This window comes from Coregonus clupeaformis, chromosome 10, assembly GCF_020615455.1.
Source record: "Coregonus clupeaformis isolate EN_2021a chromosome 10, ASM2061545v1, whole genome shotgun sequence".
In the NCBI taxonomy this organism is placed as follows: Eukaryota; Metazoa; Chordata; class Actinopteri; order Salmoniformes; family Salmonidae; genus Coregonus; species Coregonus clupeaformis.
Genome location: NC_059201.1, coordinates 21,132,976 through 21,197,987, shown reverse-complemented (window position 1 = coordinate 21,197,987; position 65,012 = coordinate 21,132,976). Strand labels below are relative to the sequence as shown.

Here is a 65,012-nt window from a genome sequence, read left to right as displayed (position 1 = left end):
GTATGGAAGTAGGCTCAATGGACCTCTCCTCTGTGTCATACCGCCGGGACAGGGCGTCTGCCTTACCGTTCTGGGACCCAGGGATGTATGTGATCTTAAAAACAAACCGGGTCAGGAACATGTTCCACCCAGCCTGACGAGGGTTCAATCTCCTAGCTGCCCGGATGTACTCCAGGTTACGGTGATCAGTCAGAATGAGGAAAGGGTGTTGAGCCCCCTCAAGCCAATGCCTCCACACCTTTAGGGCCTGGACTACAGCTAACAGCTCCCTGTCCCCAACGTCATAATTGCGCTCCGCCGAGCTGAGCTTCTTGGAGTAGAACGCACAGGGCGGAGCTTAGGTGGCGTGCCGGACCGTTGTGACAGGACTGCCCCAATACCGGTCTCGGACGCGTCCCACCTCTACTTGGAAAGGCAAAGAGGATCCGGATGCGCCAGCACCGGGGCCGAGGCGAACAGGTTCTTCAGCTTGACAAATGCCCTGTCCGCCTCAGCTGACCACCGCAAGCGCACCGGACCCCCCTTTAGCAGGGACGTAATGGGAGCTGCAACCTGTCCAAAGCCCCGGATAAACCTCCGGTAGTAATTAGCAAAACCCAAGAACCGCTGCACCTCTTTTACGGTGGTTGGAGTTTGCCAATTACGCACAGCCGATACCCGATCTACCTCTATCTCCACGCCAGACGCGGACAACCGATAACCCAAAAAGGAGACGGACTCCTGGAAGAACAGGCATTTCTCTGCCTTGACATACAAGTCATGCTCCAACAGTCGTCTCAATACTCGGCGCACCTGGGCTACATGCTCGGCTCGTGTAGAAGAATACACTAGAATGTCGTCAATGTACACCACTACACCCTGCCCATGCATGTCCCGGAAAATCTCGTCAACAAAGGATTGGAAGACTGAAGGAGCATTCATTAACCCGTATGGCATGACGAGATACTCGTAATGACCCGAGGTGGTGCTAAATGCTGTTTTCCATTCATCCCCCTCCCTAATGCGCACCAAATTGTACGCGCTCCTGAGATCCAACTTTGTGAAGAACCGCTCCGTGTAATGACTCCGTCATCGCCGCAATCAGTGGAAGTGGGTAACTGTATTTCACTGTGATCTGATTGAGACTACGGTAATCAATACACGGGCGCAATCCCCCGTCCTTCTTCTTCACAAAGAAGAAACTCGAGGAGACCGGAGAAGTGGAGGACCGTATGTATCCCTGTGCCAAGGACTCGGCTATGTAAGTCTCCATAGCCGCAGTTTCCTCTTGAGACAGGGGATACACATGACTCCGGGGAAGAGCTGCTCCTGTCTGGAGATTTATCGCACAGTCCCCCTGTCTATGAGGAGGTAGCCGTGCTGCCCTCGATTTGCTAAACACAAGTGCTAAATCCTCATACTCGGGGGAATGCGCAGTGCGGGCACTTGGTTCGGACTCTCTACCGAGGTCGCCCCTATGGAAACACCTAGACATCTCCCTACACACTGGGCAGACCACTCCATAAGAGCCCTCTGTTGCCACGCTATGGTAGGATCGTGGGTGCTTAACCAGGAAGCCCCAACACCACTGGGTACGCAGGAGAGTCAATCAGATAGAACTGAATGATTTCCTCATGACCCCCCTGCGTCGTCATCGTCAGCGGTGCTGTGACATCCCTGATCAGACCCGACCCCAACGGCCGGCTGTCTAATGCGTGGACAGGGAATGGAATTTCTACCGCCGAAGGGGGAATTCCTAACCCTAGCACAAAATGCCCGATCAATAAAGTTCCCAGCTGCGCCTGAATCAACTAGCGCCTTATGCTGGGAATGAGGTGCCACCTGTGGAAAACGCACAGGAATACTCATGTGACCAACAGAGAGCTCTGGGTAAGTGGGGCGCCTACTCACCTGAAATGACTCCCCAGTGCGTGACCTGCTGTCCCCCCCCTCAGAAGACCCTCCCCAGCACCTGGCCGCGGTGTGTCCTCCACGGCCACAGTTGGTGCAGGGGGTGGCCCCCCTCGGGTTCTCCCTCCTCCTCTCTCTAGCGCCAGCACCCCCGAGCTCCATAGGAATTGGCTCGGAGGTGCTGGAGGATGGAATGGACGACCCCCACTCGGGACGTCCGCGGGTGGCCAGCAGGGTGTCGAGCCGGATGGAGATGTCCACCAGCTGGTCGAAGCATAGGTTGGTGTCCCTGCAGGCCAGCTCACGACGAACGTCCTCTCGCAGGCTACACCGGTACTGGTCGATGAGGGCCCTCTCATTCCATCCCGCATCCGCAGCTAACGTCCGGAACTCCAGTGCGAACTCCTGTGCGCTCCTCTTCTCCTGTCGGAGGTAGAACAGACGCTCCCCCGCCGCCTTCCCTTCAGGTGGGTGATCGAAGACTGCCCGGAAGCGACGGGAGAACTCAGCGTAGGTGATGGTAGCTGCGTCTATTCTCCTCCATTCGGCGTTGGCCCACTCCAACGCCTTTCCGGATAGACAGGAGATGAGGGCGGAGACGCTCTCGTATCCCGAGGGCGCTGGGTGTATAGTAGCCAGGTATAGTTCTACCTGCAGGAGGAACCCCTGACACCCGGCTGCAGAACCGTCATATGCCCTCGGGAGCGAGAGCCGAATACCACTGGGTTCCGGCGCTGAGAGAGGAGGACTGACCGGTGGTGATGGGATGGTGTATGAGGACGTGGGCACCTCTCCATTAGCCAACCGGTGCAGAGTGTTGGACACCTCGCCCAGAACGGCCTCCAGTTGCCGGATCATGGAGTCCTGATGACTGAGCCGTTCTTCTAGCGACCTGGGTGCCGTCGCTGATCCTGCTGACTCCATAGAAGGTGTGTTGTTCTGTCAGTTTGGAACCGATGTGGATGTGATGAGGAGTCAGGCGCAGGACACAGAGGTTTAGTCCAACAAACTTTACTTGCACAAAGTGGAAAAATAACCAAGAATACTACCTCAAAAACAGAGGCGAGAGAAATACGCAACATGCGTAAAACGAAACAAGACATGTAGAGCGCAAAACACGCAGCTCCAAACGACACGCGGACAACAACACACAATCTAACTAACACAAAACACGGAACTTATAGGACACGTAATTAGGACACAAACTGACACAGGTGTGCCAGACAGACCAAAGCAATCAACACACGAAACATACAACGGTGGCAGCTAGTATTCCGGGGACGTCGAACGCCGAAGCCTGCCCGAACCAGGAGGAGGAGCAGCCTCGGCCGAAACCGTGACAGTAAGCACGTTTTGGTTAAATTCTATTTGACATTAAGGGGATGGTCTCTTGGAAATATTCCTTAGACATCACAGGAACATTCCTATGAAAACGTTAGTTAGTGAGCTAATGAGACGCTTAAGGAAATGTTCTCTAACATTGTGGGAATGTTTGTTGTTACCTAGGTAGCCATGGTAGACAAAATAATGGCCTGCCCAACATTTTTATACATTACCCTAAGCATGATGGGATGTTAATTGCTTAATTAACTCAGGAACCACACCTGTGTGAAAGCACCTGCTTTCAATATACTTTGTGTCCCTCATTTACCCATAGCATTGATGCTATGGACTGGCCCGCCCGTTCCCCAGACCTGAATCCAATTGAGCACATCTGGGACATCATGTCTCGCTCCATCCACCAACGCCACGTTGCACCACAGACTGTCCAGGAGTTGGCGGATGCTTTAGTCCAGGTCTGGGAGGAGATCCCTCAGGAGACCATCCGCCACCTCATCAGGAGCATGCCCAGGCGTTGTAGGGAGGTCATACAGGCACGTGGAGGCCACACACACTACTGAGCCTCATTTTAACTTGTTTTAAGGACATTACATCAAAGTTGGATCAGCCTGTAGTGTGGTTTTCCACTTTAATTTTGAGGGTGACTCCAAATCCAGACCTCCATGGGTTGATAAATTTGATTTCCATTGATATTTTTTGTGTGATTTTGTTGTCAGCACATTCAACTATGTAAACAAAAAAGTATTTAATAAGATTATTTCATTCATTCAGATCTAGGACGTGTTATTTTAGTGTTCCCTTCATTTTTTTGAGCAGTGTATATACATAAATACATACATACATACATACATACTGTACATACATACATACCCAATACATAATTTGCAATACAAACCCTGCATAGAGGAAACACCAGAGGTTCACAAAATGGGAATGTACAGTCTCTAGTGAAAGTCTACACATCCCTTGCACAGCCTTCACATTTTGCTGTCTTCAAATTCAATAAAAAAGGAATTAAATTAGATTTCTTTCCTACAGATCTACACAACCTACTCCACTTTCAAAGTGAAAGAAAAATTATAGTAAATGTTCAGAATTAATAAAATAAGAAAAATGAAGATGTATTAATGTCTTCACACCCCAGTTAATTACATTTAAATTTTAGTCATTTAGCAGACGCTCTTATCCAGAGCGACTTACAGTTAGTGAATACATATTTTTTTTATACTAGCCCCCCGTGGGAATCGAACCCACAACCCTATCAATTCTATCAACTGAGCTACATCCCTGCCGGCCATTCCCTCCCCTACCCTGGACGACGCTGGGCCAATTGTGCGCCGCCCATGAGTCTCCCGGTCGCACCTTTGGCAACCATTACAGCTGTGAATCATTTTGAATAAGATTCTACTAACCTTACACAACTCTCATTCCTAATTGGCACATATCACTCCTCACCTCTCCACCTGATAGCTAATGTGTGATGAGCGTTCTGGCTCAAATTGGTTGCCATGTATCCGCCAAGTGAGTGCTACACATTGGTGGTGGATGAAGTGAGTTTCCCTCTAACTATGTAAAGTGGTTTGGGTCTCTAGAAAAACACTATATAAGTAAAATCAAATAATTAAAAAAGTCAACATATATCATTACAGCAACATACAGTGTATCCATTGTTTTTGTCAAAATTGCTTAAGCTCAGTAAATTTGTTTGGGAATAATTGATGGACAGCAATATTCAAATCTTGATTTTCAATCAGTTTTAAGTCAGGACTGAGACTGGACCATTAAGGAACACTCAACACCTCTTGGAAAGCTATTCTGGTGTCTTTGGCATTAACATTTGTGTAATTGTCCCGCTGTAAAATAAAACTCTCTTTCAGGTTGAGGATTTCAGAAGATTACGGCGGGTTTTCCTATAACTTTTTACGTGGGATTTGCTCCTTTCATATTTATTTTGATACTGACAAACTCCCCAGTCCTTCCCAGTGACACACATACCCAAAACATGATGCTGCTACCATTAATACTTGAAAATACAGAGGATCAACCACATTGCATTCACTCCACATTACTGGCCTGTATGACAAAGTGAAAGAAGGAAGCCTGTGTTTAAAAAATACACTCCAGATCATCCATTCAGTTTGCTACAAGGCTACACTGCAAGACAACACGGCATGGAAATAAAGTGTTGTGCCTAAATTAAAGTATTGTAATATATAATATATACCATTTAGCATACAGTGGGGAAAAAAAAGTATTTAGTCAGCCACCAATTGTGCAAGTTCTCCCACTTAAAAAGATGAGACAGGCCTGTAATTTTCATCATAGGTACACATCAACTATGACAGACAAATTGAGAAAAAAAAATCCAGAAAATCACATTGTAGGATTTTTTATGAATTTATTTGCAAATTATGGTGGAAAATAAGTATTTGGTCACCTACAAACAAGCAAGATTTCTGGCTCTCACAGACCTGTAACTTCTTCTTTAAGAGGCTCCTCTGTCCTCCACTCGTTACCGGTATTAATGGCACCTGTTTGAGCTTGTTATCAGTATAAAAGACACCTGTCCACAACCTCAAACAGTCACACTCCAAACTCCACTATGGCCAAGACCAAAGAGCTGTCAAAGGACACCAGAAACAAAATTGTAGACCTGCACCAGGCTGGGAAGACTGAATCTGCAATAGGTAAGCAGCTTGGTTTGAAGAAATCAACTGTGGGAGCAATTATTAGGAAATGGAAGACATACAAGACCACTGATAATCTCCCTCGATCTGGGGCTCCACGCAAGATCTCACCCCGTGGGGTCAAAATGATCACAAGAACGGTGAGCAAATATCCCAGAACCACACGGGGGGACCTAGTGAATGACCTGCAGAGAGCTGGGACCAAAGTAACAAAGCCTACCATCAGTAACACACTACGCCGCTAGGGACTCAAATCCTGCAGTGCAAGACGTTTCCCCCTGCTTAAGCCAGTACATGTCCAGGCCCGTCTGAAGTTTGCTAGAGTGCATTTGGATGATCCAGAAGATCATTGGGAGAATGTCATATGGTCAGATGAAACCAAAATATAACTTTTTGGTAAAAACTCAACTCATCGTGTTTGGAGGACAAAGAATGCTGAGTTGCATCCAAAGAACACCATACCTACTGTGAAGCATGGGGGTGGAAACATCATGCTTTGGGGCTGTTTTTCTGCAAAGGGACCAGGACGACTGATCCGTGTAAAGGAAAGAATGAATGGGGCCATGTATCGTGAGATTTTGAGTGAAAACCTCCTTCCATCAGCAAGGGCATTGAAGATGAAACGTGGCTGGGTCTTTCAGCATGACAATGATCCCAAACCCACCGCCCGGGCAACGAAGGAGTGGCTTCGTAAGAAGCATTTCAAGGTCCTGGAGTGGCCTAGCTAGTCTCCAGATCTCAACCCCATAGAAAATCTTTGGAGGGAGTTGAAAGTCTGTGTTGCCCAGCGACAGCCTCAAAACATCACTACTCTAGAGGAGATCTGCATGGAGGAATGGGCCAAAATACCAGCAACAGTGTGTGAAAACCTTGTGAAGACTTACAAAAAACGTTTGACCTGTGTCATTGCCAACAAAAGGTATATAACAAAGTATTGAGAAACTTTTGTTATTGACCAAATACTTATTTTCCACCATAATTTGCAAATAAATTCATAAAAAATCCTACAATGTGATTTTCTGGATTTTTTTTCCTCATTTTGTCTGTCATAGTTGACGTGTACCTATGATGAAAATTACAGGCCTCTCTCATCTCTTTAAGTGGGAGAACATGCACAATTGGTGGCTGACTAAATACTTTTTTCCCCCACTGTATATCCAAAGCGACTTGCAGTCATGCGTGCATACATTTTATGTATGGGTGGGCCCGGGGATTAAAACCCACTATCCTGACATTGTAAGTTCCATGCTCTACCAACTGAGCTACTGAGCCACATTGTGTTATGGGTATACTTGTCACAGGCAAGGACTGGGGAGTTTGTCAGGATCAAAATAAATATGAAAGGTTAAAGGAAAACCGTCCTCAGTCTACTGAAAACCCTGGGATAGAGTTTCATCTCTTGTTTCTCTTCTCTACTCTGCTCAGTGGTCACCTCTTCCTCATTCCAACCCTCACCCTGGCTTCAGACTAGAGACCTGGTTGTTTACACTTCCCCTATTCAAAGGCCATGGTTTGGAAAGTCCCATCACCCTTCTGTTTCAGTTCAGTTGTTACATATTAGCCAATAGGAAAACAAAATGGATTGTTTTTCTCAAAGTATCAGCTGTTGCCAGGGAGAGGTGTTATCCTAGTGTGAGTGAATGAAATACAGTTAACACTGAGGCTGAGGTAGGAGGACCACAGTCTCCTCATGATGGACACAAGGGTCCATTACAACTGTCATGAGCACTCTCTCTCCCTGGTAGCAACATTAATTGCATTCAATTATCTTCCACTCTGCTCACCTCCCTCTCTCTACTCAGCCTAACTAGCTCCACCTGCCCTGCTCTGTTCTAATTACTCTGCCAGCTGAACTGCATTTCCCCACTACCTCTCCCAGTATATCAAGCCCTGTTTTTCAGCCAAGCCCTGTCAGATCGTCTTCAAACCCGGACCAGTAACCTGCCTGTCTGCGCTCTGACTCCTGTTTGTGATACCGAACCTTTCTTGACTGCCTCCTTGTTCTACTGCCTCGTCTATCCCAACCTGCCTTCTGGACCTCGACTACTCTCCGATCTTCAGCCCCTCCGGTAACTCGTTTCTGCCTTCTGTCTCTCACCACGATATTTGCCCAGCCCTGATCTGTACTTCTGCCTGCCATTCATATTGCTGTTGTGTGTGTGTGTTCCCCCAGGTCTCCGACCACCAGATGAGCGTGCCCAGACGTTTCACCACCCTCAGCCCGATACGCCGCTCCATCACTGGGGAACACACACACTAAGCACTTGGACTGGACACCCCCGGACATTTGGTGACCCCCGGAGCACAGGTACCCACAGGAGGACCCTGTAAAACCCCTGACACCCCTGGGACTCCTCTTCCCGCCTGAAACCTTCAATAAAGAACTCTGAATTTGAACTTGCGCTCTTGGGTCCTCTTCTGTTCGTGACAGAACGATCTGACCATCATGGACCCAGCGCACTCCCTGACCACGATGGAAGAAGAGCCAGAGAGGACTGCCCTACAGCGACTGGAACGCTCTGAGGGAGACATAAATCGGATGGCTGGCGACATCGCTTCCCTTCTCCAGCTATTCAACCAGCAGCAACAACAGTTCCAACTGCAGCAACAACAGCTAGCCCAAGCCCTGCAACTACTCTCAAACCCGGCTACTCCACCTGCACCCCCTGGTCCTTTTGTTCCTGTACCACCGATACTCCTTCATCCCTCCGCTGGAGGTCCCAATGCTGCAGGCCCGGCAGTGCTGCCACCAGATCCCCACGCTCCTGAACCAAAGATTGGGAACCCGGAACGTTTTGATGGCAACCAGAAGCAAGTAAGACCATTCTTGAGCAGCTGCCGAATCCAGTTTGCACTACAGCCCAGGACTTTCTCAACAGAGGGAGCCAAGGTGGGGTATGTCATCACACATCTCACCGGTCGAGCTCGGTTGTGGGGTACGGCGGAATTCGACCGGCAAACCCCAGCCTGTGCCTCCTTCAGTGCCTTTGAGGAGGAGATGTTAAAGGTCTTTGACCTAGGCTCGCCAACAGCCGAAGCGTCACAAGCTCTGCTCACCATCCGTCAGGGCAATCGGACAGTGGCAGACTTCTCCATTGACTTTCGTACCCTGGCCAGTCAAAGCTCGTTTAACCCAGAGGCACTGGTGCAAGCCTTCCTCCATAGCCTGGCGGACTATATCAAAGACGAGCTTGTTTCCCATGACCCGCCCTCAACGCTTGATGCCGCCATTGACCTTGCCGTTCGCATTGACCGCCGTATACAGACCCGGAGGAGGGAGAAGGGCCGTCTCAGTCAACCTGCCATCCGTACTCGGGTCGATACCGCTTCTGTCCAGCCCCTGCCTGTCAAGTCCCATAGCCAACTCAATCAGCCTGAGCCCATGGAGATTGGCCGTGCCTCTCTGACTCCCGAGGAGCGTCGGGCGCCGTCTAAGCTCCAACCTTTGCCTCTACTGTGGTGGCGAGAATCACCGTGTCGCTACTTGTCCGGCAAAAGCCGCAGCTCACCAGGTGTAGGGGAGATCCGGGTGAGCTCAACAAGCCTTCAGTCTCCCCTCCATCCGAAAGACCCTGCTTCATCTCCGCCTTCAGCTTTCTGACAAGACTCATACATTGGCCGCCCTTGTGGATTCCGGAGCCGAAGCAAACATCATGGACCCTGAGCTTGCACAGCAACTGGGCGTGAACCATCATCAACTGACACAACCCATTCCTGCACGAGCCCTGGATGGGCATCATCTTGGCACTGTCACTCATATCTCCGCCCCTGTGACAATCCTGCTGTCAGGAAACCACCAGGAGTCCATCCAGTTTCACCTCCTACACTCACCTGGCCAACCACTCATTCTTGGATACCCGTGGCTCCGTCAGCACAACCCCCCACATCGACTGGGAGACAGGAACAGTCCGTGAGTGGGGAAGGAGTTGTCACCAGACCTGTTTAAGGGGGGCCACCCTGCCCGTTCACCGGGAAGGATCTAGCGCTACCTCCGACATATCCAATGTTCCGGCCTGTTACCACAGCCTGAAAGAGGTGTTCAACAAATCCAAGGCGACATCTCTACCCCCCACACAGACCCTATGACTGCGCGATTGATCTCCTGCCTGGCACAGCACCTCCCAAGGGTCGTCTGTATTCACTGTCAGCCCCGGAAAGAAAGGCCATGGAGGACTACATTAATGACTCTCTTGCCTCCGGGATAATTAGACCGTCGTCTTCCCCCGCAGGAGCGGGATTCTTCTTTGTCGGCAAGAAGGACGGTTCTCTTCGTCCATGCATAGATTACCGGGGTCTGAACGACATCACGGTTAAGAATCGCTACCCACTGCCCTTACTTTCGTCTGCCTTCGAACTGCTGCAGGGAGCCACTGTATTCACTAAGCTGGACCTTCGCAATGCCTACCATCTGGTGCGGATGAGGGAGGGAGACGAATGGAAGACAGCGTTCAACACACCAACCGGCCACTATGAATATCTCGTCATGCCCTTCGGCCTCACCAATGCCCCAGCAGTTTTTCAAGCCCTAGTGAATGATATCCTCAGGGACATGCTAAATACGTTCGTATTTGTGTACCTTGACGATATTTTAATATTCTCAAAGACTCTGTCAGAACACACGCACCACGTCCGGTTGGTCCTGCGCCGCCTGCTGGAGAACTCTCTTTTCGTGAAGGCAGAGAAGTGCGAGTTCCATGCCAAGACCGTTTCATTCCTGGGGTATGTGGTGACCGAGGGCAGCATTCAGATGGATCTCACGAAGGTGTCGGCTGTCACTTCCTGGCCAGTTCCTGAGTCTCGGAAGAAGTTGCAACAGTTCCTGGGCTTTGCCAACTTTTATAGGAGATTCATCAGAAACTATAGCACAGTGGCTGCACCCCTCACGGCGCTAACCAGCACTAAACAACCGTACCAATGGACATCAGCTGCTGATAAGGCCTTCAATATCCTCAAGACATGTTTCACTTCTGCTCCCATCCTCCAGATGCCAGATGCAGCAAGGCAGTTTGTGGTGGAGGTAGATGCTTCGGACGTGGGAGTGGGTGCAGTGCTTTCTCAAAGAGCAGCTGAGGATGGCAAGATGCACCCCTGTGCCTTCTACTCCCGTCGGCTAACCCCTGCCGAATGCAACTACGACATTGGGAACCGCGAGCTGTTGGCTGTCAAGCTCGCCCTTGAAGAATGGCGGCACTGGTTAGAGGGGTCAAAGGAACCATTCGTAGTGTGGACAGACCACAAGAACCTGGAGTATATCCAAACAGCCAGGAGGCTGAACTCCCGTCAACAGCGGTGGTCTCTGTTCTTTACGCGCTTCAATTTCACGCTCTCCTACCGCCCGGGATCTCGCAACATCAAACCTGATGCTCTTTCCCGGATGTTTCAGAAGGACGAGACCACCGCCATGACAGCTCCCATTCTTCCCAGCCACTTGGTCGTAGCGGCCCTCACCTGGGAGATCGAGAAGCAGGTCATGGAAGCTCTTCGGGACCAGCCAGGTCCAAGCACCAGCGCCCCCAACCGTCTGTTTGTTCCAGCTAATCTCAGGTCACCTGTGATTCAGTGGGGGCACGAATCCCGTCTGGCCTGTCATCCCGGCATCACTCGCACCCTTCATCTGGTCCGCCAGCGGTTCTGGTGGCGGGGAATGAGACGGGATGTCCGAGAATTCATCCGAGCTTGTCCCACTTGTAACCGAAACAAGACTCCCAACCAGCCTCCTGCTGGGTTGCTGCAACCCCTACTCATACCCAAGAGGCCCTGGTCCCACGTTTCACTGGACTTTGTTACGGGCCTTCCGCCCTCTGACGGACACACAGTCATCCTTACCATTGTTGACCGCTTTAGTAAGATGACCCACTTCGTGCCCCCTTCCCAAACTACCCTCTGCTAAAGAGACCTCCCAGGTGGTCCTGGAACATGTGTTTCGTATCCATGGCCTACCCCAGGATATAGTGTCAGACCGGGGCCCGCAATTCTCAGCAACCTTTTGGAAGGAGTTCTGTCATCTCCTTGGGGCCACCGCCAGCCTATCGTCTGGATTCCACCCACAGTCAAACGGCCAGACTGAACGCATGAACCAGGAGCTGGAGAAGGCACTGAGGTGTGTGGCTTCCCAAAATCCCCGGGCCTGGGCTCAACACCTGCTCTGGGTGGAATATGCCCATAATTCACTCACCAGTTCCTCCACCGGGCTCTCCCCTTTCAGTGTGTCTACGGGTATCAACCTCCACTGTTTGCCAGCCAGGAGGCGGATGCCACCTGTCCGTCTGCTCTGCGTATGCCCGCCGCTGCCGCCGCACTCTGGGCCCAGGCTCGCACTGTGCTCCTGAAGTCTGGAACCAGCTACGCCGTCGGTGCCAACCGACGGAGGACCCCAGCACCTACTTACCGGGTTGGTCAGAAGGTCTGGCTGTCTGCCCGGGATCTGCCGCTGCGGGTTGTATCACGAAAGCTGGCCCCTCGCTTCATTGGTCCTTTTCCTGTGCAGAAAGTCATCAGTCCAACGGCGGTCCGACTTCAGTTGCCCGCTTCCATGCGGGTCCACCCCACCTTCCACGTCTCCAAGGTCAAGCCGGTCCATGAAAGTCCCCTGGTCCCTGCAGCTCCGGCGCCACCTCCTCCGCGCCTCGTAGATGGCGGTCCTGTCTTCACCGTCCGGCGGCTGCTCCGCTCTAGGCGAAGGGGTAGGGGTCTCCAGTACCTCGTTGATTGGGAGGGATATGGTCCAGAGGAGAGGACCTGGATCCCGGCCAGGAGGATAGTGGACCGGACCCTTATCACTGACTTCCACCGACTACATCCTGATCAGCCTGCAATCCGTAGGGGCCGTCCAAGAGGGGTTCCTAGCCGTCCGGCCCGCCCTGCTTCCTGTCCTGTGCCTGACCCTGCTCCTGTCTCAGTGCCTGTCCTGTCTCCCGACCGTGACCCTCCAGCTCCTTCTGAGGATGAGGAGATTCACTCGGACCGCTCGGAGGAGTTCTGACCCGCCGCCTGCTCCCCTCCACCCTCCCGGCATGATGTTGTTCTTGGGACTTCTGGGGCCGTCCCTTGGAGGGGGGGTCCTGTCATGAGCACTCTCTCTCCCTGGTAGCAACATTAATTGCATTCAATTATCTTCCACTCTGCTCACCTCCCTCTCTCTACTCAGCCTAACTAGCTCCACCTGCCCTGCTCTGTTCTAATTACTCTGCCAGCTGAACTGCATTTCCCCACTACCTCTCCCAGTATATCAAGCCCTGTTTTTCAGCCAAGCCCTGTCAGATCGTCTTCAAACCCGGACCAGTAACCTGCCTGTCTGCGCTCTGACTCCTGTTTGTGATACCGAACCTTTCTTGACTGCCTCCTTGTTCTACTGCCTCGTCTATCCCAACCTGCCTTCTGGACCTCGACTACTCTCCGATCTTCAGCCCCTCCGGTAACTCGTTTCTGCCTTCTGTCTCTCACCACGATATTTGCCCAGCCCTGATCTGTACTTCTGCCTGCCATTCATATTGCTGTTGTGTGTGTGTGTTCCCCCAGGTCTCCGACCACCAGATGAGCGTGCCCAGACGTTTCACCACCCTCAGCCCGATACGCCGCTCCATCACTGGGGAACACACACACTAAGCACTTGGACTGGACACCCCCGGACATTTGGTGACCCCCGGAGCACAGGTACCCACAGGAGGACCCTGTAAAACCCCTGACACCCCTGGGACTCCTCTTCCCGCCTGAAACCTTCAATAAAGAACTCTGAATTTGAACTTGCGCTCTTGGGTCCTCTTCTGTTCGTGACAACAACTACATGTTTGTCCATTTCCTTCTTATAAGGTCCACACATATTTTCACCATATTAGGATTATATTGGGATTTTATATAGGGATATTTTCAAATCCTACTACATGCTGTACTCATCCCAGATTCAGCTACCGTTTTCTGTTTACTAAAGGTTAATAAACTGATTTACTTAATGAACCTGCAAATAAAGTTATGTTTAAAAATGTAAATAATACATACAAATGTACAATCAAGTCCTTTCAGTTTAAATTATCCACGGTTGAGCCAATGGCAGAAGCAGAAGAAGATCCTGTATGGATGCATCACTCATTGTCAAGGAAAGTTCCCTTTTCAGGTTCAAGTAGAGGTGTTCTTCTTAAAAAACATTGCATACCAATGTAGAATGATCAGTTCACTAATTTGTCCTTACAGATATTGCCTGATCTGTACAGGGATGCAGACAAATGTATCAGAGGTAGTTCACTGAATTATGCATTTAATAAGACAGGTAAACAACTTGTCTGAGACCTGTAAACCAACATACCTAGTCTGTTACACAAACACAGCTTTAGTAAGTCATAGAGGTACAGCATGGCAGCAAGTCTCATAGTTTCCAGAGTCAGAGACAGAGCAACAGGTGAATGTATTAGGGCATACCATGTAGAGTACTGAGTATCCGATGGTACACTCCTACATAGCCATACAGAGTGTATACAGTATGTAGTATTAAAATGATCAGAATGGATATAGAAAAGCAGCTTGTAAATAGCAGTTTATGGGTACACATGGCCCTCATTCCTCTCTCTGTGTGTGTGTGTAATATGTAAAGATATGGCAAGTTCTAGGCCAGGGTTTCCCGGACTAAGGAGTTCCTTGGTGATTCACAGGACATTCTCACTGGGCTGTAGGTCAAGACTTACCATAAGTGTCTAGAAACATGTATTTTTTTTATCTAGAAAATGACAAGAACATTTGAAAGCCTTTAGATGGGTCACCACATGAAATTGTCTTCAGTCACTCTGCAGACTCTGGACTAATGGCTCTTGACCCTGTGTTGGACAGAGTAAAGCAGATTAAACCCATTCAGCCCTGACAGTGTTCTCTAGGACAGGTCTTGTGTCTAGACAATAACATGTCCGGTTCCTCAAACAGAAACTAAATATAGAGGTGTGCACAGTATATGTACAGTTGACATGCAATATACTGTACATGCCAATAATTTGTACAATAACTAGATTAGTATATTATTGAAATGTAGCCTATAGTAGTAAAGAGCATTAGCTTATGAGAAATGCAACTAACAAATGTAATCCATTATGCCTAATAGCATCAGTCTACAACATAACCTTTGTACTGTGTTCATGACATCATCCTGGTCCCTGTGGTCGTTTGTGATACCCTATCAGAAGGCAGGTGAAGTAGTGACCATATTGTTTAAACCTTCTTGATCCTTTCAGATCTACAAGAGTTCCTAGGGAGTAGGGGATAGGGATCGATTTAGGATTCAGAACAAGAATGTCACACCAACCACAACCACAGGGGAGTTACAGATACAACTTGTTCAAGGCCACTGTCATTTTGCCTCAGATACCAAGAAAACATCAAACCCAACCTTAGTAAACAGAGACACTGCATCATGACATGTATAATGGTTTATTGAAAAGCTTGTATCATATCAAAGGAATGTCAAAAATATGTCCCAGTTATATAGAAGATCTGAAACCACAACCATGATTGAGCAGCAAATGAGCAACACGCAAATGAAGGGAGCTGAAATCAATCATATAAAAACGTTATCAATGTGACACCAAGGAGGTTACTTTCCAGGTGTGTAATGTCAGTACAGAGTCACATTTAGTCTAAAACATATAGAAGTTTAAACAAAGACTGAACCTATTTTCCATTCTCATCAACCAGCGTTTAAAAACTTCAGTATTACCACACACAATATTTTCACCATTTAAATATTGCTCCTTTAATTAAGAACAAGTTTGTATTTTGTTAGTGAAAAAGACACAGAACAGTACAGCTGAGGAAAGTACCCCAAGCACAGTGGACTGTTGTATATTCTTCCCACTCAAAAGAACTTACGGTGTTATAGTAGGTCAGATAAAGCAGTTTTCTATCAGATCTATTAAGTTAATAAACAGTTGATTGCATGATTCTCATAGCACTATTTGTCTTATTACTATCAAGCCTAAAGTTGTTAATGGATTGATTATGAAAGGAGTACGGATAATATACAGTATGTTACCAAAAATATGCTTAATTAAGAAAGTATAGATTAATGTTCAGTTATACACTCCAGCAGTAGACGTCTTGTCAGGCACACTGATTCATAACAAGCAAGAAAATCGCATTTTGGATCCATTTCTGCAGCAGATACAGCAATGTGCCTTCAAGGCTGAAAATATAGCAAACAAGTATTATTAGTGAGACATCAAATGATTATCATGACATCTTTGACATGAGCCATTGTAACTGGTAATTTATCAGAATAGGAGTCTCACCTTGCTTCTAGAGCACCCCTGTTATAGAAGGAAGAGCGAGAGAGAGAATAATAATCATGTTATTCCAGTAAATGAATAGAGATACCATCCCATATGCTGTTACATACACTACTACATCAAGTTTTCATAATTCCTTACATGTGCTGTATAAAGATACTGTGCTATTAGAAACTTCTATGACCTCTCCAGAGTGTATACAGTATGTATGTTTTATAATAATAATATGCCATTTAGCAGACGCTTTTATCCAAAGCGACTTACAGTCATGCGTGCATACATTTTTGTGTATGGGTGGTCCCGGGGATCGAACCCACTACCTTGGCGTTACAAGCGCCGTGCTCTACCAGCTGAGCTACAGAGGACCACATGTTTTCTACACACTGATGACCCTCACCAGAAGACTTCTTCTTGTAGTAGATCAGTCCTGCTAATGCTAAGATGGCTCCCAGCACCAGACCAGACGCACCGATCGCTATCTTATTCCTCTCAGACTCAGGCAGGGACGGGTCTGTCAAAGAGAAAGGATCATTTCATCAACAATATTACTGTGATTCAATAACAGTATTTCTATTAAATACACAACACACACAGCATACTCTGTGTAGCACCCTTTCCCACTCACACTCTTACCTCACTCACACTCTTACCTCACTCACACTCTTATCCCACTCACAGTCTTACCTCACTCTTACACATCTCACACCCTATTACACCACTCGCACACCCTTACCCCATTCACACCCCATTACCCCACTCACACCCCATTATTACACACTATCACCCTTACCCCACTCACACCCCATTATCCCACACTATCAATCTTACCCCACTCATATCCCATTACCCGACTATCACCCCTTACCCCAGTGATACATCATGGGCTCAGTGAGGCTGATGTGCTCCACCATACAGGAGATCTTCTCTCCAGACTTGGGTGTGTACTCCAGGTTGGAGTGGATCTGGTAGTACCAGTCCCCGTTAGCCAGCTCCTCAGTGGAGGTCACATCAGATTTCACCTCTTGTCCGTCCCTCAGCCAGGTCACTCTGATTGGTTTGGGGTAGAAGTCATAGGCGCTGCACATCAGCATGGCAGGGTGTCTGCCACTGGGGGGCGTCACTGAGCTCAGTCTGACATGGGGCTCAGCTAATGGAGGAAACAAAATATTTGTCATTATAGTTCACTATTTATGATTGGATGTACAACATATATTCCATAGTTTTGATATCATTGAACCTAGGCTGTGCTTTAGAAATGAGACTTCATTAGATAGATTAGCTGGAATGTACAGTACATACAGTAGATGATTAGGAATGAACTGTCAATACATAGCTGACTAAAGTCATACTGTAAATGTTCTGTCTATTAATATTCTGTTTGTTTTCGGATGCAACTCAGAGGCACTAGAAGTATACTCAATGTTTTAAATATAGTTGCAGCTATATAACTATTCAAGAAAAAATATGTTATTCATCCATTCAATTTAGATAGAAAATCCTGTTTAAGCTTTTACCTTTAGTCTAGCTAGATAGATCTTTATGAATCCCTGAATCTATACCATTATCTTCATCAGACAGATCTCTATATAACAATTCTCCTGAATAAAATCAAGTAATTGTCTTCACTTGATCAGTCAGAGGACTGTAAGTGGTGCTAAGGAGCCCTGCTCACCTGTCTTATCCAGTATGGCACTGTAGTCGATAGCAGCGTTAGTCTTACAGTAACGCTCCAGCTCCCCTTGCTCTTGAGCCAGTAACGAAGCGTCACTGTTGAATGCTTCTGCATTCTTCACACCATGCTCAGTGTATCCAACAAACTTTCCTACAGTGCTGTTGAATCTGATATATTCAGCCTGGTTGAAAACATAAGAGTCTATAAACTCTATACCATGCAGATCCTTTGAGGTGAATCGGCACTGTCTCACCACCTGTTCAAAATATCCATCTAAAAGGAAAACATAAACACAGGTAATTGTTTTTTCAGATGAAAAGAGACCATCAATATTCCATATAGTTACTTATACTATGATGTTGCATGTAGTATTCTGCCAATTTTATTCACTTTTTTATTTTCAATTTTTACAAGGAATCATGTCACAATGTATCCTCATTTACATAAAAGATGGTCGATTTTTATCCAACCATGTTGTATTCCTATTCCACTTTTGACAATTTGTTTGACAATATAGTTTAGTTGGCAGATTATTAATTCAGTGTAACTACGTGAAGCTTAAACAGAAGCTTAATATGAGGATTTAAAACCATATCATTGTGTTGCTAATTGATGCTTTGTTATGGAAGGTAATGCTTACTAGGCTTATAGGACTACAAGCATTATTTAACTTGTGGCTGATGTTTGACATTACAAACACACTGGTTTACACTTAATGCAAGTATTGCACCATCACCATCACCTAGGCCTACACTGTCAGAGTCAAGAGAACAATTTCAGGGTTCTGAAGATTCTGCAAATGATTGAATATTGCAGAATTACTTATAATATCAGTCCTTCAGGTAATGTTGAACATACAAACAATAATAATAATAACAATAATAATAACAACAACAACAACAACAACAACAACAACAACTCAGACATGATTTTAAGCATGAGCAACAAACTTTTTTTTGTTCTCAATTTACCTGTTCCAGCGAATATGGACAAAAACAGGGTCAGGCAAATGTAGAAGGCAATTAGCATCGACATGTTCCTCTGCTGAGTGTGAGAGTGAAATAAAGACAGCAGCTCAGTGGGAAAGGAATGAACTGTTGAGGAAATGGGCTACTCCTCTGCTGCAGACACACAGCGTCACATGTTACCAGGCAGACCCTACAAGATCACCTTAAATGAGGAAGGGATAAAATGTCCCTAGGAAGATGTGTAATATTATGTAGCTAAATTGTATTTGAATCAATTGTATCAAACTTTTCAATATCCCTAGGCTAAAGGTCCAAATACCCTGACAAAATTAAAAACACTTTTAATGAAACAATATATTGCGAGGACCTCTACACTGGCCGCTCCGAAAGGGAATGCACATCCCTGTGCTTCGACCCCCTCACACATCCTGCCTCAAGGCTGCCATCCCCCCTGACACCAATGTAGCGAACGGTGGGGTAGGGAAGTGAACCTGGATCACTGGGGTGAAAGGCAAACACCCTACACATCACACCAGAAGGGCCTAAAAATTGTCAAAGACTCCAGCCACTCAAGTCATTGAGTATTCTCTCTGCTACCGCACGGTAACTGGTACCGGAGTGTCAAATCTAGGTCCAAAAGGCTTCTTAACAGCTTCTACCCCCAAGCCATAAGACTGCTGAACAGTTAATCATCCGGACTATTTGCATTGACCCCCTGCTGCTACTCGCTGTTTATTATCTATGTATAGTCACTTTACCCCTACCTACATGTACATATTACCTAAATTACCTCGACTAACCTGTACCCAAGCACATTGACTTGGTATAGGTACCCCCTGTATATAGCCTCATTATTGTTATTTTATTGTGTTACTTTTTTTAAAACGTTGTTTATTTAGAAACTATTTTCTTACTCTGAATTGTTGATTAAGGGCTTATAAGCATTTCATGGGTAAGGCCTCAACCTGTTGAATTCAGCGCATGTGACAAATAACATTTGATTTGAATTTGATAAACTCACTTTGTGGTGGGAATTCACTACAGTATTTATAAATGTCAAGTAAAATAAAGTTTCAAAAAGTTTTTCAAAAGGTTTAAAGGGCGAATAAAACACTTTTCATTATCTAAGAATTTGACTGTGGGTAGAAAACAATGCACATGTTATATTCAGTAAAACATCCCTTAAACAGGTCAGTCATAACTTTGATTGCAGTCCTCCCTACATGACCACCAAATCTTGGAACCTTTCGAGCTGCTGGACGCAGGTCTGCAGATTTCTTCTGTAAAAAATCTGAGAATCTGGCTACTCAGTTCAGCATAAATTAAAGTTTATTTATTAATGCATATGGTAGCAGAAGTGTTACCGCTGAATTTCATGGTAATATTTACAATCGCATAATCCAAAAGTTTGAACAATAAAATGCAACATTTAAAATATCATCATCATCCTAAGAAAACTAAATGTACAGCCATATTTTAATAGCTTTATCTCAAGTTTTGCACCATATATAATATGTTTTGAGCTTTTTCTATCAAAGGAAGCATGCAAAAATGTAGGCTGTTATTGTCAGTTAAGAGTATGAGTGTTGCTTTGTCATGACTGTCTTTTTCTCATTTTCACCTTGTGGAGCTATGCAGGCAATGCTTTGTGTGACCAGATAAAAAAAATGTGGAACTTGGTTGTGTCATTCCACGAATAGAGAGTGCCTTTTGGATAGTGTACTTTTGTCAAAAGTACAATAATGTTCAGGAATTACTTTGTCAAAGCAACACAATAACTAGGGCTTTACAATGATGCTGAAAAGTTGGGGACATTTTGGGTTAGGTGGGTTAACATCTTCCTAGAAATGGGACATGTCAAAATGGGGATTTTCAGAGAAAACAACAAATGTATTTAAATGTATCTATATATATATATTTCTAAATATACAAAAGTATGTGGACACCCTTTCAAATTAGTTGATTCGGCTATTTTAGCCACACCCGTTGCTGAAAGGTGTATAAAATCAAGCACACCGCCATGCAATCTCCATTGACAAACATTGTCAGTAGAATGGCCTTACTGAAGAGCTCAGTGACTTTCAACGTGGCACCGTCATAGGATGCCATCATTTCAACAAGTCAGTTCGTCAAATTTCTGTCCTGCTAGAGCTGCCCCGGTCAACTGTAATTGCTGTTATTGTGAAGTGGAAATGTCTAGGAGCAACAACGGCTCAGCCGCGAAGTGATAGGCCATACAAGCTCACAGAATGGGACCGCTGAGTGCTGAAGCGCACAGCGCGTAAAAATCGTCTGTCCTTGGCACAACCCTCACTACCGAGTTCCAAAGTGCCTCTGGAATTAGCACAAGAATTGTTCGTAGGGAGCTTCATGAAATGGGTTTCCATGGCCGAGCAGCCACACACAAACCTAAGATAACCATGCGCAATGCCAAGTGTCGGCTGGAGTGGTGTAAAGCTCACCGCCATTGGACTCTGGAGCAGGGGAAACGCGTTCTCTGAAGTGATGAATCACGCTTCACCATCTGGCAGTCCGACGGACGAATGTGGGTTTGGCAGATGCCAGTAGAACACTACCTGCCCGAATGCATAGTGCCAACTGTAAAGTTTGGTGGAGGAGGAATAATGGTCTGGGGCTGTTTTTCATGGTTCGGACTAGGCCCCTTAGTTCCAGTGAAGGGAAATCTTAACACTACATCATACAATGACATTCTAGATGATTCTGTACTTCCAACTTTGTGGCAACAGTTTGGGGAAGGCCCTTTCCTGTTTCAGCATGACAATGCCCCTGTGCACAAAGCGAGATCCATACAGAAATGGTTTGTCGAGATCGGTGTGGAAGAACTTGACTGGCCTGCACAGAGCCCTGACCTCAACCACATCGAACACCTTTGAGATAAATTGGAACGCCGACTGCAAGCCAGGCCTAATCGCCCAACATCAGTGCCCGACCTCACTAATGCTCTTGTAGGTGAATGGAAGCAAGTCCCTGCAGCAATGTTCCAACATCTAGTGGAAAGCCTTCCCAGAAGAGTGGAGGCTGTTATAGCAGCAAAGGGCGGACCAACTCCATATTAATACCCATGATTTTGGAATGATGTGTTCAACAAGCAGGTATCCACATACTTTTGGTAATGTAGTGTAGAAATGTTGAACATGGTTTAGTTTATCTCGAGCATAGATGTAGCCTATATGATCCAACTGTTAAATGGAGTGTTTTATCAAAACGTACACACAATGTCACATAGACATAAAAGGCACTCCATTTGTGGAACGACCCGGTTATTGTTTTAATATGCACATCACGGAAGTTTCATTCAGTCCCATAATGCTAGTTTATAGTTTATTAATTCCAAACTGTTGCGGGCGTATGTTTCTCTGTAAACATCCAATGGACCCAATGGAATGTGCTGTGGCACACCCATAGGTGGGGGAGGTGTCACATGTGTGACAGTGGAACTGAAGACAAAGACCAGGGGTTTAAGGGCTAATAAGCAAGCTTTAATAAAAACATACAAGGTTGCAAAGGGAAAAATGAAACACAAACACCAACTATAACTCAAGCTGGAGGTACACTCGTACCCCAGGCATACATCAATTTGGGGGAGCTAATCCCTTGCCCCAATCAATCTTCTTAGCAGGAGGAGCTATAGCTTCTTACCTCCCTCTGGCTTCTTCATTAGGGTGGCCAGGTTGGGTCCTTTGGCTTTCAGCAGTTTGTAACACACACCATAACCCTAAGCACTCAATGGTGCCTGTAATTAGTGATGACTGACAAACAAGTTAGCATAATCAGAAATGATTTATTTAGCTAGGGTCTTCGCAACATGACCTACGGAGATCCCGAGGATCAACAGTAACCACATAACACCTCCCCTACTTTTTAAATTGTTTTATCCCTGTTGGCTGATTGCACTTACAGTATATGTAATTATATCATACTGTATATAATTATGTCAATTTAATTATATTAGTTTTTAAAAAATGATAGTAATAATAATTAGCATAGACTGCTGAAATGTATACTACATAAGACTATCGTTATGCTCTATCTTTGAAGGGGCCAAGTGATACATCTCCAGTGTGTACACGTGTGTATTTCATGTACGGTACATACATAACCCCTCCTTAAACTAAATTAGCTGCACAGTTTAACCTCACATTCTAAAAAGGCTAAAAACGCTCTTTGCCATCTACAGTATATACACAGTTTTAACAATACAAAGATACTTTAAATGACAGCGAAGTCCTCTATATTTATACAGATTTGCCATGATGCTCTGACAGCTGTAGTCTCAGTTGCACTGGTTTCCTTTGATGAGGAAGAATGTTCCGGTAGCCACTCCCAGCAGCCCCAGAGTCAGACCCACTCCACAGAACACTGCAGGACCCACACTGGGCTGGCTCACCTCAGGTTCTGTGGACACACACACACACACACACACACACACACACACACACACACACACACACACACACACACACACACACACACACACACACACACACACACACACACACACACACACACACACACACACACACACACACACACACACACACACACACACACAGAGACACAGAGGAAGAACATCAAGCGATGAACTGATGCTTTCAAGCTAGTTTTATCAATTGCAAATGAAATTGTGACACTAACGTATTCACAAGAAGTAAAAAGTAATGCAGGCTAAATGTAATGTAATTGCGTGGAATTCTCACCCCAAATCCGTGTCAGGGGCTCAGTAAGGCCCTTGTGCTCCACGGTACAGCCATAGATGTCTCCCTCCTCTGGGGTGAAGCTCAGACTGGAGAACTGGTTGAGGGTGAAATCACTGTTGGGGTACGGAGTGCTGATACGCACTCCCTCTGTCACATTCTGATTGTTCCTGGTCCACCTGACTCTGACAGGTGCAGGGTAGAACCCACTGACGTGGCAGATGAGAGTGTTCTCCACCCCCAGCTCCACATCATCCCTGGGGTAGATGCTGCTGTGAGGAGGGGCTGTGGGAACACATTTAATATCACATCCATTCTTCCTTGTTGTGTTGTCATAGCTTTGGGCTAAAACAATTTGACATCTGTCATTAGGTCACATGATATGAGTCTAGAAGTGTAGTGGAGCATTGATTAGGCTTTATCTTTTTGTGTTGTAGTAATATACAAAGTCTAACAGTGATCATATTTGGAGCTCTATACCACAGATGATACATATGAGAGGTTATAGTGAGTTTACTATATTATTACTTGAATTCTATTGATTCATTCACTCTAGATTACTTTTTGCTCTCTTACCTATTGTCTCTGGTGGGTTCTTGTTAGCTTTTATAGATGTGGCCAGGTTTCCTTTGCATACCCCCTGAGCACCTACAGCCTGTTCATAAGTTCCAGGGACGTAGCTAAATGGATCTGCAAATGGAGGCTGTGATATCACTCCCTTCCCTTTGTTGAAGTCTGCATACCACATCTCTTCACCATCCAGTCCATACATATCCACTCCATCTGAATCACTGCATCCAGTAATATGTAAATCAATATGCAGAACTGAGAAAAGAAACAAAAATGAAACACACTTGTTAGTATATTGCAGTGCATCTGGAAGCATAGCATTGTGATATGCAGCCACAAGTACATTATTTAATAATGACATATTCCTCTCCTGCTTTCCCAACATGAACACACATCCTTTTATGCCCTACTATGTTTGAATGAATGTCCAAATAATGTGGTAATAATTTATTTGGATAGACCACTACAGGTGGTTTACTAACTATCAAGACACTGTTAACTATCCACTAACTAACCCTAGCCCTAACCCTTTAACCCAGTCCCTGGTCTAACACTAACATGTAACAAGCTGTTGCATCAACAGAGTTGCATCTTATACTTACAGTATCGTTAACAGACACAGAGTCTAATACACCGTAGAATAAATGTGATACTGTTGCAGTACTTGTCATATTCATAACCAAGGAGTTTCACTCGTGTTAATTTCAGTCACACAGTGGTCAACATGATCCATTTTAAACATTAGAAGCTCTCGAAAGCAAGTTTTTGGTGATATAATATAATATTTTATTTCACTCATCAACTGAATAATATTTACTTACCTTTGGCTTCTGCATACACCTGACAGTAGAGGATGAGGACAATCACAGAGCTCTTCATGTTCAGACAACAGAGAGGCATGCAGGAGGACTATACAGTAGAGATACCTTCTGACTTGTGTGAACCTTCACTGGAGGGAATCAACTATTTTTCTCTAAATGCAAGCAGCTTCCTGAACAATATGACCAATCAGGTCACTTGTTTCATCCTTACTCAGCTGTAACTAGGTAGACACCATCACTCACATTTCTGTTTAGGCTTTAAGAATCTTCCTTCCCAGATTATGTACACACATACATATATATATTGTATTATTTATATTCTATTGTATTGTTTTATATTTATTGCAGAAATGAATAAATTGTAAATAAAATAAATGACATGTAGTATAGTTCACTGAACCACCTTCTCTATAACATTTCTCCCCCTTTGACCTACTCATATCCCATAACAACCCATGCAGCTGTTAATCAACTCTGTGATCAGGGTCACAGCACCAGTGTGACTGACCCAGTATCAAACCTGGTTGGCTGAGACCTGATGACTTAGCTCCAAAAGCTCATGGATAGGCTTTAGCTCAGTAGGTTAACATAGTATTGAGTCGTGCAGATAACATGACAGGTACTGACACAGCCAGTTGAAAATACATCTAGTGCATGTGCATCCAGCACATTTAACAGGTGATAGTATGATATCACTTGACAGAAAATAAAACACTCCCTCATTGTTAAAGGCCCCCAAAGAGCAGACTTTGAGACCATCTTTACTGTGAATCTCTGTGAGTGGTCCACTTCACATCTCAGAACACAGAGAGGGAAACATGAACTACTGAGTGGAGAGTGAGAGAGTGCATCAACCATACAAAGAAAGCCAGCTTGTCCAAACAAACCAGTCTGGAAAAGTCTTGAACCTTGTGAAGTTTGATTTTCTAAATCTGAACCAATAGAAAAATGGACGATGGCGTTCTCACCAGTTACTAGGGAGAGATGTGAGTGTAGTCTCATTGGTGCCACAGCTGAACTGTCACGTCAAAGAATGAATCTAAAATAAACACTGACCTTTATAATACTGTTTATGTGTAACATTTGCAACATTGTCAACTTTAAGTAAAATGTCACCTCAAATGTCACATTATTTGTAATAAATATCAAGATGATGATAAGACCAAATGTGTGTGTGTTGTGTGTGTGTGTGTGTGTGTGTGTGTGTGTATGTGTGTGTGTGTGTGTGTATGTGTGTGTGTGCATGTGTGTGTGTGAAGATTATGATTCTGCTTTGCTTTTCATGTACTGTTGTGTTTAATAACGTGTATTTTAATGTGTATATGGATATTTAGTTTCATGTATTTATTGTAATTGGATGTGTATTGTGGTGTTAACAGGGCTCATCTGGAAAAGAGACCTTGGTATCAGTATTGACTCCCTGTCAAAATAAATGTTAAATAAAAATACATTTAAAAAAAGCTCTGAGCTACTGAGTGTGTGTCATGTGACCCAGCATGAGGAAGACAGAGAGAAGCCAAACACACGCTGGTGATGCTTGTGGAAATGCTGCCTACCATTATGAGGCTGTATCACTGTGATACCATTATTACTATTATTTTTATTTTTAGTTAACCTTTATTTAACCAGGTAAGCCAGTTGAGAACAAGTTCTCATTTACAACTGCGGCCTGGCCAAGATAAAGCAAAGCAGTGCGATAAAAACAACAACACAGAGTTACATATGGGGTAAAACAAAACATAAAGTCAAAAATACAACAGAAAATATATATACAGTGTGTGCAAATGTAGCAAGTTATGGAGGTAAGGCAATAAATAGGCTATAGTGCAAAATAATTACAATTAGTATTAACACTGGAATGATAGATGTGCAAGAGATGATGTGCAAATAGAGATACTGGGGTGCAAATGAGCAAAATAAATAACAATATGGGGATGAGGTAGTTGGGTGGGCTAATTTCAGATGGGCTGTGTACAGGTGCAGTGATCGGTAAGGTGCTCTGACAACTGATGATTAAAGTTAGTGAGGGAGATAAGAGTCTCCAGCTTCAGAGAGTGTATTATGTTGACAACAGACTGGCCATGCCAGAAGAGTCTATGATATAAAGCCAATGAAAACCTCATACTGCAGTCAGGAAAAACTAATACACCATCAATCATTCACTCAATCACATTGTATTTTCATAATAATAATAATAATAATAATAATATATGCCATTTAGCTTTTAGCTTCTTATAGTCATCAAACCTAAACCCCCAAAGCATTGCCAAGGGCAATGATGGCCAGGAAAACTCCAGCGAGAGTTTGTTTCACACGATCATTTTGCTAACAGAGATTATGCACTTTTATATTGATAATGAAACCAGTGTCAAACTTATTAGAGTCAAACAAGCAAAGGAGTGTAATCAAAACTGCAATATTAAATCAGTGTTCCATCCAACTATTCAGGGTAGGCCTACCCTACATACATACAGTACATACCCAATACCTAATGAATTAACAAACGCTTGTCTGTTGCATAAAATGCTGGGGCATTTTATAGGCCTGTCCTCTCTCATCTACAAACCCCAGGATGCTCTCTCTAGCACCCATTAACCTGGATGAGAAATGTATTGTTGATGAACTCCAGGCAGTATTTAATTGGTCAAAACCTGCTATAGTTGAAGGTTAGTGTTGTTGTTGTTTTTTTCAGCATTGGGTTTAATTTTCAATAAATCGTTTTTTAAGAAACCATCGTAAAATCACAGACAAAATATAACAGTCTTACAATTCATAAAATACAGTTCAGCAACAAGACATTAGCAACTTATATTTTTGAAAGACCATGCAAGTTCATCATAGATCATGAGGGGAAACTGATACTTATATACTGTAACAAAATATATTTGAAAAACATGAATGGCATGCAGAATGACTGTTGGTTTCAGCACTAACTCCTGTCTAGTTTCTTCTGTGCCCCAGTACAGGCAGGGGGCTTGCCTCCCTTGTACATTTTGCAGACCAAGTTAAAAGGTGATGACATTGCTTTGTCCTGAAAGTCATCTGTGTATTCCCCATTAATAGTCACCCAGGGGATGTGTGTTTTGGCCAGATTGAGAGCTTTGGTCTTCAGGGTGTTCTCATGCATTAGTTTGAAGCCAAGCTCTCCCTTCACACAGGACGTGACACTGTCCCACATCATGGAGGGGACGTGCAGCTGTAAGCAAGGTTGGGCAGCATCAAGAACATTAGCTGCAGATTCCATGCAGTAAATTACCAGGAATGCTGAGTACAGACCCACTGAATATAGAATACATGCCTCAGTCATGTTACCATGACACTCTGGTTCTCCATGTTGACAGATGAAGGGAGAATTCCCTGAGGGAAGCTCCTGTTCATTGCCGTAGGGCACCAGATTGACATCCATGATGTCGTGGAGCATGGCCCAGGTGGGGAAGAGCTGCTGGGTGAGGAAGGCCCTGCAGCCTCCACTGGGGGTACCGCTAAGTTGGGCCTGGTGGCATTGAGCTCTAGATACTGCTTCTGAACCCTACATTCGATTGCAATTTCCCAACTCCTACACCACTGTGACGGGGGGGGGGGTTTGGGCTCTGTTACAACTCAAAATATGATGCCCTTTGGTCAATGTCTTGAGTGTAATAGCCTATACTCTACAGCAGGGCTGCAAATCTCAGGCTTCCACAGTCCTGCTGGTGTTAAATGTTTCCCTGACAGTGGTACACGTCCCTCAATGACTGGAGCTGTGCACCCCCTGGTCTAACACCACTAGTGTTTATCTTCTCTGCTCTGTTCTGTGGCCACTTCTTCCTCATTCCAACCCTCATCCTGGGTTCAGACTAGAGACCTGGTTGTTTACACTTCCCCTATTCAACGGCCATGGTTTGGAAAGTCCCATCACTCTTCTGTTTCAGTTCAGCCAATAGGAAAATCTAATTGAGAGTTTTTCTCAATGTATCACGTGTTGCCGGGGAGAGGTGTAATCCTACTGTACAGGGTGAGTGAATGAAACACAGCAGACTACAGTGAACACTGAGGCAGGACGATCAGTCTCCCCCTGATGGACATAAAGGTCAATTACAACTACATGTTTGTCCATTTCCTTTTTATAATGTCCACAAATTTGACCATATTAGGATTGGGATTATGTATGGAATATTTTCAAATCCTACTATGCTGTATTAATCCCAGATTCAGATACCGTTTACTGTTTACTAAAGGTGAATACACTGAGTTACTCAAAGAACCCTGACCTCAACATTTCCCATAACAACCGCTGCAGCTGTTAATCAACTTTGTGATCAGTGTCACAGCACCAATGTGATTGACCCAGTATCAAACCCTGGTTGGTTGAGACCGATGACTTTATTTTAGCTTTCAAAGCCAATGCACTGGCTTTAGCTCAGTGGGTTAACACGGTATTGAGGCGCAGATAACATGACAGTAAATTGTAAATACACATAGTTTATGTGCATTTATCAGATTTTACATGTGCAGGACATACTGTGCTCGAATTCAAGGGTTATGTGGGGGTACGCCATACCCCTTGTCAGAAAAAGTGTCAAAAAGCGTACCTCTTGTTAGCTTAAAAAAGGGGGGAAATGGATCCCGATTATACCTAGAGTCGAAATCTAATTTGTATAATAAAAAATCTCCATCAAAATCCATCTGTTTAAATTAGAGATAGCTGAGAATTTGTTTAAACAAGAGATTTTTTGCATTCGCTGCATCTCAATCCACCACATCTGCCGATGTCAGCTTTCCGCATATGCGGTGGAAGGTGGCAGAGCTACAGACCAGGAGACATCCCGAAAATGTGTCTTCTCACGAAAGAGTCAAAACGGTTTGGGCTAGACCCCCAACGTAGAACGTTTTGCTCTATGACCCCCACAAGCGTCACGGGACTCGTTTGAAGTCGAGTCGTTACCGCTGATGTGACAACTTCTGTCTGTAGAATCTGAACGGTTTGAGCTACAAACCATTGAAAGCTGAGACTCTCACAAACACGTACATGTTGGTTGTTTTGCTCTACAATGCCCACAAGCCATACAAGCCTCATCTGAAATTAACCCGTTACCGGGCCGAATTTTTTTTTCTGCAATGCTTTAGGTTGTAAATTCCACAAGAAAGACACGACTCCGGTGCATATGTGAATATCTTTCATTTGTCTCTATGACATTCAGAGGCTGAGTTACGCTAACCCTTACCCTGCTAATGTTGAGGAGTAAACAAATACTTTGGAAGTATAACGCGCCATTTGGAGGGTTCGCATTGTGGAACATCAGCTATATTAAAGATAAGGTTGTGTTTTCCTGCTCAGACGATGCTGACGCATGCCAGATCTTACAACAATAAAAATGTTTACATTGTAGCCTATACTCTATACTCTATTTAGCACAGTTGTGCCTTACAGCACACATTAACATTGTAGCCCCAGACAAAACACAGCTGATTCAACTCATTGAGGCCCTGATGATTTGTTGAGAAGCTGAATCAGGTGTGCTTGTCTGGGACTACAATAAAAATGTGTGCTGTTGGGGGTACTCAAGGACTGGAGTTGGGAACCACTGGTTTACTAGACGCTCTTATACAGAGCAAAATTAAAGGAACAATTAGGGTTAAGCGCTCATCAGCAGATCTTTCACCTTTACGTATCAGCTAACTACATCATAGTTATATCAATCTGGCACCGACAGCACAGTCGATGAAATGCCACAAAACTATTGGTTGATGCATGCAACGCCTGACCAGGGGAACACGACTTAAGACTCGAACATGAGACAGCATACAGAGCTCTGCAGGACATTTCTTTATTCTGGGTCAGGCCGGAACGGCTCATAGGAGCAGGAACCTAGCTTCGGTTTCTGTAGCGTGAAGTAAACCCCCTGGACCGGATGCTAGTCTATTGCAGCAAGGCCATACCCCCAATCTATGTCATTAATGCTGAGTGTCAAGCACAGACACATCGGGTCCCATTTTTACTGTCTTTGGTATTACTCAGCCGGGGATCAAACTCCCAACCGTCTAATCTCAGGGTGGACATTCTAACCACCAGGACACTGTGTTGGGTCAGGCAAACTCCATATTAATTAGTTCATGTGAAAGACAGGAATTTATAGTCACACGTAAGGCATTTCTAATCAATCACGAACATCCAATTCTCATCCTTACAGAAGTAATCTAATGTGCTATACATTGAGCTAATCACTTTCCTGAAAAAGATGCTTAACTAAATTGATACTTGATTGTTCATATAAATTACAATTGTATAACATATTTGTTAGTGAAAGAACATTTGTGAAAATAGTGTATACTTTATTTTCTCTATCCATATTATATGAAATTATATTAAATTCCCAAAAGATGTCATGAGTCATGTTTCACTACGTAAAATTGCAGGAAATTAGCTTCAAAACAACAAAAATGTCCTAGTGTCCTGAATTAAACAGAACCAACTTTTGGTAATATATTTAACGTATCTCAATGCACAATAATTCAAATACACCCAAATGCTGTCACGTTCGTTTACACACGGGTCAGACCAAGGCGCAGCGTGATATGCATACATGTTTATTTAAATGAATAAACAACCGAAAAAACAACAAACCGTGAAGTCCAAGGCAGCCACAACACAACACAACACAACACAACACAACACAACACAACACAACACAACACAACACAACACAACACAACACAACACAACACAACACAACACAACCGGAACAAGATCCCACAACCCACTAGTGCCAATAGGCTGCCTAAGTATGGTCCCCAATCAGAGACAACGAGCGACAGCTGCCTCTGATTGGGAACCACACCGGCCAACATAGAAATACACATACTAGAAAACCAACACAGAAGTACACAACATAGAACATACACACCCTGACTCAACATATACGAGTCCCCTGAGTCAGGGCGTGACAAATGCAGGCATTTTTGCCTCCAACCTTGACAACCTCACATTTACCACACATCTGTTGAACTTATTTGTTCTTTCACAATAGGTAATGTAAGTCAGTGGAACAATTCTCATTCCTTATGATGGGCAAACATATAGGGTAATTAGTGTGCTTGTGTCAGGAAGAACATTACTGTTACTCTCCATACTTCCTCTATTAATCCGCTTCTGCACAGTTTTGCTGGTGTCCTGGACAAGTATCTTGTTTTGTACTTTTAGTACTTCCAACCAAGTCGTCAAGTTTTGAATGTTCATTCAACTTTCAAACCATCCTGAATACACCTGACTTGTGATTTTATTGTAAATAAATGCCAGCCTGGTCATAAGCCTAACCCTCCCAGGAGTCCTCAGAATTGGCCAATTATCAGTTGACAGAAGAAAAAAAAACACTTCCACACTGCTAAAAGTCCCCAAAGAGCAGAGTTTGGGACCATCTTTACAGTAAATACCTGTGAGTGCTCCAGTTCACAGCTCAGACAACAGAGGGAAATAACTATATTATTAGATATTGCATTCATTGTCTGTGTATCAAGTTTACAAACTATCATTTCAAGTTGACCAAAGTTTCACATATTAAACTTTTCAGATTCATTTCTCAAATTCAGTTCTCTAAATTCAGATTCAAAACAACATCCATCACTTTGCCAGCCAGGAAAGGTAGAGGAGCACAGATAGAAGCAAACACTCTGTGGTAAACAGAAGCTAGCAGTACCAATGGAGCGGTTTCTGAAGCCAATGTGGCATGTTAAATTTGTCTGTATCATTTCAACCGTTTGGGCTTTAAGCTACTATTTCATTCCTGAAAGCTAAGACTATCTGGAACATGCTTTCTGTTTCCCTCTATGATACTCACAGGCCGCACAAAACACATTAGAAGGGAGTGTGACCACAACAAAAATGCAATTTGGCCCCCATAAGAATATGTTGAATAGCCCTGTGTAGCAGAGCCTGGGGAGAGGCCACTGCTACGGACCAGAGCTAGGAGGGTTTCAGGGTACAACGGCTCAGTGAGACAGAGTAAACTGTTTAAACTTTTTTATTACATAACTTGTACTAACTAGGCTGAGTGTATGTTTGGTGTAACTCTGGACATTGTATATGGTAATGAGTTACAGCTGTTACAGTCTTCATAACCATTAAATAACAATTGTTTTCTTTACTATTTTTTAGACAAGATACAACAACCCTAAAAGCACCAACAGGGCCAATGTTTGCTGAACTATGGATATTGTATATGGTAATGAGTTACAGATATTACAACCTTCTTAAAGACTTGATCAGAATGCAGTTGACACACACACACACACACACACACACACACACACACATACGCACACTTGTGACAAAAACACAATTTCCCCCATAAGAATATAGTTGAATAGCCCTGTAATAGCCCTTCTAAGGATAGCCTTTCCACTCCATATGTAATCTTGCTCTTGTGACTGACTGGGTTAGAACCAGGTCTCCTGCATTTTGCATGTCACAAAACTGTGTTAGCACACTTAACTAAAGCCCATAGGGATAAGTTCAGGAAACTAACACAAGTCTTCCAGTCTCCAACTGTCACGATCGCTTAAGGAGGGAGACCAAGGCGCAGCGTTGCGGGTGAACATACTCATATTTATTGACTAGATCACACGATCAAAACATAGAACGAAACGTGAAGTCCTTCGATACACAACCAAAAGGAACAAGAAACCACCAAACACAAAGTGCAAGACAAACAGTTAAATATGGCTCCCAATCAGAGACACCCAGCTGACACTCGTTGCCTCTGATTGGGAGTCACTCAGCCCAACATAGAAAAACAAAACATAGACTTACACACCCTGGCTCAACATAACATAGTCCCCAGAGCCAGGGCGTGACACCAACAAGGTTAATCAAACCACCTCTGTTACATTTCACCCCCCTTCGACCTTATACCCAGAGATCACAGCACCAATATGTGACTGGGTTGGAACTCAGGCCTACTGCACAACAACACTTTCTGTGGCAAACAGAAGCAGAAGGATCTGTGCAACCCATTTAATGAGACCTGAAGATGTGTTAGTTTGACTCATGGGTGACCAAGGTCTCCTGTGCGCCAGACAGTCAGTGCAACTTTTAATTTCTCAGACAAGTTACTCATCTCAAAGGGCCTCGCGAGTGGCGCAGCGGTCTCCGGCACTGTATCGCATGCAGTGCTAGAGGCGTTACTACAGACCTGGGTTCGTTTCCCGGGCTGTGCCACAACCGGCCGTGGCCGGGAGTCCCATAGGACGGCGCACAAATTGCCCAGTGTTGTCTTGGTTAGGGGAGGGTGGGGCTTTACTTGGCTCATTGTGCTCTAGCAACTCCTTGTAGCGGGCCAGGCGCCTGCGGGGTGACCCTGGTCGCCAGTTGAACAGTGTTTCCTCTGACACATTGGTGCGGCTGGCTGGCGGGTGTTAAATAGCGTGGTTAGGTGGGTCATGTTTCAGAGGATGCATGACTCCACCTTTGCCTCTCCCAAGCCCGTTGGGGAGTTGCAGCGATAAGACAAGATCGAAAAAGTGGTTAAAAAATATATATATATACTCATCCCACAAGCGTGGTCACAGAACCACCTGTGTTACATGTCACACCCCTTTGACTTCCTCCTTAAAGAAACCCATCCAGGTCACTAGGCTTTAGCTCAGCTGGCTAACACAGTCGTAACCCAGTCAGTCACATGTTACCCTTGTAATGAATACCCTTGCTGGAGACTTGAAATGAACACACGTCTAACACAAACTAAGGCCTAGATTCAATCAGCGTTAACTGGCGATAGTCGACACCAACATAGCTGGTGTTTTGGCGGTGTTAGAGGTGTAACTGCGTTAGAGCTGTCAAATCAGAGCGACTGCTCATATTGTCATTGTCAGGAAGTCACACCTGTCCCACTCACGCTAGAAGTTCAGAACGAGAAAGTGTAGGCTATAAAAATATTTTGCCTCAAATTGAAAATCATCAAATAATTAGGATTTCAGCCTAATCGAGGTGTAGAAAACATCTCACATTCCATTGTTTAGACTTGTAAATAAGCCTGCATGGGATTTCTCTTAATGCGACTTCGTGCAGCCAATGGCAATGTCCGCTTTAGCAGGGAGCGGCTTGTGGATTTGACAGCTCTAACGCAGTTCCAGTTCCGACACGCCAAAACAACCGCTATGCGGGTGTCGGCTAGCGCGGATCTGATAGAATCTAGCCCTAACACGTCAAATGAACACATCTTCAGGTCTCAGGCAAGGTTGCTCATCACATCAGCATGGATCACCAAACCATGCTTTTTGTATATGTTTTTTTGGACTTAAAAATGAATGATATACAGTGCATTCGGAAAGTATTCAGACCCCTTCACTTTTTCCACATTTTGTTACGTTACAGCCTTATTCTAAAATTTATTAAATTGTGTTTCCCCCCTTCATTAATCTATACACAATACTCCATAATGACAAAGCAAAAACTGTTTTTTGGAAATGTTTGCAAAAATAAATAAATACAACTGAAATATCACATTTAGATAAGTATTCAGACCCTTTAATCAGTACTTTGTTGAAGCACCTTTGGCAGCGATTACAGCCTCGAGTCTTCTTGGGTATGACGCTACAAGCTGTATTTGGGGAGTTTCTCCCATTCTTCTCTGCAGATCCTCTCAAGCTCTGTCAGGTTGGATGGGGAGTGTCGCTGCACAGCTATTTTCAGGTCTCTCCAGAGATGTTAGATCGGGTTCAAGTCAGGGCTCTGGCTGGGCCACACAAGGACATTCAGAGACTTGTCCCAAAGCGACTCCTGTGTTGTCTTGGCTGTGTGCTTAGGGTCGTTGTCCTGATGGAAGGTGAACCTTCGCCCCAGTCTGAGGTCCTGAGCGCTCTGGAGCATCAAGGATCTCTCTGTACTTTGCTCCATTAATCTTTCCCTCGATCCTGACTAGTCTCCCAGTCCCTGCTGCTGAAAAACATCTGCACAGCATGCCTCCACCATCATTAATCACCGTAAGGATGGTGCCAGGTTTCCTCCAGACGTGACGCTTGGCATTCAGGCCAAAGAGTTCAATCTTGGTTTCATCAGACCTAGGAATCTTGGTCTGCGAATCCTTTAGGTGCCTTTTGGCAAACTCCAAGCGGGCTGTCATGTGCCTTTTACTGAGGAGTGGCTTCCGTCTGGCCACTTTACCATAAAGGCCTGATTGGTGGAGTGCAGAGATGGTTGTCCTTCTGGAAGGTTCTCCCATCTCCACAGAGGAATTCAGGAGCTCTGTCTGAGTGACCATCGGGTTCTTGGTCACCTCCCTGACCAAGGCCATTCTCCCCCGATTGCTCAGTTTGTCCGGGCGGCCAGCTCTAGGAAGAGTCTTGATGGTTCCAAACTTCTTCTATTTAAGAATGATGGAGGCCACTGTATTTTTAGGGACCTTCAATGCTGCAGAAATGTTTTGCTACCCTTACCCAGATCTGTGCCTTGACACGATCCTGTCTCGGCGCTCTACGGACAATTCCTTCGACCTTAAGGCCTGGTTTTTGCTCTGACATGCACTGTCATCTGTGAGACCTTATATAGACAGGTGTCTGCCTTTCCAAATCATGTCCAATCAATTGAATTTACCACAGGTGGACTCCAATCAAGTTGTAGAAACAACTCAAGGATGATCAATGGAAACAGGATGCACCTGAGCTCAATTTCTAGTCTCATAGCAAAGGGTCTGAATACTTAAGTAAATAAGGTATTTCTGTTTTTATTTTTAATACATGTGCAAAGAAATTCAAAAAACCTGTTTTCGCTTTGTCATGATGGGGTATTGTGTGTAGCTTGATGAGGGGAAAAGGCTGTAACATAACAAAAAGTGGAAAAAGTGAAGGGGGCTGAATACTTTCCGAATGCACTGTATATCATTCTTGAATATGATATGTATATGATTCTTGAAGAATATACAATTCCTTCAGAAAGTATTCACACCCCTTTACTTTTTCCAAATGTTGTTGTCTTACAAAGTGGGATTAAAGTGTATTTAATTGTAATTTTTTGTCAACGATCTACACAAAATAATCTGTAATGTCAAAGTGTAAGAACAATTCTATTTTCATTTTAATTAATTATTATATCTTGATTAGATAAGTATTCAACCCCCTGAGTCAATACATGTTTGAATAACCTTTGGCAGCAATTACAGTTGTAAATCATTCTGGGTAAGTCTCTAAGAGCTTTGCAAACCTGGATTGTACAATATTTGCCCATTATTCTTTTAAAAAATGTGTTAAGCTTGTTGATCATTGCTAGACAGCCATTTTCAAGTCTTGCCATATATTTTCCAGCCGATTTAAGTCAAAACTGTAACTAGACTACTCTGGAACATACAATGTCATCTTGGTAAGCAACTCCAGTGTATATTTGGCCTTGTGTTTTAGGTTATTGTCCTGCTGAAAGGTGAATTTGTGACCCAGTGTGTCACGCCCTGGCTCTGGGGACACTGTTATGTTGAGCCAGGGTGTGTAGATCTATGGGTTTTGTTTCTATGGGTGTTTATTTCTATGTTGGCCAGAGTGACTCCCAATCAGAGGCAACGAGTGTCAGCTGTCATGGGTTGTCTCTGATTGGGAGCCATATTTAAACTGTCTGTTTTTCATTCGGGTTTGTGGGATTTTGTTCTATGTTGGTTTGTGTAAAACCGTAGACATCACGTTATCGTCAGTTGTTTTGATCGTGTGATCATCATCATTAATAAATATGTTCGCTTTCAACGCTGCGCCTTGGTCCTCCTCATTGGTAGACGATCGTGACAGAAAATCCCACCAAGATGTGACCAAGCAGCGTGTCCAGGAGCCATCGCCAGGGAGATCCCTGACAGATCTCCTTCGCCTCCTCGACTGGGTCAAGCCGAGTGAGGAAGAGAAGGGCTTGACATTGTGGCAGAAGGGCGAACGGCTGGCGAGGGACATGGAGACCTGGTCCACGGGTAGGAGAGACGCCCCGACATTTTTTAGGGGGGGGCTAACGCCGTGGACGACGGGGCAGCAGGAGGCCGCCAGGTTACGGGAGTCACTGGTCACCAGGGGGAAGGAGGATGTAGAGGCACTGCGAGAGGTACTGGCGTGTGTTGCCAGTCCGGTCCGGCCTGTTCCTGATCCCCACGTAGGGCCAGTGGTGTGTGTTCCCAGTACGGTCCGGCCTGTTCCTGCCACTCGCACCAAGTCAGGGGTGCGCTTCGACAGCCCGGCTCGGCCCGTTCCTGCTCCCCGCACCAAGTCAGTGGTGCGCTTCGTCAGCCCGTCTCGGCCCGTTCCTGCTCCCCGCACCAAGTCAGGGGTGCGCTTCGACAGCCCGGCTCGGCCCGCTCCTGCTCCCCACACCAAGCCAGTGGTGTGCGTCGTCAGTCCGGCACGGCCCGTGCCTGTTCCCCGCACCAAGTCAGGGGTGCGCTTCGACAGCCCGGCTCGGCCCGCTCCTGCTCCCCACACCAAGCCAGTGGTGTGCGTCGTCAGTCCGGCGCGGCCCGTGCCTGTTCCACCGGTGGCTGGTCCGGCACCGGTCAGATGCTTCACGCCGGAGCTAAAACAATCCGATCCACCGGTGTGCAGTCCAGCTCCGGTCAGCAGGGCCAGACCGGACCAGGGGTACTTTGGGGGGTTGGAGAGGGAGCGGGGAACAGGCCCGGAGCCGGATCCGCCGCCTAGGCGGAGTGCCCACCCGGTCCCTCCCCTGTGGGTTTTGGTTGACGCGGTCGGAGTCCGCGCCTTTAGGGGGGGGTACTGTCACGCCCTGGCTCTGGGGACACTGTTATGTTGAGCCAGGGTGTGTAGATCTATGGGTTTTGTTTCTATGGGTGTTTATTTCTATGTTGGCCAGAGTGACTCCCAATCAGAGACAACGAGTGTCAGCTGTCATGTGTTGTCTCTGATTGGGAGCCATATTTAAACTGTCTGTTTTTCATTCGGGTTTGTGGGATTTTGTTCTATGTTGGTTTGTGTAAAACCGTAGACATCACGTTATCGTCAGTTGTTTTGATCGTGTGATCATCATCATTAATAAATATGTTCGCTTTCAACGCTGCGCCTTGGTCCTCCTCATTGGTAGACGATCGTGACACAGTGTCTGTTAGAAAGAAGTCTGAAACAGGTTTTCCTCTAGGATGCTGCCTGTGCTTAGCTATATTCCATTTATTTATATCCTAAAAAACGTCCTAGTCCTCGCACACCCATTGCATGATGCACCCACCACCATGCTTGAAAATATTAAGAGTGGTACTCAGTGATGTGTTGGATTTGCTACAAACATAACGCTTTGTATTCAGGACATAAAGTTAATTTCTTTGCCACATTTTTTGCAGTATTCCTTTAGTGCCTTATTGCAACAGGGTGCAAGTTTTGGAATATTTGTATTCTATACAGGCTTCCTTATTTGTATTAGTATTGTGGATGTATGTTACTGTTGTTGATCCATTCTCAGTTATCTTCTATCAAAGCCATTAAACTCTGCAATTGTTTTAAAATCACCATTCGCCTCATGGTGAAATCCCTGAGCGGTTTCCTTCCTCTCCGGCAACTGATTTAGGAAGGGTGCCAGAATCTTTGTAGTGACTGGGTGTATTATTACACCATCCAAAGTGTAAAATCAATAACTACACCATGCTCAAAGAGATATTCAATGTCTGCTTAATTATTTTACTCATCAACCAATAGGTGCCCTTCTTTGTGAACCATGGGAAAACCTCTCTGGTCTTTGTGGTTGAATCTGTGCTTGAAATTCACTCTACTGAGGGACCGTACAGATAATTGTACGTTTAGGGGTACAGAGATGGGGTAGTCATTAAACGCTATTATTGCACACAGAATGAGTCCATGCAACTTATAATGTGACTTGTTAAGCACATTTCTACTTGCCATAACAAAAAGGTTAACATTTTTATTAATTTGTAAACATTTCTAAAACATAATTCCACTTTGACATTATGGGTTATTCTGTGTAGATCAGTGACACAAAATCTCAATTTAATCAATTTTAAATTCAGGTTGTAACACAATAAAATGTGGACAAAGTCAAGGGGTATGAATACTTTCTGAAGGCACTGTAACTTATAACTGCCTCATGAGCTAAGTTCAACTGCCGTACCCCATCAAAACCCAAAATATACTTTAAGCTTGTTTTACTTCATTGTTTTCAAACAATGTAATTGTAAACAAATATTGTATATGGATGGTCAGTCCTTGCATTCATAGCTCTGTCTATGAATTTAAGAGTGGTTACATTTCTCCTGGCCCATCCCTCAGCTTTATATAAAAACAGAGGTGGGGTGGCCACTTTGTTATTGTTACAATTAAGGTCTCAAGCTTTAAGATAAACATTTTGTTACTGAGGTTAAACTTTAAGTTCTTCTTCTTGAGCATTTCTGTTTTTAAGTTATGTAATAAAAACCTACGTTAGAACCATGTACTCTAACTCACTGAGCCTCTGTACCCTGAGACACCTCCCTACCTTCAGGCTATGCTCAAACCCTACACCCCAACCTGAGCACTCCGTTCTGCCACCTCTGGTGTCTTGGCCGTCCCACCGCTAACAGAAATATGCCTGAGACAGTTTGGGAAATCACCTGGCATTACCAGCTTTAGGCTAAATGTTATTCAAAAATAACTGCATCGCTCCATCCCACTATTCAGGGTACCCTAAATACATACATACCCAATATGTAATGTGCAATTATGTGCAATTGAATAAATGATGAATTAACAAATGCTTGTCTGTTGCATAAAATGCTGGGGCATTTTATAGGCCTGTCCTCTTTCATCTACAAACCCCAGGATGCTCTCTCTAGCACCCATTAACCTGAATGAGAAATGTATTGTTGATGAACTCCAGGCAGTATTTAATTGGTCAAAACCTGCTATAGTTTAAAGTACATGTTACAACTCAAAGTATGATGCCCTTTGGTCAATGTCTTGAATGTAATTGCCTATCCTCTACAGCAGGGTTGCACAACTCAGGCTTCCAGTCCTGCTGGTTTAAAAATGCTCCCTGGCTAGGTACTCTGTTCTGCTCAGCCAACACAATCTCACACTCAAATCGTGCAAATATGTACAAAAATTATTTAATCAGATTTTGTGCATTTTTGTGTGGCTTAATTAGTGTGAAAATAGACACATTTTTGTGCGACTTAACTCATAGGAAAATACTCACATTTTTGTACGACTTCATTCATAGCAAAAATAAATTGGGGGGGGCAAACTTCGGAACAATCTTTTGGAAGTTATTGGAGCAATGCATTTTGTGCAATGGTGTTCTACACTGCCTTTTTTGTGTCCATATTTATTTATATATAACAAATTAAAGTGTTGGCAACCCAATATTGTTAATCAACCAGGTTGTCACCAAAATACTTATAATACAATAGTAGCCTTACATTTATTTTAATTTTTATTAATGCCAATGCTGTATTCTATGCTTGTTTTCACTTAATACTTTGGGATTCTGTTGCTATGTCGGATTTTACGGATTTTATGAGGGTTGCCAGATTAGAGTAAAAAGCTGTATTTGTCAGTTTTTTGTGTAGTAACGATTAAGGTATTTGATTGGGGAATGGGGATACATTTTCATGATGGGAAATGAATTCATCAATAAATGTGGGGAAAAAGAAGACCTGCAAAAAAAAATCTGTTTGTTTTAAATTCCCCTGGTGCAACTGCATGGTATTTGCAAATATAAAGAGTCTGGACTATGATCAATTAAGCCATATCAATGCAGTTAAACAGGTTAATGTAAAATAATGAATTATGTTGGCTTACACTTATGGCACTTCCAAGGCCGTTTCATGATGATTATTACGGTTGTGTCAATCATGTATATACTTAGGCTACTGTAACAAGGCATATGCCAGCATTGTAGGCCTACTGCCTCTGCCCAGAGGCCTACTAGGATTTCATGGCAACGGCCATTAGAGCTCACTTTGCCACATATGAGGCCTGGTTAGAGTCCCTGTTGCAGCTTTCACTTTCTTCCGCTACATTGGTGGCAGCGTTGGGATCACGTCCAGTTCACGTCTAGTTATGTGATCTAGTGGTGGGAAGCATTCTGTTTTTCAACATTGTGTTGGGTGTAATTACATTGATATATCTAGTGAACAATGGATGAGCAACAATGGGCTAACGGACAGATAGAAGTAGTCACTACAGGTGTGATCAAGCCTTAGATCAAAGTTGCCTGAAGCTGAATGGAAAGTGCTATGCCCTGACCAGTTATTCAGAAGAAAATTCTCTGTGACTGTCTAATTTACATAAGTTAACTTACCAGTGTGGACCCAAAACAAACACATTCTACACATTTACAAACTACCTGTTTAAAGTGTTATTACAACCATGGTGTTCTTTTGTTACTGAAGCTTAAATATCAAATAACCTGACAATGATCCACATCATATGTGTAGACAAATAACGTAAGTGTGTTATGCAGCAAAACACAACTATCCTTTTTTTAGGATGCAGACCAGTAATATTAATCACTGTTGATCCATCCGGTTCTGATCTAAATGAGATGGATATAGGATTTTCTACAGCTTAGAATCAAGGCCTTTCCCAGTCATGAATGACGAAGCTAGGCCCCTCTTCGTCCTCATTGGCGAAGACTGAACTCAAGTTAGGGGTTATATGTCAGACTCTCCTATTCCACTTTGCCCAACATGTTATACCCCAGGGGTTGTAAATAAACCATTTTAAGGTGAAATAACTTGTATCATTATTATAGGGCTGTGAAACCCAAAGCCGAATGGCTTCAGACTGAGCATTTCTCACTGGAAATTGCTGCTGACATTGAACATGCATGCTAGGGTTAGGGTATTTAATAATCTCACCATTTATTTACGAATATGTATTGCCTGAATATGTATAAAAATACCAAATATACCAAAAGCTTAATCAAGCTGAGATATACGACTATTTAACCATGTTAATCATTACTGAAACATGAAAACGACAAACATTTAACCCGTTTTTGCTTAATCTTGCATGCTTTCTCAAACAGCTGTAACTGTATATGCATTCGTAAATCAGGTCCTTTCTTGAGTTGGCCTCTGGGATGTAACAACCGTTGAGCATCTAAGCTTATGGTTGATTGTGGAGGAAAGGGGTTGAGTGTGTTAGAGTGTGTGTGTGTATCCCACATCTGTTGCAAGGGGGTAAGGATGTTAAGGAGAATATAGGATGAACCACAATAATTGTTTGCTAAAATAATAATTGCTTGACAAAAATGTAATGTAATACAATGGCAATCCGGGTTATAGGTAACAATCCTTCGCATGAACTGCCGACATTATTAATGATGGGAATTAAGATATGCAAGATATTTGAATAGATATATATTTTTAATAGCTACAGTGGGGAGAACAAGTATTTGATACACTGCCGATTTTGCAGGTTTTCCTACTTACAAAGCATGTAGAGGTCTGTAATTTTTATCATAGGTACACTTCAACTGTGAGAGACGGAATCTAAAACAAAAATCCAGAAAATCACATTGTATAATTTTGAAGTTATTAATATGTATTTTATTGCAAGACATAAGTATTTGATCACCTGCCAACCAGTAAGAATTCAGGCTCTCACAGACCTGTTAGTTTTTCTTTAAGAAGCCCTCCTGTTCTCCACTCATTACCTGTATTAACTGCCCCTGTTTGAACTCGTTACCTGTATAAAAGACACCTGTCCACACACTCAATCAAACAGACTCCAACCTCTCCACAATGGCCAAGACCAGAGAGCTGTGTAAGGACATCAGGGATAAAATTGTAGACCTGCACAAGGCTGGGATGGGCTACAGGACAATAGGCAAGCAGCTTGGTGAGAAGGCAACAACTGTTGGCGCAATTATTAGAAAATGGAAGAAGTTCAAGATGACGGTCAAGATCTCACCTCGTGGGGCATCAATGATCATGAGGAAGGTGAGGGATCAGCCCAGAACTACACGGCAGGAACTGGTCAATGACCTGAAGAGAGCTGGGACCACAGTCTCAAAGAAAACAATTAGTAACACACTACGCCGTCATGGATTAAAATCCTGCAGCGCACGCAAGGTCCCCCTGCTCAAGCCAGCGCATGTCCCGTCTAAAGTTTGCCAATGACCATCTGGATGATCCAGAGGAGGAATGGGAGAAGGTCATGTGGTCTGATGAGACAAAAATAGAGCTTTTTGGTCTAAACTCCATTCGCCGTGTTTGGAGGAAGAAGAAAGATGAGTACAACCCCAAGAACACCATCCCAACCGTGAAGCATGGAGGTGGAAACATCATTCTTTGGGGATGCTTTTCTGAAAAGGGGACAGGACGACTGCACCGTATTGAGGGGAGGATGGATGGGGCCATGTATCGCGAGATCTTGACCAACAACCTCCTTCCCTCAGTAAGAGCATTGAAGATGGGTCGTGGCTGGGTCTTCCAGCATGACAACGACCCGAAACACACAGCCAGGGCTAGGCCACTCCAGGTCCTGGAGTGGCCTAGCCAGCCTCCAGACCTGAACCCAATAGAAAATCTTTGGAGGGAGCTGAAAGTCCGTATTGCCCAGTGACAGCCCCGAAACCTGAAGGATCTGGAGAAGGTCTGTATGGAGGAGTGGGCCAAAATCCCTGCTGCAGTGTGTGCAAACCTGGTCAAGACCTACAGGAAACGTATGATCTCTGTAATTGCAAACAAAGGTTTCTGTGACAAATATTAAGTTCTGCTTTTGTCATGCAATAAAATGCAAATTAATTACTTAAAAATCATACAATGTCATTTTCTGGATTTTTGTTTTAGATTCCGTCTCTCACAGTTGAAGTGTACCTATGATAAAAAAGAGACCTCTACATGCTTTGTAAGTAGGAAAACCTGCAAAATCGGCAGTGTATCAAATACCCACTGTATATATACAGTTGAAGTCGGAAGTTTACATACACTTAGGTTGGAGTCATTAAAAATTATAGTTTTGGCAAGTCGTGCATGACACAAGTAATCTTTCCAACAATTGTTAACAGACAGATTATTTCACTTATAATTCACTGTATCACAATTCCAGTGGGTCAGAAGTTTACATACACTAAGTTGACTGTGCCTTTAAACAGCTTGGAAAATTCCAGAAAATGATGTCATGGCTTTAGAAGCTTCTGGTAGGCTAATTGACATCATTTGAGTCAATTGGAAGTGTACCTGTGGATGTATTTCAAGGCCTACCTTCAAACTCAGTGCCTCTTTGCTTGACATCATGGGAAAATCAAAAGAAATCAGCCAAGACCTCAGGAAACAAATTGTAGATCTCCACAAGTCTGGTTCATCCTTGGGAGCAATTTCCAAACGCCTGAAGGTACCACGTTCATCTGTACAAACAATAGTCCGCAAGTATAAACACAATGGAACCACGGAGCCGTCATACCGCTCAGGAAGGAGACCCGTTCTGTCTCCTAGAGATGAACGTACTTTGGTGTGAAAAGTGCAAATCAATCCCAGAACAACAGCAAAGGGCCTTGTAAAGTTGCTGGAGGAAACATGTACAAAGGTATCTATATCCACAGTAAAACAAGTCCTATATCGACATAACCTGAAAGGCCGCTCAGCAAGGAAGAAGCCACTGCTCCAAAACCGCCATAAAAAAGCCAGACTACGGTTTGCAACTGCACATGGGGACAAAGATCGTACTTTTTGGAGAAAAGTCCTCTGGTCTGATGAAACAAAAATAGAACTGTTTGGCCATAATGACCATCGTTATGTTTGGAGGAAAAGGGGGGAGTTTGCAAGCCGAAGAACACCATCCCAACCGTGAAGCATGGGGGTGGTAGTATCATGCTGTGGGGGTGCTTTGCTGCAGGAGGGACTGGTGCACTTCACAAAATAGATGGCATCATGAGGAAGGAAAATTATGTGGATATATTGAAGCAACATCTCAAGACATCAGTCAGGAAGTTAAAGCTTGGTCACAAATGGGTCTTCCAAATGGACAATGACCCCAAGCATACTTCCAAAGTTGTGGTAAAATGGCTTAAGGACAACAAAGTCAAGGTATTGGAGTGGCCATCACAAAGCCCTGACCTCAATCCTATAGAACATTTGTGGGCAGAACTGAAAAAGCATGTGCGAGCAAGGAGGCCTACAAACCTGACTCAAGTTACACCAGCTCTGTCAGGAGGAATGGGCCAAAATTCACCCAACTTATTGTGGGAAGCTTGTGGAAGCCTACCCAAAACGTTTGACCCAAGTTAAACAATTTAAAGGCAATGCTACCAAATACTAATTGAGTGTATGTAAACTTCTGACCCACTGGGAATGTGATTAAATAAATAAAAGCTGAAATAAATCATTCTCTCTACTATTATTCTGACAATTCACATTCTTAAAATAAAGTGGTGATCCTAACTGACCTAAGACAGGGAATTTTTACTAGGATTAAATGTCAGGAATTGTGAAAAACTGAGTTTAAATGTATTTGGCTAAGGTGTATGTAAACTTCCGACTTCAACTGTATATTGAGGTGAGAGCATTGGAAATGCTTTTGGCCGTTGACCTGCTTCTGTTTTGTGGGTGGCACTGTGTGCTGTTTTCGAAGGATGGGTCCTGGCCTCTCGGGGGGCCTAGGGATCCTGGGGGACGGGCAATTTGCAAATTATCCAAACAGATCCGCAAGGTAGATGGATGATTTTAAATATGTTATTGGACCATAAACAGATATGGCTCATTAACCTTTACGGACCAAATAATGATGATCCACACTTCATTGACAATATATATAATAAATTATCAACCCTGCAAGCAATACAAGACTCTATTATTATGGTGGGAGATTACAATTCTGTTTTAAATAGCTCAATGGACCGTAAATTAAATCACACTACAAACTATCACCCTCATGCTCTTTAGGAAATCATGAATGTCATGGATACATTAGAACTAGTAGATATATGGAGGCTTAAATATCCTGACCTAGTGAGATATACATGACGGAGACTCAATCAAGCTAGTCTTCTTGACTTCTTTCTTATGTCATTCTCGTTGGCACCAAAAGTTTAAAAAGTGTTGATAGGGGACAGAATGTGGTCGGACCATCATATAATTGGCATATACATTACTCTTACTGAATTTCCACGTGGGCGAGGATATTGGAAATTTAATCAAAGCCTATTGGATGATAACTTGTTTTTAACTAGGACAGAGGAATTTATAACTGATTTTTTCCGACATAACATAGGTACAGAAAATCCCCTTATTGTATGGGACACTTTTAAATGTGCCTTTAGAGGCCATGCAATTCAGTACTCATCTCGAAAACAAAAGCAATTTAGGTCAAAAGAGTCCATACTAACAAAGGAAATAGAAGGTCTAACAGAACAGATAGATCGCAATAAAAACTGTAACAGAGAGGCTCAGAATAAATTAGAGGAAAAACAAAAATAAATTGAGAAACTTATTCAAGAAAGATCAAGTATAATATATTATAAAAATAAAGCAAACTGGATGGAATATGGGGAAAAATGCACCAAATTATTTTTTAATCTTCAACATAGAATTTCTACCAAAAAGAATTTACTGAAACTGGTTACAAATGACAGAGTCACCCATGATTCACCCAATTATATTTTGAAGGAGGAAGCAAAGTACTATATGTTTTCGTTTCAGTCGCCTCCATCTCCTCTAACTGAAGCTAATTGTAGGGATTTTGTTTTCTATTGATAATGTAAAATTAACAGCAATACAGAAAGACTCATGTGAAGGTGAAATTACAGAGGAGGAACTTCTGGATGCAATTAAATACTTTAAGTCCGGGACAACTCCAGGGTTGGATGGCATACCAGTCGAGGTATACCAAACCTTTTTGATATACTCAGAGGACCGTTATTAGCATGTTTTAACCAGACACTCAATCCACAACTTGAATCCCTCCACAGCCTCATAGAGGATCTAGATACATTTTCTAACCAAATTATTGGATCACTTTAAAATACAATATTTACATTACCATGTATTTTACCAATAAAATGGTCTGATGGTGACGTGGACATGCTCGGAATACATATCCCAAATGAAATAAATGATCTCACTCCAATCAATTTTAATAGAAAGTTAGCAAAAATAGATAAGATCTTGCTACCATGGAAAGGTAAATACCTGTCTATTTGTGGAAAAATCTCCCTGATTAACTCTTTAGTATTATCCCAGTTTACCTATTTGCTTATGGTCTTGCCTACGCCTAGCGAACAGTTTTTTAAATTATATGAGAAAAAAACTATTCCATTTTATTTGGAACTGCAAGTCAGACAAAATTAAACGGACCTATTTATATAATGAATATGAATTCGGAGGACAGAAATTATTAAATGTTAAAGCATTAGACCTATCACTAAAAGCTTCAGTCATACAAAAGTTATACTTAAATCTGAACTGGTTCTCTAGCAAATTAGTAAGATTGTCTCACCCCATGTTCAAGAATGGCCTTTTCCCCTTTATTCAGATTACAACCTCTCACTTTCAGTTATTTGAAAAGGAAATCATCTCCCAAATATCACTATTTCTAAAACAAGCCATATAAAGTTGGTTGCAATTTCAATTTAATCCTCCAGAAACTACAGAACAAATAATGCAACAAATATTGTGGTTAAACTCAAATATACTAATTGATAAAAACCATTATTTTTTGATATTTTTTTTTTTTTAAAGGAATAATCTTCGTAAATGATATCATAGGTAAGACTGGTGGAGGTATGTCACACTTGCAGCTAAAAATAAAATATGGTAATGTCTGCTCTACCCAAAATTACAACCAAATAATTGCAGCATTACCGCAAAAATGGAAGAGGAAAGTGGAAGGGGGAAAAAGTAAGGAACTTGTCTGTCGGCCCTGCATTAAAGAACATAATTGGTTAAAGAAAATTGTGATAAATAAAAAAGTATACCAGTTTCATTTAAGGACCAAAGGATTGACAGCCATCCCATATAGATTGCAAAATAGTTGGGAAGAGATTTTTGACGTACCGATTCCATGGCATAGTGTTTATGAACTGATAAGCTTATATATTGGGGATACAATCTTCTCAGCTCTGCAGATTTTGCTGCGAAGAGACAGAATCATAAGATCATTTGTTTTGGTACTGTCCATTTGTAGCTTGTTTTTGGACACAGGTCCAGGAATGGCTGAAGGATTGCAATATTTACCTGGAGCTAACCCTGCAGATAGCACTACTGGGTGATCTGAAAAGTCATAGTAAATCAATCAATAATATAATAATACTTTTAGCAAAAAAAAATATTTTCAATTCACAATCTGTAGAAACAATGAGAATAGAAGGGCTCAGAACTTTTGTGAAACATCACAGTACAGTTGAAAAAAATATGGCAAATAGAAATCCAATATGGATGGTGTTAAGAGATAGATGGGAGATGTTGAATGGAGCTGAAGGATGGGACTAATAACAACTAACAACAACTAATAACAACAAGATGACTAATGTAAAGCATACTGTGTCCATAATAAGTATATGGGTTATAGGTTGAGAGCTTTTGTGAAAGAGCACAGTTAGAAAGATATGGCATATAGAAGCAAACTGGTTGGAAATCATGAAAATGATCGGAGAGGTTGAGGGTAGAGGAAGTTCAGGAGTAAAAACAAACAAAATAGAATTATTGTAAAATTGACTGTGTCCATAAAATGTATATAGTATGTATAAGCTGGAAGTATTAGCCTAAGCGTTGTTGTTCACTAGTTTACTGCAATTAGGGAAGGGGTGGTGGGGTTGGAAAGTAATAAAGGGAAATATTTTTTTTTTAAGGATATGTATATATATGTACAGTGGGGGAAAAAAGTATTTAGTCAGCCACCAATTGTGCAAGTTCTCCCACTAAAAAGATGAGAGAGGCCTGTAATTTTCATCATAGGTACACGTCAACTATGACAGACAAATTTAGATTTTTTTTCTCCAGAAAATCACATTGTAGGATTTTTAATGAATTTATTTGCAAATTATGGTGGAAAATAAGTATTTGGTCAACTACAAACAAGCAAGATTTCTGGCTCTCACAGACCTGTAACTTCTTCTTTAAGAGGCTCCTCTGTCCTCCACTCGTTACCTGTATTAATGGCACCTGTTTGAACTTGTTATCAGTATAAAAGACACCTGTCCACAACCTCAAACAGTCACACTCCAAACTCCACTATGGCCAAGACCAAAGAGCTGTCAAAGGACACCAGAAACAAAATTGTAGACCTGCAACAGGCTGGGAAGACTGAATCTGCAATAGGTAAGCAGCTTGGTTTGAAGAAATCAACTGTGGGAGCAATTATTAGGAAATGGAAGACATACAAGACCACTGATAATCTCCCTCGATCTGGGGCTCCACGCAAGATCTCACCCCGTGGGGTCAAAATGATCACAAGAACGGTGAGCAAAAATCCCAGAACCACACGGGGGGACCTAGTGAATGACCTGCAGAGAGCTGGGACCAAAGTAATAAAGCCTACCATCAGTAACACACTACGCCGCCAGGGAATCAAATCCTGCAGTGCAAGACGTGTCCCCCTGCTTAAGCCAGTACATGTCCAGGCCCGTCTGAAGTTTGCTAGAGTGCATTTGGATGATCCAGAAGAGGATTGGGAGAATGTCATATGGTCAGATGAAACCAAAATATAACTTTTTGGTAAAAACTCAACTCGTCATGTTTAGAGGACAAAGAATGCTGAGTTGCATCCAAAGAACACCATACCTACTGTGAAGCATGGGGGTGGAAACATCATGCTTTGGGGCTGTTTTTCTGCAAAGGGACCAGGACGACTGATCCGTGTAAAGGAAAGAATGAATGGGGCCATGTATCGTGAGATTTTGAGTGAAAACCTCCTTCCATCAGCAAGGGCATTGAAGATGAAACGTGGCTGGGTCTTTCATTATGACAATGATCCCAAACACACCGCCCGGGCAACGAAGGAGTGGCTTCGTAAGAAGCATTTCAAGGTCCTGGAGTGGCCTAGCCAGTCTCCAGATCTCAACCCCATAGAAAATCTTTGGAGGGAGTTGAAAGTCCGTGTTGCCCAGCGACAGCCCCAAAACATCACTGCTCTAGAGGAGATCTGCATGGAGGAATGGGCCAAAATACCAGCAACAGTGTGTGAAAACCTTGTGAAGACTTACAGAAAACGTTTGACCTGTGTCATTGCCAACAAAGGGTATATAACAAAGTATTGAGAAACTTTTGTTATTGACCAAATACTTATTTTCCACCATAATTTGCAAATAAATTCATTAAAAATCCTAGCTCCAAAGATTTTCTATTGGGTTCAGGTCTGGAGACTGGCTAGGCCACTCCAGGACCTTGAGATGCTTCTTACGGAGCCACTCCTTAGTTGCCCTGGCTTCTCACCAAGCTGCTTGCCTATTGTCCTGTAGCCCATCCCAGCCTTGTGCAGGTCTACAATTTTATCCCTGATGTCCTTACACAGCTCTCTGGTCTTGGCCATTGTGGAGAGGTTGGAGTCTGTTTGATTGAGTGTGTGGACAGGTGTATTTTATACAGGTAACGAGTTCAAACAGGTGCAGTTAATACAGGTAATGAGTGGAGAACAGGAGGGCTTCTTAAAGAAAAACTAACAGGTCTGTGAGAGCCAGAATTCTTACTGGTTGGTAGGTGATCAAATACTTATGTCATGCAATAAAATGCAAATTAATTACTTAAAAATCATACAATGTGATTTTCTGGATAAAAATTACAGACCTCTACATGCTTTGTAAGTAGGAAAACCTGCAAAATCGGCAGTGTATCAAATACTTCTTCTCCCCACTGTATATATATATATATATATGCGTGAGAGAAAAAAACATATGGGGGATTGGAAGTGATGCAGACAATTACATTGATGGAAGTTACAATCTATCTGCAATATTAAAGCTGATCTACCCCTAAAGAAAAAAAACAGTTAAAGATAATGAATAAATAATAACTAGATAGAAATATTTTATTACAAATAATTCATACAAAAGTAAAGAGTTGTTTAACATGAGTACAAACAAAGGGAGTGTGTGTATATGTGTGTAAATGTTTGTGTGCGTGTGTTATGGTGTGTATTATAATTTACCATCATAAAAATGTATCCCCATTCCCCAATTAAATACCTTCATCGATACCACCAAAGAAAATAATCTGTATTATTTTCTCCAATCTATAAAAGTCGACATAGCTTTGTATAAGATGCATTATGAAAGAAATGGTGTAATGCACATGAAAAAGTGGAGCCTTGTATTAAATGCATTATGAAGAAAATTGTGTAATGTAGGCTGCACAAAATATGAAATGTGTTATGAAGAAAATCATGTAGGCCTACTGTTGCCTACACGAAAAAAGGGCCTTTCTGACTACAAGTGCACCAGTATCCCAAAGTATTAAGCGAAACCAAGCGTAGAAAAAGCTATTGGCATTCTTTTATCTTTTTTTAACAACGTAAGGCTACTATTATATTATAATTATTTCAGTGACAACCTGGTTGATTAACAATATTGGGTTGTTAACACGTTTGTATTTTTATATGAATAAATGTGGGACACAAAAAAAGGCAGTGTACAACACCATTGCCCATTATGCATGCATTGTTCCGAAGTTTTCCCCCCAAAAATGTATTTTGCTATGAATGAAGTAGCACAGAAATGTGTGTCTTTTCCTACGAATTAACTTGCACAAAAATGTGTCTTTTCACACGAATTTAGCCACACAAAAACGAACAAAACGCACAAAATCTGCTGAAATACTTTTTGTACATATTTCCACGAATTTAGTGTGAGATTGTGTTGGCTCAGCAGTCACCTCTTCCTCATTCTAACCCTCATCCTGGCTTCAGACAAGAGACATGGTTGTTTACACTTCTCCTATTCAACGGCCATGGTTAGGAAAATCCCATCAAGATTCTGTTTCAGTTCAGCCAATAGGAAAATTTAATTGCGTTTTTTCTCGCTGTATCATCTGTTGCCTGGGAGAGGTGTAATTCTGGTCTGAGTGAATGAAACACAGCAGACTACAGTGAACACTGAGGCTGAGGTAGGAGGACCACAGTCTCCTCATGATGGACACAAGGGTCCATTACAACTATATGTTTGTCCATGTCCTTCTTATAAAATCCACAGGTTTTCACTATAGGGTTCAAATCTGGGATTACATTGGGATTTTATATGGGGATATTTTCAAATTCTACTACATGCTGAATTCATCCCAGATTCAGCTACCGTTTTCTGTTTACTAATGGTTAATAAACTGAACCTTGACCTGAAAATAAAGTGATCACCATGTTTTAAAATGTAAATAATACATTAAAATGTACAATCAATGCACTGTACTGCAGTGAAGTCCTTTCAGTTTAATTTATCCACTGTTTAGCCAATGGCAGAAGCAGAAGAAGATCCTGTATGGATGCATCACAGGTTCAAGTAGACCTACATTGCATACCAATGTAGAATGATTGGTTCACACATTTTTCCTTACAGATATTGACTGATCTGTAGAGGGGTGCAGACAAATGTAGCAGAGGTGGTTCATGGAATTATGCCTTTAAAAAGAATAGTAAAGAGCTTGGCTGAGACCTGTAAACAAATGAACCTAGTCTGGTACACAAACACAGCTTTAGTAAGTCAAAGAGGTACAGCATGGCAGCAAGTCTCATAGTTTCCAGGATGAGACAGAACAACAGGTGAAAGTATACACTGTTAAAATATAAAGACTGAAAACACCATCATTGTGTAATGAAACCATGAAAGGCAGTACACCTTAGCTGAGATCTGGTGTTTGGAGGGTGTTTGAATGTAAACCCAATGTAAGTGTTATGATAGACTGAAAGTGTTTTAAAACAGAATGGAAGTACTCTGAAACACCCAAAGTGGTTATTCAGTCTGATTATTGGTGTTTTTAACAGAGGGTTTCAGTGCATGTAAAAGGCAGCATCAAAACACAAACATAGGCATACTAGAGAGAGTAGAGAATAAGAGATCATACACTACTACATAGCCATAGCCATACAGAGTGTATACAGTATGTAGTATTGAAACAAATGGATATAGAAAAGCAGCATGTACAGATGAAGTCGGAAGTTTACATACACTTAGGTTGGAGTCATTAAAACTTGTTTTTCAACCACTCCACAAATGTCTTGTTAACAAACTATAGTTTTGGCAAGTCGGTTAGGACATCTACTTTGATCATGACACAAGTAATTTTTCCAACAACTGTTTACAGACAGATTATTTCACTTATTATTCACTGTATCACAATTGCAGTGGGTCAGAAGTTTACATACAGTAAGTTGACTGTGCCTTTAAACAGCTTGGAAAATTCCAGAAAATGATGTCATGGCTTTAGAAGCTTCTGATAGGCTAATTGACATAATTTGAGTCAATTGGAGGTGTACCTGTGGATGTATTTCAAGGCCTACCTTCAAACTCAGTGCCTCTTTGCTTGACATCATGGGAAAATCAAAAGAAATCAGCCAAGACCTCAGGAAACAAATTGTAGACCTCCACAAGTCTGGTTCATCCTTGGGAGCAATTTCCAAACGCCTGAAGGTACCACGTTCATCTGTACAAACAATAGTCCGCAAGTATAAACACCATGGAACCACGGAGCCGTCATACCGCTCAGGAAGGAGACGCGTTCTGTCTCCTAGAGATGAACGTACTTTGGTGTGAAAAGTGCAAATCAATCCCAGAACAACAGCAAAGGACCTTGTGAAGATGCTGGAGGAAACAGGTACAAAGGTATCTATATCCACAGTAAAACGAGTCCTATATTGACATTACCTGAAAGGCCGCTCAGTAAGGAAGAAGCCACTGCTCCAAAATCGCCATAAAAAAGCCAGACTACGGTTTGCAACTGCACATGGGGACAAAGATCATACTTTTTGGATAAATGTCCTCTGGTCTGATGAAACAAAAATAGAACTGTTTGGCCATAATGACCATCGTTATGTTTGGAGGAAAAAGGGGGTGCTTGCAAGCTGAAGAACATGAAGCATCATGCTGTGGGGGTGCTTTGCTGCAGGAGGTACTGGTGCACTTCACAAAATAGATGGCATCATGAGGAAGGATAATTATGTGGATATATTGTAGCAACATCTCAAGATATCAGTCAGGAAGTTAAAGCTTGGTCACAAATGGGTCTTCCAAATGGACAATGACCCCAAGCATACTTCCAAATGTGTGGCAAAATGGCTTAAGGACAACAAAGTCAAGGTATTGGAGTGGCCATCACAAAGCCCTGACCACAATCCCATAGAACATTTGTGGGCAGAACTGAAAAAGCGTGTGTGAGCAAGGAGGCCTACAAACCTGACTCAGTTACACCAGCTCTGTCAGGAGGAATGGGCCAAAATTCACCCAACTTATTGTGGGAAGCTTGTGGAAGGCTACCCGAAACGTTTGACCCAAGTTAAACAATTTAAAGGCAATGCTACCAAATACTAATTGAGTATATATAAACTTCTGACCCACTGGGAATGTGATGAAAGAAATAAAAGCTGAAATAAATAATTCTCTCTACTATTATTCTGACATTTCACATTCTTAAAATAAAGTGGTGATCCTAACTAATCTAAGACAGGGAATTTTTCCTTGGATTAAATGTCAGGAATTGTGAAAAACTGAGTTTAAATGTATTTGGCTAAGGTGTATGTAAACTTCCGACTTCAACTGTACATAGCAGTTTCTGGATACATGTTGCCCTCAAAAGAAATTCACAAAGGGAAGTCTCATAAATGCAATACTGTGTCAAGGCCTATAGGGCACAGAACAGTATTGTACTGTCTGTGGGTCAGCTAGTGGGCCACTCAGCTCAACATTTGTGGCACAAGAGAACGATAGGAAGAAGATTGTAGTACTAGTAGAAAGACTACTGAAAGCTTCTCTGATTACTGGTAGTAGAAGTAGAAGTAGCTACATAAAGGTCTTACACTTGGACATCATGATAAAAGACATCATGAACTACTGAGTGGATAGTGAGAGTGCATTACCCATTCAACCATATAAAGAAAGCCAGCTTGCCCAGACTAACCAGTATGGAAAAGTCCCGAACCTTCTGAAGTTCCATTTTCTAAATCTGAACCAATAGAAAAATGGAAGATAGCGTTTCATCAGTTACTAGGGAGAGCCGTGAGTGTAGTCCCATTGGTGCCCCAGCTGAACTATCAAATCAAGGAATGAGAATGGCACGAGGCTAAAATGAACACTAACCTTTACAATATTGTTTATTTTATAACATTCACAACAACATCAACTGTCTGTAACATTTCACCTCAAATCTCACATTATTTTGAATAAATATCAAGACAATGATAAGATTCTGTGTTTTTCTAGTATGTGTGTGTGTGTGCTTTTGTGCTGTGTGAAGAGAGAATATGAATCTCTGAGCTACTGAGCGTGTGTTTAGCGACTCTCAGTGTCATGTGACTCAGCATGAGGAAGACAGAGAGAAGCCAAACACACGCTGGTGATGCTTGAGGAAATGCTGCCTACCATTATGAGGCTGTATCACTGTGATACCATTATTATGCTGACAAAAGACTGGCCATGCCAGAGGAGTTTATGATATAAAGCCAAAGAAAACCTCATACTGCAGTCAGGAAAAACTAATACAACACCATGAATCATTCATATTTTGTATTTTCATAAAGCTTCTTATAGTCATCAAACCTAAACCCCCAAAGCATGCCAAGGGCAATGATGGCCAGGAAAACTCCAGAGTGAGTTTGTTTCACATGATCATTTTGCTAACAGAGATTATGCACTTTTACATTGATAATTAAACCTGTGTCAAACTTATTAGAGACAAACAAGCAGAGGAGTTTAAGTGAAACTGCAATATGAATCAAATCAGTACCATGCATCAATTCCTTTGTTGATTACAAACCCAGCAGTGTGCGCTGAGGAGGTAGAGACAGCAAAGTGAAAGTACCTCCAGCTGACCTGAGATGACCCTGTTCTGCAGAAATATACCTGAGGCAGTTTGGGAAATCACCTGACATAACAAATCTTAAACTATATAGAAAATACCTACATTGCTCCATCCCACTATTCAGGGTACCCTACATACATACATACATACATACATACATACATACATACATACATACATACATACATACATACATACATACCCAATAAGTAATGTGCAATTCAAACCCTGCATAGAGGAAACGTTAGAAGTTCACAAAATAGGGCAAAGAAATATGGTTTATTGAATAAATCATTTTATTTGGGGACATTATCAAATCCTATTACATGCTGAATTCATCCCAGATCCAGCTACCGTTTTCTGTTTACTAATTAATACACTGTAATTTGTGTCTATTTCATGATAATTTGCAATATTGGGTTGATTCAAAGACCCTGGTTTGGAAAGTCCCATCACTCTTCTGTTTCAGTTCCGTTGTTACATATTAGCCAATAGGAAAATCAAATTGGCAGTTTTTCCTCACTGTATCACCTGTTGCCAAGGAGAGGTCACATTGCTATTGCAAGGGAGAGATGTAATCCTTTTGAACAGGGAGAATGCAGGGAAACACTGAGGCTGAGGTAGTCTCCCCGTGATGGACATAAGGTCCACTACAACTACATGTTTGTCCATGGCCCTCCTGCATGCTATTTTATAAGGTCCACATGTTTTCTCCGTAGGATTAACTGTGGTTATTTTGAGATTTCATAAAGTGTGGAACTGTGCCAGAAAATGACTTGCTTTTGGTAATAATTTTTCAAATCCTCCTACATGCTGTAGACTCTTATATAAAAAAAAGGCCTATCTATACTGAACAAAAATATAAATGCAACATGCAACAATTCCAAAGATTTTACTGAGTTACAGTTCATATAAGGAAATCAGACAATTTAAATAAATCAATTAGGCCCTAATCTATGGATTTCAAATGACTGGGAATACAGATATGCATCTGTTGGTCACAGATACCGTAGTTTATGCCTGCCTGCCCATACCATAACCCCACCGCTACCATGGGGCCCTCTGTTCACAACGTTGACATCAGCAAACCGCTTGGTCACAGATATTCCAAGTTCTTGTGTTCTGTCCAAACAATGAACGGATGTTCCGCCCCCTCCAGCCAGTGCCTCCACTCCTCCAACGCCATTTTCACCGCGAGAAGCTCACGATTGCACGGGCGCAGGGTTTTGTCCTTCTTCTCAAAAAAGAAGAACCCAGCACCGGCATGGGAGGCAGAAGGACGGATGAACCCGGCAGCTAGGGAGTCCTCAATGTAGGTCTCCATAGCCTTGGTCTACGGACCCGACAGTGAGTACAGTCGTCCCCGGGGCGGAGTGGTGCCTAGGAGTAGGTCGATTCCACAGGGTCCGTAGACCAAGGCTATGGAGACCTACATTGAGGACTCCCTAGCTGCCGGGTCGGTGCGGCGGAAGCGCAGTGGCCCGGGCCTTACTGAACACCTCCCGGAGGTCCTGGTACTCCGCGGGAATGGCAGAGAGGTCTGAGGCAACTTCCGAGCCCCCAGGAAGATGTCCTGGGGCAGGGTGCGCTGACTTCAGGCAATGAGCGTGGCAGAACGGGCTCCAGCCCATGATGGCACCAGTAGACCAGTTAATAAAGGGGTTGTGTCACTGGAGCCAAGAGAAACCCAATACCACGGGAACCTGAGGAGACTTAATTAGCAGGAATTGGATCGTCTCGCTGTGGTTCCCCGATACTCGTTGGTTGATGGGGGTGGTATTGTGGGTGACCCGGCCTATAGAGCGCCCGTCCAGCGCTCTAACGTGCATGGGAATGGAGAGGGGCTGAGTGGGGATGCCCAGCTCGGAGGCCAGGGTAGCGTCCATAAAGCTGTCATCGGCCCCAGAGTCGATGAGTACCTGGTGAGACTTCGACTGGTTCCCCCACAGCAAGATGGCATGAAAAGGGGTGTGAGTAAGGGGAGAGGAAAAGTTATCCGTATGGCCCACCAGAGCACCAGAGTCTCCCGAGTGGCGCAGTGGTCTAAGGCTGTGCCACTAGAAATCCTGGTTCGAATCCAGGCTCTGTCGTAGCCGGCCGCGAACGGGAGACCCATGGGGCGGTGCACAATTGGCCCAGCGTCGTCCAGAGTAGGGGAGGGAATGGCCGGCAGGGATGTAGCTCAATTGGTAGAGCATGGCGTTTGCAACGCCAGGGTTGTGGGTTCGATTCCCACGGGGGGCCAGTATGAAAAAATAATAATGTATGCACTCACTAACTGTAAGTCGCTCTGGATAAGAGCGTCTGCTAAATGACTAAAAATGTAAAAATGTAAATGTAGTACTCGCTCCTACCGGTGAGCCTGGTCTTTTAGTGGACAGGTGGACACAAAATGACCAGTAGTGCCGCTATATAGGCAACTCTTTGTGTGAAGCCTGTATTGCCGTTCGGCTAGTTGCATCGGCTTGGGAAGAGGTGAATCGGCAGACTTTGGAGACTCTCGGTGGAACTCGGGTACCTCAGGTTCCATCGGCAACGGAATGGAATCGGACTTCCTCTCCTTCCTTCGTTCCCGTAGTCGCCCATCGAGCCGAATGGTAAAGGCGATGAGCGAGTCGAGATCTGTCGGTAGTTCCCGGGCTGCAAGCTCGTCCTTTACTTCCTCCGATACTCCGGGCAGGAACGTGTCGAACAGCGCTTCCGGGTTCCAGGCACACTCAGATGCCAACGTGCGGAAATCCACTGCATAGTCTGCCACACTGCGGGATTCTTGTCAAAGCTGGAGTAACTTCCAGGCAGCCTCTCTCCCGGACAATGGAGCATCCGAAACCTTATTTACCTCCTGCATGAACTCCTCCAGACTGAAGCATACGGCCGACTGTTGTTCGCACACTGTCGTAGCCCAGGCGAGAGCCCTCCCGGACATCAGCGTGATGAGGTACGCTATCTTAGAGCGGTCCGAGGGGAAGGAGGAGGGCTGCAGCTCGATGATGAGCGAACACTGAGTGAGAAATGCCTGACAGGTTCCCGACTCTCCAGCGAAGCGTTCCAGAGGAGGTAAGCGGGTTTCTCGGGAAACCGGGGTGGCCGGGGAGGCCGCGCTGCTAATAACCAGGTTACTGAGGGGCTGGGAGGTTACCGTTGTGGTAGGCTGCCTAACAGACAACCCGCGGAATTGCTCCAGCAATGTGTTAAACTCTCGGTCATGGCGTTCGGCCAAGGTCTGGAACCCTTCCATGAGACCACAAAGCAACTCCTCGTGCCTTCCAATGGTGGCTCCTTGGGAGGAGATGGCGTTGCGGAGCTGGTCCGAGTCTGCTGGGTCAGTCATGGCCAGTTCGTACTATCACGTTTCAGGAGAAGACCCAGATGCAGACAGTGTCTAGGTAACAAAAGTTTATTACAAAAACAGGGGGCAGGCAAACGACAGGTCAAGGGCAGGCAGAGGTCAGTAATCCAGATCAGAGTCCAAAAGGTACAGAATGGCAGGCAGTCTCAGGGTCAGGGCAGGCAGAGGTCAATAATCCAGGGTGATGTGACAAGGTACAGAACGGCAGGCAGGCTCAGGGTCAGGGCAGGCAGAATGGTCAAAACCGGGAAAACTAGAAAACAGGAACTTGGGAAAGACAGGAGCAAGGGGAAAAACGCTGGTAGGCTTGATGAAACAAAACAAATTTGGAACAGACAAACAGAGAACACAGGTATAAATGCACTGGGGATAATGGGGAAGATGGGCGACACCTGGAGAGGGGTGGAGACAATCACAAAGACAGGTGAAACAGATCAGGGTGTGACACCCTCAAAACTTGAGACATATGTGGCATTGTGTTGTGTGACAAATCTGCACATTTTAGAGTGGCCTTTTATTGTCCCTAGCACAAGGTGCACTTGTGTAATGATCATGCTGTTTAATCAGCTTCTTGATATGCTACACCTGTCAGGTGGATGGATTATCTTGGCATAGGAGAATTGCTCACTAACAGGGATGTAAACTAATTTGTGCACAAAATCTTAGAGAAATAAGATTTTTGTGAGTATAGAACATTTCTGGGATCTTTTATTTCAGCTCATGAAAAAAGGTTCTAACTGGAACCAAAAAGGGTTCTCCTATGGGGACAGCCAAAGAACCCTTTTGGAACTATTCTTTCTACGAGTATGCTCATCCCAGATCTCACCACATTTTACTGTTTACTAATAGTAAATAAACTGATTTACTTAATGAACCTTGACCTACAAATAAAATTATACCCATGTTTAAAAACATAAATAATACATATCAATGTATGACTAAAAAATTTACAATCAATACACTGTGCTGCAGTGAAGTCCTTTCAGTTTAATTTCTCCACTGTTGAGCCAATGGCACAAGTAGAAGATCCTGTATGGATGCATCACTAGCTGTCAAGGAAAGTTTCCTTTTGAGGTTCAAGTAGACCTGCATGTGTTCTTCATAAAAAACATTGCATACCAATGTAGAATTATCAGTTCACTAATTTCTCTGTACAGATATTGCCTGATCTGAACAACAGTGCAGACAAATGTATCAGAGGTAGTTCACTGAATTATGCATTTAATAAGACAAGTAAACAACTTGTCTGAGACCTGTAAACCAACATACCTAGTCTGTTACACAAACACAGCTTTAGTAGTCATAGAGGTACAGCATGGCAGCAAGTCTCATAGTTTCCAGGATAAGACAGAGCAACAGGTGAATGTATTAGGGCATACCATGTAGAGTACTGAGTATCAGATGGTACACTACTACATAGCCATAGCCATACAGTGTATACAGTATGTAGTATTGAAATGCACAGAATAGGTAGATATAGAAAAGAAGCATGGGCATCTACATCTGCATTGCTTGCTCTTTGGGGTTTTAGGCTGGGTTTCATTGTTTCATTCATCTGCTGATGTAAAAAGGGCTTTATAAATACATTTAATTGAAAATGTGATGATGTACATATAGCACAGTTTCTGGATACCTGTTGCCCTCATTATTCATCAGGGCAAAGTCTCATACATGCAAAACTGTGTCAAGGCCTACATGGGGACAGTACCAGTGTTGTAAAGTACTTAAGTAAAACTACTTTAAAGTGCTAACAATATAATGCATTGTCATCCCTACTGCCTCTGATCTGGCAGACTCACTAAACACAAATACTGTATTTGTAAATTATGTCAGAGTGTTTGAGTGTGTCTGTCCGTAAATTAAAAAAACAAGAAAATCTTAATATAAGGAAATTGATGTATAGCATTTACTTTTACTTTTTACTTTGACTCAAGTATGATAATTGAGTACTTTTCCCACACTGTACAGTACATTTGAAGCCAGATACTTTTAGACTTTTACTCAAGAAGTACTTTACTGGCTGACTAACATATACTTGAGTCATTTTCTATTAAGGTATCTTTACTTTTACTCAAGTATGACAGTTAAGTATTTTTTCCACCTCAGGACAGTACAGTACTGCACTGTCTGTGGGTCAGCCAGTGGGCCACCTCTCCTCTGTCTGTGGGTCAGCCAGTGGGCCACCTCTCTCCTCTGTCTGTGGGTCAGCCAGTGGGCCACCTCTCTCCTCTACAAGGTTGCTCTCTCTAGCACCTATTAACGCTGCTCTGCCTTCTTAACAGCACTATCAACAAGGCAGGTCCTACAGGCCCTAGTTTTGTCACACCTGGACTACTGTTCAGTCGTGTGGTCAGGTGCCACAAAAAAGGACTTAGGAAAATTTAAATTGCCTCAGAACAGGGCAGCACGGCTGGCCCTTAGATGTACACAGAGAGCTAATATTAATCTCTCCTGGCTCAAAGTGGAGGGGAGATTGACTTCATCACTACTTGTGTTTATGAGAGGTGTTGACATGTTGGGTGCACCGAGCTGTCTGTTTGAGCTACTGGCGCACAGCTCGGTCACCCATGCATACCCCACAAGACATGCCACCAGAGGTCTCTTCACAGTCCCCAAGTCCAGAACAGACTATGGGAGGCGCACAGTACTACATAGAGCCATGACTACATGGAACTCTATTCCACATCAAGTAACTGATGCAAGTGGTAAAATTCGATTTCAAAAACAGATAAAAAAAACACCTTATGGAACAGCAGGGACTGTGAAGCAACACAAACATAGGCGCAGACACATGCATACACACACACAATAACATACGCACTATACACACACGTACACACAGATTTTTGTACTGTAGATATGTGGTAGTGGTGGAGTAGGTGCCTGAGGGCACACAGTGTGTTGTGAAATCTGTGAATGTATTGTAATGTTTTTAAAACCTTATGAACTGCCTTAATTTTGCTGGACCCCAGGAAGAATGGGGATCCATAATAAATACAAATACAAATACAAATTAACCTGGAAGAGAAATGTATTGTTGATGAACTCCAGTAAGTATTTAATTGGTCAAAACCTTGTATGTAATAGCCTACACTGAACAGCAGGGTTGCAGTACTCAGGCTTCTGACTTCCACAGTCCTGCTGGTTTTACATTTTTCCCTGAGAGCGGCATGTGTTAGATCTAGTATGCATCCCTCGAGGAATGGAGCTGTGCACCCCCTTGTCTAACACCTCTAGTGTTTATCTTCTCTACTCTGCAGTCACTTCTTCCTCATTCCAACCCTCATCCTGGGTTCAGACTAGGGAGGTGGTTGTTTACACTTCCCCTATTCAAAGGCCATGGTTTGGAAAGTCCCGTCACTCTTCTGTTTCAGTTCAGTTGCTACATATTAGCCAATAGGAAAATCTAATTGGCCGTTTTTCTCACTGTATCACCTGTTGCCAGGGAGAGGTGTAATCCTATTGAACAGGGTGAATGAATAAAACACAGAAGACTATGGTGAACACTGAGGCTGAGGCAGGAGGATCACAGTCTCCCCCTGATGGACATAAGGGTCCATTACAACTACATGTTTGTCCATGTTCTTTTTTATAAAGTCCACATGTTTTCACCATATTAGGATTAGGGTTAAAAATCGTGGGTTATATTGGGATTTTATAATGGGATATTTTCAAATCCTATCACATGGTTTACTTATCCCAGATTCAGCTACCATTTACTGTGTACTAAAGTTTGTATTATCCCTTTAATACATTGGTTTACATAATTAACCTTGACCTGCAAATAAAGTGATACAAATCTTTTAAAATGTAAATAATACATACACATTTTTATCAATGCACTGTGCAGCAGTAAAGTCCTTTCAGTTTCAATTCTCAACCATTGAGCCAATGGCAGAAGAAGAATAAGATCCTGTATGGATGCATCACTCATTGTCAAGGAAAGTTTCCTTTTCAGGTTCAAGTAGACCTGTGTTCTTCATAAAAAAACATTGCATACCAATATAGAATGATCCGTTCACAAATGTTTCCTTACAGATATTGCGTGATCTGTACAGGAGTGCATACAAATGTAGCAGAGGTAGTTTACTGAATTATGCCTTTAAAAAGAATAGTAAACAACTTGTCTCAGACCTGTAAACCAACAAACCTAGTCAGTTACGCAAACACAGCTTTAGTAGTCATAGAGGTACAGCATGGCAGCAAGTCTCATAGTTTCCAGAGACAGAGACAGAGCAACAGGTGAATGTATTAGGGCATACCATGTAGAGTACTGAGTATCAGATGGTACACTCCTACATAGCCATAGCCATACAGAGTGTATACAGTATGTAGTACTGCAATGATCAGAATGGATAAAGAAAAGCAGCATGTACATAGCACAGTTTCTGGGTACATGTGGCCCTCATAATAATTCAACAGGGCAGTCTCATACATGCAATACTGTTTCAAGGTCTAGGGGCAAAACAGTACTGCACAGTCTATGGGTCAGTCAGTGGGCCACTCAGCTCAGCAGCTCATAGGGACAGCACTGCTGAGTTTAGTCCCTATCGTTTAACTACTGTGTGTGTGTTTATGATCTGACTTTAGAACTAAAGCTGAAGGTTCCCTGCTGTGCCTCGGGTCTCTTTTATGTTTCCATACTACTGTGGCTACAGGGAGGAACATTATGTGACATATAACACAACAAGTTGTTATTTAAAAAAATAATATAATAGTAGTTTAGTAAGTATAATATAATACATCAAAATAAATAAAAATCATAGCACAAGTGCATGAGAACCAAACAGACAGCCAGTAGGCCTACCCCAGACTTTCAGGCTACTAGTTTGAGTTCAGTGAACTAACTAATAGATATGGTGTTAC

At 43.3% G+C, this 65,012-nt stretch overlaps 2 protein-coding genes and 1 pseudogene across 2 annotated transcripts; all 3 read right to left on the bottom strand.

The window, feature by feature from the left end:
* Positions 1 to 15,310: 15,310 nt before the first annotated feature.
* LOC121575336 (DLA class II histocompatibility antigen, DR-1 beta chain) lies at positions 15,311 to 18,934 on the bottom strand. Its single transcript, XM_045222882.1, has 6 exons — positions 18,824 to 18,934; positions 17,853 to 18,125; positions 17,046 to 17,327; positions 16,578 to 16,691; positions 16,184 to 16,201; positions 15,311 to 16,077 (listed from the first exon to the last, which is right to left on the bottom strand). Exons 1-5 carry the CDS (start codon positions 18,885 to 18,887, stop codon positions 16,191 to 16,193), a joined length of 744 nt encoding a protein of 247 aa, XP_045078817.1. The 5' UTR covers positions 18,888 to 18,934; the 3' UTR covers positions 15,311 to 16,077; positions 16,184 to 16,190.
* A 3,364-nt stretch (positions 18,935 to 22,298) lies between these two features.
* Positions 22,299 to 25,062, bottom strand: LOC121575337 (H-2 class II histocompatibility antigen, A-U alpha chain). Its single transcript, XM_041888340.2, has 4 exons — positions 24,927 to 25,062; positions 24,112 to 24,360; positions 23,539 to 23,820; positions 22,299 to 23,236 (listed from the first exon to the last, which is right to left on the bottom strand). Exons 1-4 carry the CDS (start codon positions 25,003 to 25,005, stop codon positions 23,115 to 23,117), a joined length of 732 nt encoding a protein of 243 aa, XP_041744274.2. The 5' UTR covers positions 25,006 to 25,062; the 3' UTR covers positions 22,299 to 23,114.
* Positions 25,063 to 27,855: 2,793 nt separating this feature from the next.
* On the bottom strand, positions 27,856 to 34,912 carry LOC121574626 (annotated as a pseudogene).
* Between the last annotated feature and the right edge of the window lie 30,100 nt (positions 34,913 to 65,012).

Coding starts and splice junctions, on each gene's coding strand:
- LOC121575336 (XM_045222882.1), bottom strand. CDS start 18,887: ATGTCGATGCTAATTGCCTTCTACATTTGCCTGACCCTGTTTTTGTCC. Junction 18,126..18,823: donor GTCCATATTCGCTGGAACAG/GTAAATTGAGAA, acceptor TTTTCCTTTTAG/ATGGATATTTTGAACAGGTG. Junction 16,692..17,045: donor GCCCATGATGTATCACTGGG/GTAAGGGGTGAT, acceptor TCTCTTTGACAG/ACCCGTCCCTGCCTGAGTCT.
- LOC121575337 (XM_041888340.2), bottom strand. CDS start 25,005: ATGCCTCTCTGTTGTCTGAACATGAAGAGCTCTGTGATTGTCCTCATC. Junction 24,361..24,926: donor GGTGTATGCAGAAGCCAAAG/GTAAGTAAATAT, acceptor TTCTTTTCTCAG/TTCTGCATATTGATTTACAT. Junction 23,237..23,538: donor GCCCCTGACACGGATTTGGG/GTGAGAATTCCA, acceptor GTGTGTCCACAG/AACCTGAGGTGAGCCAGCCC.